At 35.6% G+C, this 60,948-nt stretch overlaps 1 protein-coding gene across 1 annotated transcript; it reads left to right on the top strand.

Annotated features, from left to right (window-relative positions):
• Positions 1-6,402: 6,402 nt before the first annotated feature.
• GNAT3 (G protein subunit alpha transducin 3) lies at positions 6,403-52,630 on the top strand. Its single transcript, XM_064289915.1, has 8 exons — positions 6,403-6,803; positions 19,193-19,235; positions 22,334-22,475; positions 31,961-32,118; positions 36,569-36,697; positions 50,399-50,528; positions 50,704-50,857; positions 52,440-52,630. Exons 1-8 carry the CDS (start codon positions 6,686-6,688, stop codon positions 52,628-52,630), a joined length of 1,065 nt encoding a protein of 354 aa, XP_064145985.1. The 5' UTR covers positions 6,403-6,685.
• The last annotated feature ends 8,318 nt before the right edge of the window (positions 52,631-60,948 follow it).

Below are 60,948 nucleotides of genomic sequence, written 5' to 3'. Positions count from 1 at the left end.
ACAACTTTGAATTATAGTGTTGGCAAAGAATATTGAACATACCATGGACTGCTAAAAGAGCAAGCAAAACTGTCTCGGAAGAAGCACAGCCAGAATGTTCCCTAGATGCAAGGATGGCAAGACTATATCTCACATACTTTGGGCATGTTATCAGGAGGGATCAGTGCTTGGAGAAGGACATCATGCTTGATAAAGTACAGGGTCAGTGAAAAAGAGGAAGATCCTCAATGAGATGGATTGACACAGTGGCTGTAACAATGGGCTCAATCATAACAACTATTGTGAGGATGGTGCAGAACCAGGTGGTGTTTTGTTCTGTTATACATAGGATTGCTGTGAGTCAGAATGGACTAGATGGCACCTAACAACAACAACAGCCCTACAAACCAGATGGATCCTGGCAGATGGCAGTATACTGAGTGCAAACTGAGCTAAGTAATAGCCCCAGGTGCAGTTGCTCTGTCCATTGCGGTATCTTTGATAGAGCAAATTAATACAGTATCACAGTATATGGCATGTGGCCACTGATTCAGTGAAGATAGCTTTTTCATCCCTGTCCAGAAGGAAAGGAGCCCTGGTGGTGTAGTAAAGTGCTCAGCTGCTAACCAAAAGTTCAGTGTTCAAACCCACCAGCCACTCCGAGGAAGAAAGATGTGGCAGTCTGCTTCCAAAAAGATTTACAGCCTTGGAAACCCCATGGGGCAGTTCTGCTCTGTCCTATTGGGTTGCTGTGAGTCAGAATTGACTTGTCAGCTGTGGGTTTGGTTTGGTTTGGGTCTGGAAGGCAGTTACAGCCCGAGAAGGGTGTGATGACCAGAGGTTTATGAAATTCACTGGTAACAGTCTGGGTCACAACAACAGATAAGTCGCCTACACAAGCAGAAGTATTAGTTTGGTGACCAACTCTTCCCAGTTTTCTCAGGACTTTTCGAGCTTTAGCACTGAATCCCACACTCTGAGCAACTCCTTAGTGCAAGGAAAACTGGGACAGTTTGCCCAGAGCTGTCCCTATTTCATAATTGAAAGTCCCATATTCCAGCAATTCCCTCCATCATAGGAAACCCTTGACAGCTGATAACCGCAGGTGCTAGTCCAGGTTGAGGGAAATCTAGAATGGGTAGTCAAGTAGGATGATGATGAGTAACAGCTGCAGTCTTCAGACCAGTACTGTCAGGGGCTGTTGTTTGTTCCATTACGCTTATTCTTCTAAGTTGCTGCAGGAAAAAGAGTAACCGAACCCTGAGATATCTCAGATGTGTACTAAATCGAGCGAGTGTATCTAAGTGGTACAAGGGGTGGACTGCAGTGAAAGCTGTGGCGCACTATCCAGATGACCCATTTAAGGTCAAGAGTCCCTGTCCAGAAATAATCCTCAGCCAAAGTGATCATTCTCATCCAAATATGCCCCTCTCCCCAGGGGCGGTGGGATACAAAGGTCCAGTATACTTGGCTCATTTCAGTGTGAATCTGAAGGGTCGTTCTCAGCTCCAGAGCTACCCATAGAATTGGCTGAGTTCTCTGTTGAAACTGCATGGCAATCCAGCCTCTCCCTCTGCCTGGTATTGCTTCCCTCACTTCCTTGCACAGATTGTTCCAAAAAGCACTTTCCAATAATCTTCCTGTATGCAGTTTTCCATATCAAAGTCAGTTTCCAGGTAAATTGATTTTTTTAAAAATTACCTTTTCAGTGAAGGTCTTCCAAGGACGTGTTATATAAATGCTAATCTTCCATCCACAGCCCGCCCCCAAACTCCTTACCTCCCTTGTTTTTCCCCCCTTAGTACTTGTTACATCTATAATTCTATGTGTTTTAGATTTTTATCTTATTGATTGTTAGACCCTACACACTTACTAGAATTAAAATCTATGAGGGCAGGTGTTTTTGACTATTTTGTTTACTGCTGAGTCTTCTACGTATGGTACCTAATAGACCAACTATTGAATAAATGAATTCCTGCAATTCTACAGTTAATATTTCACACCTGCAATAATTTGGGAAGGAGAAAAATGCAATTCCAAGGTAGAGCAAAAGAACTGTCAAAAGCCATAGATCTATTAATCACCACTATGCACCAATTATTTCAATAAACAATATTTTCCTCTATATAATCTCAGTTTAGAGCCTACAAGCAGAAAAGAACTATAGGACATGGTCACTGCAAAGTTCTTGTCTAGTTGATAAGGCAGGACAAACTGAGTAGCAACAAATTCCTCGCAGGATTTTGGAAGGTAAAGAATCACTCAATGGGTAATAGCAGATGTGAAGCAAAATAGGAAACAAGTTTTAGGCTCCTTCTTAAAGAATGAGAACTGCAGGAAAAGTGAGCTAGGGGGAAACAAGACGTTCCTAATGAGAAAAATAAGCATGAATGAAAGCTAAGCAATGATGCCTGATTAGGAAAATAAGCCCAGTGTGTTAGGAAAAGTAGTGGAATATATATCTGGATAGTTGCGTAGTACCAACTAGATTACTAAATGCATGGTGTCAGGGATATCTGGATAGTTGCATAGTACCAACTAGATTACTAAATGCATGGTATCAGGGATATCTGGATAGGAGGCAGTAACAAACACGGAGCTATTTGTTTTTCCAGGAAGTAGGGCATAGTGATGAAATTTGTGTTTGGGAGAGTTTAGCCTGGCATAATTATACAGGTTGAACTGGAACAAGGTAGAGCCTAGTATAAGGAAACCTAAGTAAGAGGCTGTTGCAACAATCTGGACTGAAGTTATTAAGGAAAAAGTTTAAGGGATTTACCAATGGAAATATAGTTTTAAAGGTATTTTAAAAATGTCAAAAGAAACTGAAAATTTGGGACAGAAAGATGCCATCTGGGGAAACGTTGTGACTCTTAATCTGTCCATTAGGATTTTAACACATTTTTTTATTTCAAATAATCATTATACATTGGTATACCCTAATCCATAAAGAAGAGTATGCAGAGTCACTAAAGGTAGAAATCAACACCAATGAATAAAAATACGTATTTGTACCAGCTCTTAAGGTATAAAAAAAAAAAAAAAAAAGTTGCTAAATGCTGGCAATGTAAACCTATTGCACCATCTGAATGTACTAACTTGAAACAGCAAGTTTTTCCACTCCCTCAAGATCAAAAGACTGCTCTTAAAAAAAAGAGCCCCAAAAGGTATGAACTCTCTGGAGGAAATACCACACTCAGGCCTCCCAGAAGTGCAAATTTGAGCACGATTAGCAAAGAAGGGATGACTTGCCTCAAATTTCTTGGGAATATACAAGGATAAAGGTCATTGCTAAGGTGGCCAGGACTTAAACTACCCAGGGACCCAATGCCCAAAGTCAACACCTCCTATAAGATATGCAAACAAAATAAAGAATAATGCTGATAGCAGTCTGTGTTGATAACTTCCACCATACCGAGGTCATTCACTGAAGCCAGCCACGTGTAACATCCCCGGGGAAATTCAGCTCTATGACTGCAGAAGTCCACATAATGCTGGCAAAAAGGACATTTCCAAAAAAGTAGGTCAAAAACTCTGTAGTTAAAGCAGGTGGCAAATAATAGCATCACCTCAAGCTATATGTTATTGAATTATAAATGTTTAAGATAGTGATTAGTCCAACCTTTTGAAGGGTAATGACCCCTTCTGCAGATTTCACAGAAACCCAGGCCAAAAATAGCAAGAGGAAACCTTATTCACATCCTTCAGGCTTGTTCAGTGACTTTCAGAGGTGAGGGCTTACTCCCTATATTTGACTCCAAATTCATTTTCTTCCTTGCACAGGCCAATCTCCACCCCCCACCCCCCCCCCCAAAATCCCATTCTGTCAAATGCTGTGATGCATTAAAAAAAAAAAAAAAAAAAAAAGTTCTTAAAAAGTCATTCTCAGTTGAGTTGTTCTAAAAGACCACAGTGCTCTAACACAATCTCTCTTACTTCCTGTGTATGCGTGTGGGCATGTGCACACATGTTTCTGCATGTGTGTGCACGGGGCATTCTGTCTCTCTTAGCAGGCCAGTATATAGAACTCTAACATGATGTTGGTGTTGATTGCAAAGCTTTATGATTCTTGTTTTACAGAACTAACAAAAATCATGGCCATATTTTTCTCTCAAAAAAAAGCTTCTAAATTCATTTCCTTGTCATCTTCCATCAGTTTTCCCTCACTGTGGAGCAAAGTTCAACAACAGAAAGGTAATGTGCTGGTATGATTTTTAAGACTGAGAAAAGGAGTGTAAATGTTGAACAGTTGCAATTGTATGTATTGACATTATTTCACAGAAAACTGGGCTTTTCATTGCTTGTTCAATCCACTCTAAAATTTCCATTGTGCTGAAATAGATTGCCATGACAATGAACCTTGGAAAGAAAGCCTAAGCATACTGTCCACCTCAGCAGAGCACAAGAAAGAAAAGTGTTGCAGGTCTCTATGAATTTACCAGAAAGAAAGCATTTACTGACTTATTTCCTACGACTAGCAGTGTGTCAAATACAGTGGAGGACACTCAAAATAGTAAGGTATTGTCCCTACTCTAGCAGAATTTACTATTTTGATTTTCATTATTTTCTTAAGTCCAGAAAGCTATAGTCCTAAGTGAAGCAACATGGACTAATAGCAGTATTAACAACCCCAGCTCATTAGAGATGCTGTGCCCGAGGCACCCAGGGGAGAGAACTAAGGAGCCTTTCTCTTCTCCCTAGCTTTCCCCTATCTCCCTCCCCTACGCACAGATACATTATGAATTTCATGTCAAGAAGACTTTAGTCACTAAAGAAAAACAATCACAAAATCTTATAAAGTTGAGGACTTAACATTCTGGGTTACACAGACCAGTGGAAGTTTATAATTTGTACACAACGCAGACACTGTATACTTCTACCCCCTATAGCATTGGTCTGTTCTGGTCAGTAACCCACTTAGCAACTCTTAGTAAAATGCATACCCTTTCAAAGCCAGGGTATGTTCCTACCCCAAAGCTATAGGGTGTATTTGCTTGAATGCAAATTATATTCAGTGTCCTATTGGTCCATTGTTGCTATGGAACACACAAGAAACTTGACTAATCTGTGTACTATGTATATTTGATTTCTATACGAAAGCAATAGCCAAACCGAGATTTATTTTAACAGTGTTCTCTTTCACGTTGCTTTCAGGGTTGACTGTGTTCATGGGTGAGTATAACTATACTAGGCAGTGGAAGGCTCATTTCTTTGTGACAGGCCCTTTGCATTGTAAAAGCAATACCACACAATTTGCACAAATCCTTGCATACTCACCTTTGGCATCCTTATACCATCATAGCATAGCTTTGGAGGGATGAAACCCAGAAAGTTTTGACTGTGCTTATGTATCTGCAGCCTAATATTTTTATGTGAAAAAGTAAACAAAGCAGGAATATGTAGTTAACCTGGAAGACTATTTTCCTGCTATATGAATATGCAAAAACCCACCTGTTCAAACTTCACACATGATCCCACAAGAACAGCACATACAGACTGATGGGCTGACTCTGTATTCTACAATTTCCTGGTTGAATAGATTCACAAATCCCAAAATGCACATTGAAAGATTCGCCTGCTGCCACAGGTAAACAACTCTGTTTATAAGGAAAATATTGATTGAATTCCTACTATTTTATGCTTCATAAAAATAATTTTAAAAAATTACAACAAAATCTCTGTCCTCAAGCCTGCAGATCTTCAAGAACTACATGATCTTTAATGGGGTATTTAAAAGGTATAGAACATATTTAGAGGTATTTACTAGTACTTTTTAGGAAGAACCAAATTACCCACTGTTTCAAAGAACATTGCTTTTTATTCCCTTGGTGCCAAATCAATAAAAGTCCTTCCAGCACGGCAGCTGTTACTTAATGGCCCCGAAGAGTTAATGCACTGCTTAAATTGAACAGAATTCAGGGTCTACACCAAGTGGGCCCTCAATTAATGTTGATGGATTGACTTTCTCACAGGCGATGAAAGCTCAATTTATAGAGATGGATCCTATGAGACTAAAATCAATAATTTAAAAGCATTATATGGTGAATTCTATGTTTGCAACATAAAACAATAAATATAAGAGCTATACTTACTTGCTTCCACTTTAAAGAAAATAAAAGGTGATTTATGGTTCAATGACATTTACTAAGTGATTCCCAATAACTTTAAGCCATAATCTAAGTATAGGGAAACTGTAAGTGTTGGATAATTTAACATAAATATTCTGATTGTGATGTAGGAGCGGTTATAAGGAATTTGAAAACAAACAACTGAAGATAAGATGCAAACATTTTTTATTAGTAATAATAACTTTAAATCACAGTAATAAAAACTACTGGTAAGAAACACTCCATTTGAATTGCTCTTTGTGTATCAGCTAATAGATTTTGCAATCATCTACATCATTTTATGCTACTTTAAGAGAGAAAAGCGAGTTTTCTAAGATGTGACAGAAGTGGCCATTTAATTTGAAAGCATAATGAATTTCCTCTTCAGCTTCCATCAGGGTTGTATGATTTTACCCCTTGATCAGGTGACAGACCAGAATACATCCCCTTAGTCAAAGCAGAATCTTAGATGGTGAGGGAATGGGCTGTTGGGTACTTGAGCAGAGCATTACTCTTGCATCATATATCCAAACCAGAGCTGTGCTTCACATTTGAAAAAAGTTTGAGCTAATAAACTAAGGAGGGTCTAATATCACAAGATGGGGAGCGGAATTAGTTCAGAGAGTAAGGAGTCGGCCAAAAGATCAAAAGAGCTGGAGAAAAAGCTTCAGGAAGATGCGGAACGAGATGCAAGAACTGTAAAGTTGCTATTATTAGGTAATATTTTCAATTTTCTTAATTCAAAAAAATTGATTTTCTATTCACTTTTCTCAAAATTTAATTTCAAATGATATTACCATAGAGGAAATTTTTTAGGAAAATGTGTTTAGAAACTTCGATAGACTTTACATGCACTCAGTAAATCTTTAATAATAGATTTTCCTACTACATATCTTTCTGTTAAGCAGATGGGCAAATATTTATTTGATGATCCCTTTTCCCTATGTCAAAAAGATTATCATTAAAACAAAACTCATGTATATTTATTATTTTATTGTACCTTAATCATTTCCCCGATGTCAGCTTTTTAATACTAAAAACAAGTTTTAAAGATCAATATTATTTTGTTTGAGCAGAAATATGTTGTTTGACATCATATTTAATATGTTACTTGTGCTGTTGAAATCAACTAGACTCTATTTATTTGAGGAGTAATGATAAGGTATTCTCAACTATATTAATTATATTATTTTGGCTCCCAAATGGTGCCCAGGATCTTGTCTGTACACTTCATTAATACTTCATTTATAGCATTTTAGGACATTTATAAATTCATTCAGGACAAGAATTCTCTCTTCTATCTTTTCATTCCCTCAAATCTCAGCATGATGTTTTACCAAAACAATAATTATGTTCAATGAATTGAAAGAATGAAATAATCTACATGCCACAGATGGTTCTAAACAAAAATTATATCTACTGGTCATTGAAAACAGAAATAGATTTTGAATTAAAAATAAAGACCCATTAAAAAAAAAATACATAAGAGTGTTAATTAAATTAGCCAAGTGTTCTCTCCTGTTCTTAGTGATACACAAAAGGACTTTGATTTATTCCAGAATTGTGAATCTTGCACAGAACAAAACGTCCTGTGATTTTTCAGTGTTCCTTTTCTGTGCCTAATTTGCTCCCATTGCCAACAGCATTTCACAAACCAACCGTGGGATTTCCAGCACTTGCTTTTTAAAAGAAAGGAAATATTCTCTTGCTTTTTGTGTATGAGTTCTGCTGCTACCCATATGAACCACAGCCCTTGGGAGTAACCACCTAGGGGTTAGTGACTTAGCAAAATATTGGTGTAAGCTCTCATGAAATCAGTAAATATATTTTTCTAACACTTCAGAGTATTTACTGAAGTTTTGATCAAAATGGAAGTCATGTGGGCATAGAAAAAGTAAATAAAAGGTGGGTGGGAAAGCTAAGCGTGCATTTTATGTTTTTCTTGTACTAAGGACAATGGCATAAGAGTGTTGATAAAATATACTTTAAGAATCCCTGTGTTGAAATAGCATTTGAAAATAATAAGCATATGTTTTCAAAATACCAAAAATTTTTAGATTAAAATGGTGGGTTAGAAGAGGAGAAAGAATAACTTTTTGGACTGGAGATATAAAAGGATCATTAATGGGGCAATCTCATCCTTTACTGTCCCGAGACAACCATATTTTCATGCATTCAGTCCCATTGTTACTATACAATATGCCTGTATTTATTTAGCTCCAACTATATGGGCAATCTCTCAGTCACCTCTTTATTTATACAAAATTAATCAAATAGTCTTAATTTTTTCCTGTATCAGTTATATTCTAAACACTTACTTGTCTATACTTTACCTTGTGAACTCTATTGTGTTCTACATATCATGGTTCAATTGTGAAGTTCAAAACAACAAAGTCAACAATTCTGTTTTGGTTCTCAGTTGTGAATTTCACTAAATTTTCTACACTTTAATTTTTATATTCATTTTGACTTCTTTAAGATATCATAAAGGTGTACAATAGAACTAAACTAAATCTTCCCACTCTCCTACCCCTAAAGCCCCCTCCTCTAATGAGGTCTATTTAATTTGTCCCATCATTGAAACAATGATTCCCATTCATCAGTGGGCTCTGAACCAGTTTTCGGGTTGATCAATGAGTATATGTCACGTAGGATTAGCCAATTTAAACTTAATAATGATCAGATCCTGAGTCTAACCCTACTTTCCCAAAATTAGAACTCTCAAAACAACTATTAAAAGAATTCATTATTATGGTGATCTTCTTCTTCGTATCTGGTGAAGTCCTAGGTACTTAAACACCAAATACCACATTTCTGAATGTACCATGTGCTGTAAAATACATAAAACCATTTGGTATTATTGGACACAAGATTTCACTGAATCTCAAGACTTTCATAATGCTACCTTACAATTCAAAGATTACCTTGCAGACAGATTTTTTTTTTTTTTTTTAATGCCTTTCAGATCTTAAGTAAAATTACAGAGCAGGTGCTAAATCAGTTTCTTTGGCAAAAAGTGGCCTTCTAGGAAATACCAGAGATGACTCATACATCCCTGGTGCATTTGATAACTGCTATTAAGACATTTTTTTTTTTTATTAAGACAACAATGGCATGTGCTTAAAAAAAAAAAAAAGAGCCTATAAAGATGCCACAGATAACAGTGTACTTTATAAATTAAAAAAAAAAATTAATGAATAAGTTGTTCTGTTTTGTAGACTTCCTAAAGTAGTTTTTCCAGTCTTTATTTATAAATAATGTTTGACTAAACTTTCTGACTGTTCAAAAAAATACCTACCATTTAAGTGTGTGGAGTCAGCATGTGGGTTATACTCCCACTTTTCCTATGTCTCCTCTCTTTTTATTTTTTACTTCAAATTTCACTTAAAATTTATTTAGCTCCAACTATTTCACAAAACCTTTCTTTGTAGTTTTACAAATCTGTATCATATGAGCTGATTAGACTCTGAGACCCAGGAGAAATACAGGGAAAATTTAGCACTATTTTCTAAACACCCCTCTCACGCTGTATTTAACAATCCTTTCACAGCTCTCAATTATAATGTTTCAGTTAGTTGTTAGCTAGTCATTTCCATAAGAACCATGGGCAGCTCACCATCAATGTTCTTTTCTTTTAAAACCTTTTATTCTCTATTTTTCTATGTGCTATGTCTTAAAAATTACACTCATTCTTTAACTGTACTGAGTTTTATTGTTTTGAAATATACTAGTCATTTGGCTCTTAGAAACATAAACCTGAATAGAACCTAGAAATAAAAGGATATTTATGTCACATGTGCTTATATTTATCATAGCTGCTTGACATTTTCAAAGTTCTATATGGTCCCTCTTATTCAACAAATAGATATTTTGGACAGCAATGCCATTTTTTAATATAACAGTAGGAGTATCACAATGATTCTGACACTATCTAAAAGCTTGTTGCAAAATCATTGGTAAGAAAAAAATTTTCCTAAGGTAACTAGCTAAATAGGTTTATTTACATGGCAGAAGTAAGAGTTTTTAAGCCATCTGAGGTAAAATGATTTGTTGATTTCTTCATCAAGTGTTGTCATTTTTTTTTCTTTGTCTTCTCTGAGTGACCTTGGACTTGCCATATAACCTCCAAGAAATGTTAGCTGTCAAAGTATTTTGTAAATTGTAAAAAACCACACAATGTGGTTTATTCTTATTTTGCAGTAGATTCACAAATCTGTGATAAATTGAATGTCAATAAATGTATACAAGTTTTCTTCCTTTTGTCATTTTTTCTTGTATAACTAGGAGCAGCGAGATCATAAGACTTGGGATAAATCAAGGTTCTTATTTGCCACTCCGGGTTTTTCGTCTGTTTTATTTTTTAAATAGGTCTTCATTTTTATTTTTAAAAATATATCTCTGGGTGGGAGTGGGAAAGGCTGAAAACTAGAGGTGTTTCTTAGTTATTGGCTAAAGTTTAAGTTCATCAAGTACAAAAAATTCTATTTTAAAATTTCATGACATAGCCAATGCTTATCCATGGGTGTGATCGGATAAACACATTTCCTGGAATAATTGTGTTAAGATTAACTGATAAATCTCTTTCTTATCACCAATGAAAAGAGAAGAAGCTGTAAACACGTGGGATATACTCCTGAATGATGCTCTCAATTATTTGTTTTGTTCTATTTATCCAAATTTAAAACCATTATTTCCTTTATCCAATAAGAATACAATTTCATTTTATGTTTGTAAAGGTATTGGCTTTTCTCCAATCTGTGGATGCAGAAATAGCTTTAATGCAAACATTTATATTGTTTTTCAATTTTTCAGTTAAGTAGAAATCAGGCAGAAAAAATCTACCCACAGAGTTTCAAATTTTCTTCAAAGTATAATGAACTATCTGCACTATAACAATTTGGAAGCTCCAGAGGAAACTCTGAATATTTGCAACATTGGATTTACTTATAAAGCATGGCAGATGGCAGCATCAAATATCTTCTTCTAACAGCGAAAGAGCACTTAGACAAATGTTTTGCATATATTTGGTTGTTTGTTTTAGATTTATTTATCCCAATTAATTAGTACATCTAAAGCATAGACTCACGAGTCACATAAAAGATGTAAGCCATTCATTAATGCATTCTATACTTAGATTATGATTTTGTTAAAGAGATTAAAAAGAACAGTGCTTATAAACTGCAATTCATTAGAACATTTCTAATGATATCACAGATCATTTTCATATTCATTTTTTTCCTTCAAACCCTGAATTATTGATTTAAGAGCTACACTGAACAAGCATTACATAAGTACTATGAGCTGTTAATGTAAATTGTTTACCCTTCCATATTGTTGAAAAGGAAGAAGGGTAATGAAACATATGATTGTTTGAGAACCCCATAATATGTTTTATATATGTAAAAATATGACTTCAGTTATGTTTTTAGACAAAAATTCAGAATTCCATCTCATTTAATTTTCCTCCACATAAACTGGTTGCCATTCAGTCCAATCCCACTCACAGCCCTATAGGACAGTGTAGAACTACCCCATAGGGTTTCCAAGGAGCAGCTGGTGGATTTGAACTGCCAAACTTTTGGTTAGCAGCTAAGCAATTAATCACTATGCCACCAGAGCTCCCTTTTCCTCCATATACTCATGTGCAATATATTAATATAGAATTTGAACTTAAAGAAGTAGAATTCAAGGTGAAATTGAGGTTGAAACTCCATCAAGATATAAAAATATCCATTCTGTTTATCAGATCCTGATGTTAATGAGGTAGAAATTACGGGTTTAATTCCTGCCTTAATATTTTATATTCCAATAGAAAAGAACTACTATTTAGAATTGTTACTCCTTTAAGATATCTTGAAGTTTCCTTCTCTGATCAGCATTTCATAGTCTATCATCTCCATACTTTTCATCCTTAAAGAATTAGTTCTTCAATTTCATATACCTCCCTCTGATCAAGTCAGCCATTTCAACAGTGTTCCTCCCAAAATTCTGGAATATCCTGTCCCCCTAATCTTCTATCTTAATTGACACTTAACCCTGGGTAATCCCTCAAAGTGCCCTCTTTACCAGTGTTGTAATACACTATTCCCTATTGACTTCCCTCAAAGTGATGCTAACTCTAAGTGCTGTCTAGCCCTGATCCCACCCCATAAAAATATATACACATGTATATGTATATAGGTATATATATGAAAAAGAAAGTAAATATTACATAATAGTAATCATTGTCAAATATAATGCACTATTTTTCCAACCTTCTGTAGGTTTGAAAATTACCAAAATAAAAAATCTGGGATAACTAAGAGCATGTTGGATTAATATTCATTCTGTGACTCCCCCCTCCAAAAAATGTACAAATTTATCTGCCAACTCTTTCATAGTGATAAAAATCAAGGAGGAATGGCATAGATGAAATTTTAGAAATTGAAGAGATTTATATAGCATATAATCAAATACTCATTTTAAATATTTTTCTAAGAAATATTTTGGCCAGGAGCACAGGCAAGCAAGCATCACAGGTAGGTAGTAAAACTAGGCCTTCTAACATGTAACTCCATACTAGACACTCTCAGCTACACTACTGTGTGAATTCATCTGCAAGGAACATTGGTTTTACAAAATACACAGATGTTTTCAAGTGAATGACTCTCATACCACCCTCTGTCCAAATTGTGAGTGAGTCATGTTTGGTGAAAATATTTTCACCATCAATACTGAGATGTTATGTCCAAAACTCTATTTCAAAAATTAATATAATAGACTTTGGAGAATGTAGGTAACAATGTGCCTTAGATAAGATATTTTTCTCAACTTAAACTTTTTTTTTTACTATCAGATAGGTGTTGCATTTTAGCTAATTCATGATTAATTAATGACCTAAATGTAGATGTTTAAAGTGAGAAGTCTGTGCCTCATCTGTCAAATATAAGTGAAGCAACACTGTTTTGTTGAAAACAGTGTTAAAAAGTCTCACTTTTTCCAGCTCAGAAGGCCCACACACCATAGCAAGAATGAAAACAGGATCAATATTCTAGGTGGTACAATTATTTTCTTTTAAAACAAGCTCTGAAACTGCTTATGCTTTTTGCACACACTTGCTCAAGATCACTAAGTCCTATATGTCATAGCAGGGAACTGATAATTTGGCATGGAAAAAAGTGTAGGAAATTATTTGTTACCAATTGGAAAATGTCTATAAAAACTAAACAAAGATTTTAGTATGGTTGTTACATGACTACTTTAAAAATAACCCAGCACTTTCAATTGCTTCTCAAGACACTTCTTAGAGGCAATCAAACAACTTCATCAGCAGAGAAGTGAGTACTTTTCTTCCCATTTGTTATTCAAATAGTAACAATATTGGCTCAAGTCCCCTGAGAGGTTACGGTACTATTGTGTAGGAGTAAACCAATTTTGCTTGCTGAAAGTGAAGAGGACTTGAAGCACTTACTAATAAGATCAAAGACCACAGCCTTCAGTATGGATTACACCTCAACATAAAGAAAACAAAAATCCTCACAACTGGACCAATGAGCAACATCATGATAAACGGAGAAAAGATTGAAGTGGTCAAGGATTTCATTTTACTTGGATCGACAATCAACAGCCATGGAAGCAGCAGTCAAGAAATCAAAAGATGCATTGCATTGGGCAAATCTGCTGCAAAGGACCTCTTCAAAGTGTTGAAGAACAAAGATGTCACCCTGAAGACTAAGGTGCACCTGACCCAAGCCATGGTATTTTCAATCGCATCACATGCATGTGAAAGCTGGACAATGAATAAGGAAGACTGAAGAAGAGTTGACGCCTTTGAATTGAGGTACTGGCAAAGAATATTGAATACATCATGGACTGCCAAAAGAACAAACGAATCTGCCTTGGAAGTATAGTCAGAATGCTCCTTGGAGCCAAGGATGGTGAGACTGCATCTTACATACTTTGGACATGTTGTCAGGAGGATCAGTCCCTGGAGAAGGACATCATGCTTGACAGAGTACAGGGTCAGTGGAAAAGAGGAAGACCCTCAACGAGGTAGATTGACACAGTGGCTGCAACAATGAGCTCAAGCATAACAACGATTGTAAGGACGGCGCAGGACCGGGCAGTGTTTCGTTCTGTTGTAGATAGGGTCGCTATGAGTCGGACCTGACTCGGCGCCACCTAAAACAACAACAACAACAACAACAAACCAATTTAGAGGTACAAGATTACATTATGAGAAAGCTGTATCATGACAGAGGTGACACAATTTCTTGAGATGCTTTTAGATTAAAATCCAAAATTCATTTTTCCATCCTGAAGAGAATTTTATTACTAATCTCTTTTCATTCATTTATTCATTCAACAAATGTCATATAACACCTACAATGTGTCAGTCTCTTCCATCTAAAATCAGTTTAAGATTTCTTTTCCTCCTTTCAAAACCGTGTTCCTTTCTCTCTGGGCTATTCAAGAAAAGAAAAGAACTTCTTTGGGTTCTCTTCTTCCAGAAAGGCCCATTAAGACAAGGACCTGAACCTATTCTTCTCAAAAAGTAACAAAAATATTGAACGTATTATTACAGTTTTCAATTACATATAGAAATTCTATTTGTTTCCTTTTCAAATGTGTTTGGGCATTTTTTACAGTTTCATCTCAGATTATCAATCTTCTCTTTCATTTCTTTAAAAATATCTTATATTCTATGTTTAAAAATTTCAATATCTGAAGACTTCATGGATCTGTTTCTGCTGTCTATCAGAGCCCTGGTGGAGCCGTGGTTAAGCGTTCAGCAGCTAACCACAGTGAGCAGTTTGAATTCACCAGCCACTCCTTGAAAACCCTATGGGGCAGTTCTATTGTCCTATAGGGTCACTGTGAGTCAGAATCAACCCCACAGCAAAGGGTTTGGTTTTTTGTTTTGTTATCTCTGTTGGTTCTCATTCATGCTGCCTTGTTTTCTTGTATTTTCTGGTATGACTTTTTATCACTATTTAGTCATTTTCATTGAAACTTTATCTGTGGGAACTTCTTAAAACCTGAGTTAGAAAATTGAAAAGTGTCTTAGAAATTAAAGGGGAAAAATCATGATTATCTCAGGAGATTTAACATTTTTAAAAAGATAAGCTTCTTTATTTAGTCCTAATAAAAAATCTCATCAAACTGTGGATAAAAGTGAATTCCCTTAACCTGAAAAATAATATCCACAAAAATTAACTGTGGTTGCCATACTTAAAGTGAATATTTAGCTTTGTTGACTATAGATAGTGAATAAGGACTAACAGCAATCCATGTTTTCCAGTTAACAGAGCAGACTCTAGTGTCTGGCACAATTTAATGCCCTTGACCTTTGACTCTTCAACCTTCTTATTGGGGTTTTGAGTGAAGGTGAATAAAGCATGCCTTTCAAATGAGTAAGATTCAGAGTTTGATGGGACACAGTGGTAGATAACAAAGTCAAAATTCCAAGTGATCTCAACTAACAGAAATGCTTGGATCAAATTATAAAAATGGATTTGGACAGAGATGTATTTAATCTAGGTTTTAAGTTAATTACATTCATACAGTATGTAGGAGACTGTAACTGGTAACAGTTGATGTGAAAAAAATAGGAAAAATGTAACAACTACAAGCTCAATATAGATAAAGAGTGATAAAGCTACGAAGAAAAAGAGAGAGAAAATCATGGCTTCTATTAAGAAAAGTTTTCTAAGAAAAAACAAGTACCAGGAGTGAGACAGACTGAGGCTACATCCCTGTCATACAGAATATCAGTACTGTTCAAAAATCCCCTGGTATCTATGGCACAATTTTCAGCACCAGCTATTCAAAAGGACATTAGCTTTCTCATGGAGTGTGGTTCAGAGGGTAGGGCATCTAGAAATCATGTTTCACAAGAAAGGAGTAAAAGAATGGAACATACGAAAATTGAAAAGTCTCTTAGAAAATAACATTCTTCAAATAGGAGAAAAGTATTGAGAGCTCACTGTATGTTAGAGTATGTTCTAGGTCTTTTAATCCTAATTTTAATTCTCTCAAACCCGAAGAAAACCAAAAACCATTGCCGTCATGTCAATTTTGACTCAGAGAGATCCTGTTGGACAGAGTAGAACTGTCCCATGGGATTTCCAAGGAGCAGCTGGTGGATTTGAAGTGCTGAACTTTTGGTTAGCAGCCGAGCTCTTAACCACTGGGCCACTAAACCCTAAGAGGTAGATGTTAATAATCTAATTTTATAGAAGAGTAAACTGACTCTTAGAGAGGTTAATTTTGATTGAGACACACAGGCGGCATGAGTGCAAGCCCATATTTAATTCTAAAACATAAGTATACCTATTCTATTTTCCTAGCCAAGTCAAGACTATTTGAAGGACTATCATATGGAAGACCCTTAGCGACCCTATAGGACAGAGTAGAACTGCCCCACAGAGTTTCCAAGGAGTGCCTGGAGGATTCGAACTGCTGACCCTTTGGTTAGCAGCCGTAGCACTTAACCACTACGCCACCGGGTTTCCTATGAGTCCGAATCGACTTGCCAGCACTAGGTTTTAGTTTTTTTATCATATGGAAGAGGCAGAGATTTTTGTTGATCTCCATGAGGAGAAACAGTGAGTGGAATCAAAGTGACCCAAATTAAAATCGGTTCAAAAAAGCACTACCCAAAAAATCTTTCATGCCAGCAGTCTACTGATAGTGAAAGGCAGACACCATGTAACAATGCATCTATGAAAGTAAACAGCTTTCATATTAAATAAGAAGTTGTGCATTCAAAATAATTTATAAAATAGATTAATGTTTGATGTTTCAGCTGCTGAAACCATTCTGAAGTACATACCTAAAAAGGAAGCAACATGACACAGTGTTAAAGGGAGAGTCAGGAGACATAGTTTCTTTGTTTTAAAGTAGATGTGGAACTTCGGATGAGTATTATAACCTTTCCTGAACTCATTTTTCTCATACATAGAATGAAGACATGTGCCTAGCTGGTTGATTTCTAAGGTTTCTTTGTATTTGATCATTATATGATCTTTTATTTTTAGAACCACCTACAGAAATTTTTATGTATGATTATAACACCAAGTGTGTATTCTCAACTTGCATGTTTTAATAAGTTATACCAAATAAGCAGTCGAGTCTTGTGTGTGTTCATTTGAAGATTGGTTACAGGTATAGATAATGTGTACCTTTAAAATTATTTTTAATATTTACAAATAAAAATTCAGACTAAAGTCCCTAATTTATTCTTACTAAAAATAAAATAATTTGTGAGTATTAAAGTATGAATTAAATATAAATTTACATGTTTAGCTTTTTGAAACATAATCACTTCAAAGAAATAAATGCATACCATGTTAAAATTCCTTTAGTAACCCATGACCCAGAAATTTATTTTAGTGATGACCCCAATTTGGAAGGAAAAGATTATTTCAGGACAGCCTCAGCGTACGTGAACATGCTGTTTTGGTGTCTATATTTGGCTCAGTAACATGATCCATCCTACAAAATGGAATGGTCCATGTGAACTAAAACCTAGAATCATTGTGAGGATGGTAATCAAGGATTTATTTCTGAAATAACTTTAAAATGGCGTTCCAAATAATAAATAAATGAGATGTTGGAGAGATTGGCTTTTCTTCAGGAATTTTCCTTTTAATGCTGTAGTTGAGTATACTGCACCTTCAAATAGAAGACTGTAGTTACTACTTGGAGCAAGGATGATCCACAACTTCTTAAGACTTCCAAGGGAAATATTAGAGTTTTATATATAGTTTCATAAAAAACAACAGTGCATGATGTTTTTTAAGGGTGATTTATTGTTCTGCTTTCCGGAGATACATCAGGAATGGCCAGCTAAGTTAAAAGGAATAGCACAGAAAACCATTCTGAATATATGCTATCCCTCTGACATAGTCTAAAAGTTGCATTTTTGGTCTAAATTTATAATAAATGTATGACTCATCAATGACACAGCATGAGTATAATGAAATTTGGTTATGATTCTTTAAAACTGTTTATCCATCCAATAGGACAGAGTAGAACTGTCCCATGGAGTTTCCAAGGAGCAGATGGTTTATTTGAACTTCTGACCTTTTGGTGAGCAGCCAAGCTCTTAACCACAGTGCCACCAGGGCTCTGTTATTTATCCAACAACAACAACAAGAGCTCATTGCCATTGAGTAGATACCCACTCATAGCGACCCTATAGGACAGAGTAAAACTGCCCCATGGGGTTTCCAAGGAGCACCTGGTGGATTCAAACTGCCGATCTTTTGGTTAGCAGCTGTAGCTCTTAACCACTATGCCACCATGGCTTCTAATTCATCCAATGGTGTTTCTTAATTGATGCTGTATTTGTCCATGATACATAAAAAAAAAAATATGGTGGTACAATTCTGAAAAACTCTTGACATACATTTTTTTCTCATTATTCTCAAGGTAGAAAATTAATTTAAATGCAATTTATCTAAATAAATTTTACCTCACTGTAGAAATCATAGCTATTATAGCACTATTTAAAAAAAAATTAATTGACACTCAGTCTCAGATTTTCTCCAAGATTTCCCCCCCCCAATATTTCCTCACTCTGGTTGAAAAAGATGCAACACCAAATACATTTGCACGGGCAAGTACTGGAGTACTGGAGTTCCCATTGGCTTTGGAGGTCCCACTGGCTTTCCTCCCAAACCCCCATAACCCTGAAATTTTCCTCACAGTTTTGTTCTTTAATTCCTGTTTGATTGAATGGGATATACAGGAAACATTCTGGGAGGATGAGGGTGACCTAGAGATTATAAAGTTGGGGACCATTTTCTTTGGGTTGCAAAGCCAGGAGATAAAAGCCTCCCAAATTAAGCTCAAATGTAATGATGGAATTTTCGCACGGTAGTATACTCTGCTTGCTACCTTGGAGCAAGACCTAAGTCTGGATCTAATGTAAATGTAGAGGTGGTTTTACTCTCTTCTGTTATCCTGGAAAGTAGACAGATAATCCTTTCGAGACTTGACAGGAACATTACATTGGAGAGATGTTTGCTACAGATTTATCCACAGAAAGTGGTAGTCACAGGTTTTAATATCTGTACAAACTTGGTGTGTCTGTTGATAATGCCTTCATCTTTCTGTTGCAGGAGCAGGAGAATCTGGAAAAAGTACTATTGTTAAACAAATGAAGTAGGTACACAACTATTTTAAATGTTTAATATTTAAAGTCTGTCCATGTATTTGACCGTTCTTAAAATACTTTTGGAAAAGGTGATTGATAGTTTCTTTCAAATTGTCGGTAGTAGCAAAATTGTCACATTTTCTTAGCAAACATTCCTCCTATCCTTTAGTAGAAAGAATAACAGAGGAATAATATTTTAATTTCCATTTTTCTTTTAGTTTTTTACTCTAAAAGCAGTTATGTGTTAAATATATCTATCTGGTAATGATCTATGGCTTTAACATTGTGATGCATAAGCCATATTTAAAAATATGTCAACTAGTGATCATTTTGAATTGGTGAGAAAAGCATATTTTTAACTTTATTGGCATTTTGGGTACCCAGGAACGAGATGCATATTTGAAATTATTACTATCATGGATTGTCATTTATTTTTGCATTTATTTACCTTGTTTTCTCTTTATAATAAAATAAGTAAACCTGAATTTGTTAATAAGGAAATAGTGAAAAAACATTTTATAATTCAAGAATGTAATGTCCAAGTAAATGGTGATTGATAAGTGTAGGCAAATGGGTGGAGCCACATGGCTGTGTCATTGCCCGAGCATTTTAAAGGACCGGGATTACTATGAGAGAAGAATGGCAATAATTTTAAAGCCAATTTTTAATTCTGTGTCTAAAGACACTGTTCTTTGGGACATATTATGGGAGGAAATGACCCCAGTCAATAATGAAATTGTCTAATCGCAGTCTAATTTCCTTCTTTCTCAGTAATATGTCATGTAAGTTCCATACCAACCAATATTGAAGCCTCTCTTTTGAAATCTACTATATGTATCAACTCCCTCAAGCTGTTTGTTTACTAACTCACTTATACCTGCATACGAAGTTTTGACCTTTCTTCTTGTCTCTAAAGAACAGGGTTCCTTTATCTTGTTCACTAAGCATTCTACTTTTGAGTTCTTAGGTGTATCCTTTCACCTGTCAACTCTTTTTCACCCATAACATTACCCTAGGTTTTAGCATTCTTTTCCTTTGGGGTATAATCATGTTTGATTCTCTCATTCTTTTAACCTTTCCATTCCAAATGAGCTTAAATGCAATGAAAAAAGAAATGATCAAGTATTTGTCTACATAATTATTAAAATTTTAAATATATTAAACCATAAATGAATTAAAAAAAAAAATGGAGAACTAGAAAAAAATCCATAATAAATACCATAGATAAGTAATTGACTAGCATAATCTATAAAGACCTATAGAATGTTATGAAGAAGAAACTGAAATATTGTACAGCCATTACACATAGTAAGTATGAGAAAGTGCTAATGTGAGAAAATGCTTATGTTAACCAGAAAACCATGATACACAACTGCATAAACATCTTTATCTCAACCAAGGCAAAACAGATAATTTAAGAAAATGGAAAAACACATAAAAATTTTCAGAGAAATTTGCCCTCAACAATGGGATTTAAAGTTACAATGCACCTTAGCTTTGGATATTGCTAGACTTTTCACATAGAACGAGTCTCCTCTAGGTACTACTTCCTTTTCTGTCCTTCCTTTTCTCACTAAAGTTTCTGTGAAGGATCCCACTTCCCATTTATTCTCCAACCACTTCTATCACACTTTTGCCCTGAATTGCTCTTAGGAAGCTCATTTATGATCTCATAATTGCCATTTTCTATGACTTGTTCATAGTCCTTATCATAATTCCATATTTGGCTCTTCCCTTTCAAAACTTTTCCTTGGCTTCTAGGATCTCTTTCTCCCAGTGCTCCTAACTTTGTCTCCTTTACTTCCTGCCTCTTTGCATCTTAAATGTTGGTTCCCTAGTGTTTTTTATAAGTCCTCTTCTCTGCTTATTCTGCATCTTGATCGAATGAAAACTGCCAAAGTCCAATAATTTTTGCTATCATCTCCAAGCTGACTCCTCCAAAATCTTTCTTTCAAACCCAGACCCTTTGTCTAAAGTAAGGGGCTGTATATATCTACCAGTATAGTCTATGGATAGCTCTAAATCAGCATCAACAACATTTTTTCATAGAGCTTTTAACTGTCTTAATTATTTATTTAATTGTTTAAGGTAGCAAGACAAACATGATCATACTCAAAGTAGAAATATAGAAAATAATAAATACAGGTGATGCTTTTGCTCTTTTCACATCAGAATCCTTGTATTTGAAAGTTTTAGTACCTTGCGAGGCAATCATGCTGTTTTCTCCCCCTGTGCTACTGCCTCCATGTCTATAAACACAAGGCAAATTCTTAGGAATATAGCATCCAAAAAGATGCCTTAGTGAACACAAAACACTTCAAAAACAGTAAGAAAAACATACTCTGAACGGCAACACATTATGCAATGAAGATGCAGTGAAGTGTAGTTGGCAAACACAAAGGTTTTAGTTTTTAATAGGCAAATCTATTTTAAGCATTAGTTCAAAACTATTAGTCAAATCCTGAACGAGTGGAAGGAAGAGAGGAGTTCAGCCAAATAGACTGTCTGGACATTTAAACTTTGAGAACTCACCGGCACGTACACAGACAGAGAAGTGACAAGGGGCTTAACAGCAGGCAACTACCTACAGTAAAAAAGATGCTTTTGTTAACACCATAAATAGAAAGCAGGCACTCCTATTTCCAGCAGGTCTTAAGTGATAGGAAAGGACATGAACGTTCTAGTAAATTACTTTACTTCCTCTAGACATCCCATTGTAAACACTATACAAACTATCAGAACACTGTATGTATCTTTATCCTGGGAATCTGGAAAATATTCTTTTGAAAAACGATAAGCTTTCTATGTAAAATGCTCATGAGTTAACCTATGGAGTTATTTAGCGTAAATGTGATTTACCTAGAACAAATCCTTAGTCATCTTCATACTTGTTATGGGGAGTTCGGAAAGAAAATATTGTCTTAGAAGACAATGATAAAGTAAACTCAAAGGTATAAAGTAGCTCAGATTGAACACACACATATGGACAAAATTCTTCCTTTTTTAAACTAATTTATACCTTAACGTTATGCAAGGAAATTATTGTTGACGTACTTTAGCATTACACTTGTTCAATTCACTAAAGCCTTTCATGTTTAAATTATAGGATCATCCATAAGAATGGCTACAGTGAGCAAGAATGCTTGGAGTTTAAAGCAGTAATTTACAGTAATACAGTGCAATCCATCCTATCTATTGTGAAAGCCATGACTACCCTTGAGATTGATTATGTAAATCCCAGAAGTACAGTAAGTATGCAACTAATGGCAATTGTATGTCCAAAATGGAGTTTAAGCCCTAAAACGATATGACTTAATAAGTTTGTAGTCCTAATCTGTACCAAAAATTTAAGAATATGAAACCTGTGTTTTGGAACTATTAATTCTGTTAGTGTAACATTTTTTTCTGTTTTCCTTCAAATCAAACTTTTCTTCTTGAGTGTGTGCTATAATCTTATTCAACACTAAGTGCCTTCCTAGCAGTCAAGCCTAATATCAAAATAACATGCTACATTAAGGAAAAATAGAGTTCATGTTTGCTAAATAAAAGTGTTTACTATATAAATTCTAAGCTGCTATATCTTTCCATATATTTTCTTTATTAGTCATTTCATGGACAATTTTTTCTAGTTTTTAATAACACTGCAATTTCCATCAATGTTCAAATGATAATTGCAAAGATGTAGCAATGGTGAAATATTGATTTTATAATGTTAGTTTTTTTTTTTAAGAATTCAAAATTGTGTGATTAAATAAAATGATTTATACTAAATACACCCAACTAGTCATAGTTTGGGATATAAGGTAACATTTAAATAACTTAATTTTTTTCTCTATTTGATATTTATGTAATACAATTATTTTACTCTATAAAAATCCACTTATTTTAAAACACCTTATGTGTGAACAAATAAAACTATTTTTGTTGGCAAATAAAACATAATATTACCCAAAAAACAATAGTTGACCCACACACACACATATACACACAAAATAAAACTGTGCACAAGAGGAGCCCCAGTGGTGCAGTGATTAAGCACTTGACTGCTAACCCAAAAGGTCTCCAGTTCAAATCCACCAGCGGCTCCGAGGGAAAAAGATGTGGCAGTCTGCTTCCCTAAAGTTTACGCCCTTGGAAACCCCATGGGACAGTTTTACTCTGTCCTATGGAGTTGCTGTCAGTCGGAATCGACTCGATGACAACAGGTATTTGTGCACAATCCACAGGAAAAACTCACCTATTCCATAAGCTCCCTCCAAAGGACAGCTGGTTACCTCCAGAAGATTTCAGCTGAACTATTCCAATGTAATTCTCAGACACCCTGTTAAATGAACAATGAAAATAGAGACAACAGTACAGTAAATATAGAGAAAATAGTCACATTCATACTTACTCTCCCCCAATTTAGGATTAAACCATGTAAATCACCACTGGAAGCTATTGGGGGTAAAAGAAAAAATGCTTCTTCTATATGAATAACTTCAAAGGAAAAGGATAAATCCTCAGTGGTCCTAGCACTTTTCATTTTCATGAAAATCCTCAGTATGTCTTCAGTGCAGACAGTTTGGGGAGCAGAAAGCTGGCGGTTCGCTGGGCTCTCCTATTTCTAGCCACTCCCTGCCCCTACTATGTTAGCTGGTAAGTCACTTATGTCTCTGGGGACGGTTTCCCTCTCACCTATAAAATAGGACACTTGGAGTAGCTGCATTCCAAGTTCCTTTCCTTCTTTACCATTCTATGACTATTTAGTGATCCTGTTCTTATTTTTAAGGGTAATTAAGTCATCCCTCTGACCACAAGCTTTTTTTAGGAATTTAAACTGACCCTTAAGAGAAAATCTGATTCAACCTACTTATTTAAAGATGAGAAAAATAAGGCCCAGAGAGGATTAGCAATTTGGTTTATGCAGCTAGAGTTTAGGGCAAATCCCACTTCTAACGGCTTCCATGATAGTGCTTTTCTTTTGCAAGGGTTTTTAAGAAATGCCTCTAATGATCAGCAATATTTCATTTATTTTCTACCTTCAAGGCCCTGATAGTTGTTGCTGCATTACTTTGAGAATGGTTTAACAACGTTCTAACTCGCTTGTGCGATATTCCATATATTTGTGTCACTGAAGTTGAAAATTACAATCGTGCTTTAGCTACTTATTTAAATATATTGTGCACTCCATACAGCCCAGTATTTTGAAATCAGTGATGCCAGTCAGCACTAAAGAACTGAAACCTGTTGGTTAAGAGTCTTAATGACTTGTCAGACAGGTGGAGTGAAAATAAGGGGCTCTGTAACTTTGCTGCCATTATGCTGAGTGAAAAAATAAAAATAAATAGGATTTATTCACATAGCAGAGCAACTTAAGCAGCACTAAGCAACTGTGACAGGTTTCTCAAGGAGCTGCTATGTCCTCAAGTATCGGAACTTCACTGTCATCAGGCACTACGTAGCAGCTAATTTGATTTCAACCAGTACAAAACTATAGTCGTTTCAGTCACATTCTTTAGTATTTGATTTTAAGATTAATATATTCTCTACCTGGGTTAAATTATTTATTTAACAGATTAATTGCTAAACACTATTTATGTGGGGTTTTGAGAGTTCTAAAGGTCTAATATTTTCTATTTAGTCTTCAATTTATTTATTTATACATGTTTATATATTTTTACATAACCATTTGTACATCAGCACATCGACTGTCAGTGGGAGAAGGTCTCAGTAGGAAATTTGGAATAGTTTTATTACATTGGTTGTGCAAGTTTTGACAAGTTACTTCTCTAAACTTTGATTTCTTCATTGACAAAATGTTGGTGCTTTCTTTATTGAAGCACAGTTTTACAGGGTTATTAAGTTGAAGGAGGAAGCAGAAACTTAAGAGTAAAGCACATAAATACAGAATACTGCAGAATATAAGCTCCCAGATAAATAAGGTATTATTTTTCAATAACTTTGAATGTAGGTTCATTAAAATCTATATATTGAAGTCTACACAGGTCCAAGGCATTTCTAAAAAGTATTTCTTCATTAAACCATTATTTATGTGGCAGACATTTGACTGGACACTGGCTATACTAAGGAGTCCGTGGTAAATGAGATGGAAATAGTATTTTCCCTCAGAAAAGAAAAGGCTGATGTTGAACAGGTAATTACAAAACATCAATGACTTCAAAAGGGCAGCACAGCTGGGTGTGGAATTAAATCCACATTTGTCAAAAGAACTGTACTATCATGAAGTAGGGATGGGGGAAATACTCAAGAAGCCTAGTGTGAAATATTGAGTTTGTAAGGTCTGGAAGATATCCACGTGGAGATATCCAGTAAGCAGTTACAAATGTGCATTAGAAGCTCAGAAGAGATATTCTGGCTAGAGATGTGAATCTAGGTGTTATCGGCATATCATTACACTATGGCATATAATTTATACTAAAGGATAGAATAGGTCCAGTCTTAGACTGAGAAGAGAAAGACATTAAAGAGAACAAAGGCAAGAAAGAAGAAAGCTAAAAATAATCTATTGGATTTAATAATAATGGAGATCATTGGTGATAAAATGAGAGAGGTTTCAGAAAAGTGGCAGCAGCAGAATACAGAAGTGGTGCTACGAAGATAAAAGTCAACATAAATCAAATCCTCACTTTTTCACTTCTCTGACACCATGCAACACTTACTTTAAGTTTAGCCACCCGCTAAACTCAGGTAGGTCAAATCTGTCCTTCAGACTGAATCTAAGCCCAAGACTTTAGATACCCACCACAAATCCACATGACGTCCTCACTTCTGACCTGCTGGCAACAAATTTAGGGGTCCCTTTTACCCCCTCAGGATACCAACCATAAACTCAGGGATTCCAGCTCTCCCTCACTTCTGACCTGCTGGCTTTCGGCACTCCCTCAAGTTCAATAATTTACTAGAGGGGCTCACCAAACTCACAGAAAGCTCTATATTTATAAAGGATAAAAAGCAGGGTCAGCATAAGGAGATCTAGGAGGATTCGTAACATTGAGCTTCCACATCTCAAAAGAGGGTGCATCACCCTCCTGAGAGCAAATGTTTTCACCAACCAGGAAGTTCCTGAAGATTCAGTGTCCAGAGTTTTATTGGAGTCTCATTATGTACTGCAAAATCCAGCTCATCTCCCCTGAGGTTAGCTGATTAGCTCTTCTCCTCTGAGGTCAAGCAACATCACAAGGTACTTTCCAATGGGGCTATTTGGCCTGGCCATCCCCCACCCCCACTTAACCTATTAGTTAGGTGCCATCTGGAGTCCTTATCAAAAAAAAAAAAAAAAGACACTTAAATTCCAAGTTTTTTTTTTTTTTTTTTTTTTAAGACATTATCTCTCAGGAAACAAGAATAAAGATTTAATGCTTTGGGTAAAGTTAATGTAAAAGAACCTAGGAGTACAGAGCAAGGTATTTGTAACTTTTTGTATGAAAGACTGACTTGATTTGTAAACTTTCACCTAAAGCACAGTAAATAAATACATAAATTAAAAAAAAAAAAAAGACCAGACTTAGTGGCCTGAGACAGACTGGAGAAACGCCAAGAGTATGGCCCCTTGACACCCTTTTAGCTCAGTAATGAAGTCACTCCTGAGGTTCACCCTTCAGCCGAAGATTAGAGAGGCACATACAACAAAACTAAACTAAAAGGGCACACTAGCCCAGGGGCAAGGACTAGAAGGCAGGAAGGGACAGGAAAGCTGGTAATATGGAACCCAAGGTCGGGAAGGGAGAGTGTTGACATGTCATGGGATTGATAACTAATGTGACAAAACAATATGTATACTAATTGTTTAATGAGACTCTAGTTTGTTCTGTAAACCTTCATCTAAAAGTACAATGATAATAATAAGCACACATTAAAAAAAAGTTAACGTAAAACCCACAGGCCAAAATGTAAACCCCAAAAAACCACTGTGATCTTTTTCCGCAGCTCCTTTTATATGCCTCTCATTTGTAGAATTGATCTTTCCTCTCTTAATTTATTGATATTTGATTTCATCCAGAGGAGACTTTAACTCAAATTCCCAGTACATTTGACCATTACTATCAGCAATGCCAGTGATACACCAAACCTGAAAATTAAGAGTCAAAAGATACTGACATATTACTAGAGTCTCAGTCATTAGTCACTAGCATCAGTCCATCATCATATCAAATGGCCAAAATTTCTCCCATGTTGAGACCAGCCAGGTTTGCTGCAGGCTTCTATTCAATCTTGTCAGGTTCCAAAAACAGGAGTGGTTTTCATCCTTTTCAGGCCAAAAAAAATAAATAAAAGACCCACTGCTGTCAAGTCATTTCTAAGATTCTAATTCACAGCGACCCTATAGGACAGAGTAGAACTGCCCCATAGGGTTTTCAAGAAGCCACTTGTGGATTCCATCAGCCTTTTTGCATCAGCCAAAGCTCTTAATCACTGTGCCATCAGTATAACTGAGCTAAGAGACAATATCATCTCTTGCTCTGAGCCCCTTTGGGACATTAATATGGTTTTTTAATTTTCCTCATTGTATAATTCATGCATTCATTCCTTTATCCTCAGCTACTTTTTTTCTTCACTCCATTTACAAACAAGCTTCACATTTGGGAAGGACATTCGGTTCAACTACTGTACTCATCTAAATTGCCAGCAGCAATACTAGTCTAGCAAGCACCTCCCCTCAGTCAATTCTTTCTCAGTCACAGTTTCTTGCTTAGTAATTATCCCTGCTTCCATTATGCACAGCTGCAACCCTGGTCCTGGGACCACATCACAGGGAGGGGGAAAAAAAGTTGAGGTGATATGGGGAAAATAGAAAAAAAAATTGAAGTAATATGCGGAGAATCATATAGTCACATCAGCATCCTCTCCCATCCCCTCTTCCCCCGATCCACCTCATCACCTCGCCTAACTTGTTAGTTAGGTGCCATCTGGAGTCCTTATCATAGATACTTAAAATCCAAGTCTCTTTTTTTTTTAGAGATTTTCTTTCAGAAGCTGAAGACAAAGGCCAAATTCTTCAGGTAAAATTAATGTAAGCCCCACAGATGCACTGAGAAATGAAAAGAGGATGTGGGTTTGGAGTACACAGTATAAAGACAATGTCTTCAGGAATTATGGTTTACTTACCCTGAATGTTATTAGATTTTTTACCTACATAAAAGAATGTTGGAAACGGAAATGTACGCTTTTATCACCTCACTTGTGTGTGGTTGTGACCACCTTTGACACAGTGCTCTATGAAGTGAACCCTACAACGTGAATGAAAGAGCCTTTATTCCTCAACATGCCCTATCATTAAAGTTCTGTGATCAAATAAGTTTTGGATATATACATACTTTAACAACTTCTTGGAAATTTGCAACCAACATTAGTATTCCAAGGCTCTGAAAATCCTGCAGCAAGGGAATCTGGCATTATTAAGTTGGCAGTTCCTCAAATTACTAGGCTATGATATTATTTTCTTCCTCTGTTTTTCCCCAATCTTTGGAAATATAACTAGGGTTCAGAATGAGCTCTGTGAGGCTCTAAGGCCATCTGAGGTCCCTAATATTTACGAGGAAGATCTAGGTGACTTGTAGAGAAAATATATATTTTGTTTTCTGTGCAAAGAGCTACAGGGCTATGCAACCTTGAGAGAATGGGCCATTACAGAACCACTATAATTCCCAAAACCAAAAACCAAACCCATTGCTGTCGAGTCGATTCCAACTTGTAGCGACCCTACAGAACAGACTACAACTGCCCCACTGGGTTTCCAAGAAGCAGCTGGTGGATTCAAACTGCTGACATTTTGGTCAACAACTGTAGCTTTTAACCACTGTGCCACCAGGGCTTTACCAAATACAATGTAGGAAGAAAAAGTTCTTCAGGATGCCACTCGAACCTTTATGGAGCTACGTGAAATACTTGAGAGATTACTGAAGATACCTTAAAGTTTCTCTAGAATAAAAGGTCTGAGCTAACTAGGAATCAGATAGCTTATTCATTTTATTGACTGATCCATTCATCAATATTTTGGCAACACGTCTTGTGTGCCAGGTTCTGAACGAGGTCATAAGGTTTTAGAAGTAAACAAAACAATAAAATCTCCTCCTTCGTGTGTTTATAGTCTAATATAAAAGACATAAAATAAGCAAAGAAATATTACTATACCTAGGCAATAATGGGTGCTATGAAGAATAATAAGTGATGGAAGAAAGGATGGTCAGGGAAGAAATCCTTGAGGACATGCTATTTGAGAAGAGATCTGAATGAAATCAGCAAATAAGTCATGGGAAAGACATGGAGGGAACAACAATTCAAATGCTCTGAAATGGGGCTTGGTAAATTCAAAGAACAGCAAGGAGACCAGTAATTCTTGAGGTGGGAGAGGAGAGAGAGAGAAAGAGAAAGAAGGTTGACCAGAAAATAAGATCGGAAAGGAAGACATGGGTTCACACATGCAGTATTGTGGGCCATAGTAAGAAATTTGTTTTTGTTTTTTTTTAGTTTTGTGGGAAATTATTGCCGTTTGGGCATATGGGGGTAGGATAATCAGTAGGACTTCAATTTTAAAAGGATCAATTTGACCGCTTTTGGAAGACAACTTTTCATAATGCCTGTTAATTTTGCTGTTACATAATTTAAGAATTTAAATTTGATTGGTAGACCCAATCCCTTAAAAATGTGGAATTTGATTCTTTCATTTATGATCCTAGCCCTTGGACAACTACAGAAGGACTTTGAAGACTTGATATGCAGCAAACTCAATAAGATTATTACATATCTTCAAGAACAAACCTGCATATTTTCCGGGGTTCTTAACCTTGGCTGCATATTAGAGTCATCCGGGAGCTTTTAAAAAATACCTTTGCAGACTCCAACACCCAGAGATTCTGACTCATTTGCTTTGGGGTGGGATCCTGGTATCAGCATTTTTTAAAAGTGCCTCAGGTCCTTCTAAGGTACAGCCTGAATTGAAAGTTGTTGCCATGGGCTCTGCCTGTGTATACAGTAAATTAAAAAAACAAAGATCTGAAAGGATCAAAACCAAGGTGAAAGAATGGCCTGCCTTTTGGGGAGGTACTACCATCAAAAGTGGGGTGCATGGAGAACTTCATAACATTTTAATGTTTCAAGTGAGGGTATAGTCATGATATCTATATAGATAAAGCGTACTTAAAGTAAAAACTGAAATATTTTTTAAAGAAATGCCACAGTACATATAATTTACTTGCCTTTAGGAACAAAACTGTACCAGCACCTGTTTCATTGCCTCATTTGTCCTAAATGGCACTTTAAAGTGGTAGGAGGCAACTAGGATATTGCTACGAAAAATTACTAGGTCATATTTCAGTGGATTTGCAGTTCTCCCTCACAACCAACTAATTGGGAGGAAGGGTTTTAAAATTTGCCCTGTGCTGATATAAGAAAATGAGGTCAAGCCCTTGGTTTTAGCCATTTAACAACTGACTGAATGATTATCTGATTTGTTTCATCTCAAAGGTAAAATCTGATTGTGAAGAAAGATGAAATGTTTTTTTTAGTCTTAACAGGGTATCTCTTGAACCTTTCTGTTCTATACAAAAAGTCAATTTTTAATAAAATGGGAGATAAATTTGTAGTCAGTTTAATAACAGTCATTAATAAATAAGTTGAATCAGGAAGCAGCAGATTCTTATCGGACAAACTTAACTGGTACTGGCCCAACATTGCACAAAATGTATTTGGGCTTGACTCTTCTTGTAATGTGCATTGTCTTTATCGCTTTGGATAAATTAACCTGAAAAATAATACTGTTCTGAGGATTATGTGAGATAATATATGTGCTAAGTGTCTTGTAAATTTTATAGTAATAATATGCACTAGGAGGAGTGTGAATTTGAGAGTCTGAAGACCAGGATTTGAGCCCGGACTTCTCCATTTGCCTGGACCATTACAATGGTCAATAATTTAATTACTCTGAGCCTCAAGTTTTTAATGTTTAAAGAATTGTTCTTATCATAAAATTGTTTTGACAATGTGTTTAAATAAACCTTGGACTACAGTATTTATTCAATAAACTATTTTCTTTCTCTCTTGTCACCTCCAACAAGCATACCAATGGGGTTAACACAATGCTTGTTTTCTCTCCTTTTCTTATCTACTGATTTGCACCAGAGGAATGAAATCAACAAAACCTACAGGGATGTTATAAAACATTTATGTATGGAGCAGATTGTTTGCTGCTATTGCTTATTTATATGATTACAACAAGGTGCCTGGTGGCAAAGTATATTAATACTATTTTAAATACAATTTCAGAATATAAAGTTTTATTTCCCATTTTATTCTAATTCTTACTTGGTGTCTTATATTTTTTTCTAAAAAAAAAATCTATGGCTATGTTCAAAGGAAGCCAAAGTGCCAGATTATATCAGGTTCATAACTACATTACTCCAGGATTTTGACCCTCTGATAATTCAAAGTTGTACATACCAAAGCACTGTTATTCTTTCTGACATGGAACTCAGAGTTTAGTGATATATGCCCAAAATTCTAATGTTCCTCTGTAACATTTTATAGTTTTTGCAAGAGAGAACTCTTCTTGACATCTGCTGTTTATTATAAGGAACTCTAATTCTATTGACCATAAAGTATTCTGAAATGATGTTCCAAGAAATGATTGCCTAGAAGAATTAGATAATCATCCAATTAAAATCTTCTTTATTTTAAAAAAAGAATATGTTGTTCCAAATACATTTTTATCCTTCTCACTCAAACATTGCTCTAGGAAGACCAACGAAAACTTTATGCTCTGGCAAACACCCTGGAAGATGGTGGCATGACGCCTGAACTGGCTGAGATAATAAAACGACTGTGGAGAGATCCAGGAATCCAGGCCTGTTTTGAAAGGGCATCTGAATACCAGCTCAATGACTCCGCAGCTTAGTAAGTACATTTTGACAAAAACTGAGACATTTAAAAATAAAAATTATTATTCTGCATTTGTAAACACAAGTGCTTGAGTGTGCATCTTATTATACTAAAAAAACTGAAGATAAGTTAAAAAAAAGAACAAGGTAACTTTAAGGGGAAAAAATATAAACAGGGGAGTATTTTAAATAACTAATTTTACAGCTATTTGCCTGAGAAGCTCTATTTGTTTCAAATATTTTCTCCAGATGAAAAAGAATCATCCATTTTGCATAGCGCTCGACAAGAGACACAGGTTGGTGATATGCATACTGAGACTCGGGGCTATTCATTTCATCTCCATTCATGCTACTGAAATCTTATCTTAAAATAATTGTATTAGTGACGTACACTTTGGCTCCATTGGCTTGATAAGCACGATACAGAACTCAAAAATAATATATTTTTTCCAAAAAAAAAAAATTTATATTATGGGATTCTTTCAGAGTCTCAGGGAAGACTGTATAATTTTAACAGTTAAAGTTGGCCAGTTAGCACTTATCAGCCACAGGGAAGTTAGAAGTTAGGAGGTATAATTTTAGACTGTAATTTTGTCTTCAAAGTTATTTTAAAGTTTCATTTTTGTAAGTTCTTAACCTATCATACGGTTACATGCCTGCAAGTGTATATACACATGTACGTAAATATATCTGCCCATGCATATGAGTCTATAAAATGTATAACAGTCACATTGAAAAATCCCCAACATAACATCTTAGCAGCACTTAATTAAAAAAACAAAAGTAATGTAAAAGTTAAACAAATGATAGGTATTCGAGGACAAAGCCATGAAAGCTGCACGATTCTTCAGATTTTTAATTAATGATGGACAGAGGATTATGGAGAGAAAACAAACAATACAAATTCTAGGTGGAGTGAAACTATTTTCTATGATTACTCATTGATTTTTATTTTAGACCCATAATTCCAATAGGCAAATTGTCTTTGGAGCAAAGTGCTACTCCTGTCTCTCTGATGAAGGAGCTAATGAACTTCAACCTAGGATGGCAACTGGAGGGATCCGGGGAAGATACTTTAGTTAAGACTTCATGGTTTACTGATTGGGGCCATCTAGTGTGCTATTTAAAAATACCATATGCTTTAAGAACTAACATCGACTTCCCCCAGGAAAATAACTGCTTTAATAAGTGTCTCACTGCTGAACCACATTTTAATAATAAAACAGTTCTCTGGTAGTATAGTAAAGCATTGTTTTTCTACACTAATCCTGGATGAAAAAAAAAGGCAGGCATAATTTGTAAGAAGCTGAATTATGCAATAGTCCCATAAAATGTTAGCAAAATTCTGGAGAGGGAGGGAAGGAAGGGCAGATAAAAGTGGACTGTAATTAATAAATTTAGTTTTGGATGCACATTATTGTTTGAACACGATTTTCCATTAAATATTGAAAGAAATGTATTTGCAATTATATTATCATTATGTTTACCAAATTCTTTGCTCTTTGTTAACAAAAAACTATTTAAATATCATGCGGTCAAAATGAACAGATGAAATAACCTTTTATTGTACTTTCTAATCTCGTTATGAGTCGGAATCAACTCAACGTCACACAACCACAACAGCAACCTTTAGTTTTAGTTTTGTTTATGTATTTCTACACCTAAAATATATTTTACATTGGGACCATCTCTCCATTGTAGATTCCTATTAAATATCTGTTCTTCAAGCTACACACAACTAAACAATATCGAGCTGCACCCATTTTTTGAGCGCAGCCCATATTGTAATGGTTTTAGACTAACAAGATTGATTTGCAGGGCAACAGGATAACAACATGAAAGCTGTTTTCCCTACTAGGTCTCAGAAGGAATACAAATATAATTCTAAAACTAAAATGTTAACTGTTTTCTGTCCTTACAGGTCCTTAAAAGGAAGGTTAAATAAAAAAAAGCTCACTAAGAAAATAGCTGAGCGATCACTGCTTTCTTCTAAAAATTAAAAGCAGGCTTTTTTTCAAATACTGTTTTACTCTCACATTTTAAAACTAAATATAAACCCAGAATGGTAATATATCTCATGTCTATTTCATATGAGGAGCCCTGGTAGTGCAGTGATTAAGAGCTCAGCTGCTAACCAAAAGGCTGATAGCTGAAACCCACCAGCCGCTCTGAGGGAGAAAGATGTGGCAGCCTGCTTCTGTAAAGATTACAGCCTTGGAAACCCTACGGGGCAGTTCTACTCTGTTCAATGCAGCCACTAAGAGTTGGAATCAACCCAATGGCAATAGGTTTTTATTTCATATGCATTATATAGGGTAAAGTTCTCTAACAGTTCTTTTTCCTTTTTCTGTTTTTCTTTCTCTCTCCCTCTCTCTCTCTCTTTTTTTTTTTGGTAAAAATAAGATATATCTTATTTTCTTAAACCTAGAGATGGTCTTCAAGCTGAGGCTGACAAAAGTGAGTCCTGATCAGAATTAGGGAAGGGAGTGCTCTTGCTGGCACCATAATGTCACCAGTCAGTGGTAGCAAACTGAAGGACAAGTGGCACGGTTGTGGCAAGTAGATTTTAGTTCAGATTTCATTGTTCACGGGTTGGGCCATCTAGTGTGCCTTTTAAATTCTATATCCTTGAAAACTAGTATAGGCTTCCCCAGGAATGATTCTATTTTTACGTAATCAGAAAAAGAATTGAGATATTGTTAAATGATTTGTGCCATATTTTTTAAAAGCCTCTGGTTTGGCCTGAGTTTTAGACTGCAGTCTTGAACACCCAAATCCAATATTTGTTTATTAAAATAAGCATTTTAAATGCAAATTTGTCACTGTGAAAATGTATGTGTTTTGCTTGAACGCATACATACATGCAAATAAAAGTACATTACCATGTGTCATTCCAAAAGCATTATTCAGTTACCTATCATGAAAATGAATTTAATCTCTATCTTGACAGGTATATTTTTTTAACTCCTTCAACAGTTTCCCTACCACATATGCAGATTGAGTAAACAGGGAATTCTTAAAGGGGTTTACGTCACAACAGAGAAAAAAATAAACTAGGAAAATTTGCCAACATTTTCTTCTGATACATTTATATATTGCTTTGGTATGCTTTTTTTTTTTTTTTTAAGAAAAACTCATCTTTAGTAGAATAAAGCAATGGTGATGAATTTTCACACACTACATGTGTGTGTCCTTGACCAAAATCCCTTTGAGGCACTTGCTGGTTCTTTTAGTTTGTTTCAGCTTAAAAGTGAAAACATACAAAAACAAATCAATTACTTACATTGTTGAATTTTTTTTTATCATAATAGCTTTGTTTTTTAAGACACTGTACTAGATACAAAGGCATACAACTGCTCAACTTAGTCTGTGGACAAATCCAGTTTATGAATAACAACCAAATATTTGGTTAGATTGTAGCTCTCAAATTCTGTCCAGATGGAAGTATGCCCATCTTGCTCTTTCTATTTAAGCTACATATGTAAACTGGGTTCAGTGCAATGGTCAAATTTGTCATAAAAATCTTACCTTGCCATTAGTGTTTATATTTAAAACGTTCACAAAAAGTCATATTACTAAACTACTAAAGCCTTAGTATCAAAAATCTAGAACAGTGGGTTTCAACTTTCTTTTAAAGCAATATAACTTTGTTTTAGTCTAAACACATTATCTGGCTTCAAGGACAATGTTAAGAGCAGATTCTTTAATCTAACAGATTTTTATAGCATATATCACCACCCCCAGATCCTATAGTGACAAAGAGGGGTTTTTTAACAGGGTCTCCTGGAAGGGTTTAGGGCACACTGATGCACTGATAAACGAGATGAAGAAGTAGAAATTGGTTTGTTGGGTAAATTCAGCACTGTGTTCCCCAAAGAGTGTCGGGTCAGAGGTGGGTCTGAAATTCAAAGAGTTAGTTGCAGCATGGACCAGCAAGAGTCAAAGTTCTTTCTCTTATTGAGCTAACTGGATATTGTCAGGGCACTTAATTAAAATAGCTGAGACTCCTAAACTAGGCAATCCATGCAAAAATAACATAACAACCTTCAAATTATGATATTATAACCAATCACTCTCTTAAAGCTGAAAGTGTCCAAATTCAAACTACAGTAGTTTGAATATAGTATACTGACTATCATTATAAGGTTTTTTTTTTTTTTTTTTGGATGATCCAGGCCCTATAAAGATAATTTTTTCTCAAACCCTAATCTACAGCTATCACATGAGCCTCAGGCAGGGTTGATTTAGCTGACCTTTAGAAGAGCCCCCAGGGGAGTCAGCTGTGTACTACACACAGCTTTGCAACATCTGTCCCAAAGAACAGAGTTCGAAAACTACTGGTCTTGAGTTTAATGTTACTAATGGACTCTCAACTAAAAATTCATTAGTGCTGAATCATGGCGTATGCAAACGCAAAGTTAAAAAACTTATATGCTATTTTGCTTTTTATTGTTTCTTTGCAATAGCTACCTTAATGACTTAGACAGAATAACGGCTCCTGGGTATGTTCCAAATGAGCAAGATGTTCTACATTCTCGAGTGAAAACAACTGGAATCATTGAAACTCAATTCTCCTTTAAAGACTTGCACTTCAGGTACGATCAAATGTCTTTTCTAACTCTTACCAGAAGTATGCATCAAGCTTAACCTTTACAGGGAAAAGCTTTAACTCATGATCAGGAGCAGTGGACGCCTGGGCATGCTCACTAGGCCCAGTTTCCTTTCAGTACCATACGGTCGCTATGAGTCGGAATAGGCTCCATGGCAGTGGGTTAGTGTCCCCTCACCACCGCCTGACCCACCCCACCATGCCCTCCTCCCACCTTCCCTGTCCTGAGCCTCAGGACTGCACTCCTGTCTCCAAGAAAAGTGACTGTCTTGAGCAGATGGAATCTAGCTTTTTTTACTTTCCTTACACTTGAAACTGACGTGCTACTGGGGGAGATATATATATACATATATATATATAAAGTTTAAGTAACAGGTGCCAGGGGTCCTATTTCCTTTGCCTTCCTATTCCCCCATTTGCATGAAATATTCTCATTAAATTTGTTTCCTTAATTTTAAAAAAATAAAACATGCAAATAATTCAGAAGAGAATTATTTGAATATGATACCATTTACTGGAAGTACAAGGAATATTTTATAAGTTGTTTTGGGTATGAAAATGAGTCAATTATTTTCATCATTGTTGCATTATCAAGCCCTCCTAGAAATCTTATTTCAAAATCATTTTCTAGACCAAGAAAAGAAAACCCATGCTATAATGATAGAAAAATGTTCTTTAGCACTTAAATGCCTCTCCCTATAAAGTGTAAGAAGGAATATTAAAACTAGTTCTAGATGTGCCCTTCATTTATGTTAAAAATCAATTATAAATATTAATAAAATCATCTATGCATGCAATAATAGAGACATTGTTGAAGAGCAGAAAAACTGGAGATATAGTGGCACAAATTACTTGAATCCATTTGTGAGGAAAAAGTAAGAGAATTGTCATTAGTTGCTATTTCAACATTTGTTTCAGTGGGATAAAACCTTTGAAAACTTTAAAATATGAAAACTGGTTATACATAATATATAATTAAAACAGCTATTATATAGATAGCCAGAATATTTTCAAGTAACTATAGAAGAAATATCTTCAAAATATATACCTAAATTCCAGGCCCACAAATAGTTAATTTTCTGAAAGATGAGCCAGAGATCTAACCAGGATAAAGAGACTGCAAAGATTGAGATCAGCATCCTCACTTGTTGATACTGAATGTAAGAAAAGTTTGTCTTCAGTTCTGGCTTCACGGTTGTACAGTTCCTCTTTAGCAACTACTTTGTCTAGTCTCGTGATCTTTGATTCAGTTTTTAGACTTGTCCTTTGGGAGCCCACGTTCAATTGCTTTTCCTCTCTGCCCTTCCTATGCCTGGCAAAGACATTCTTGACACACTTCCTTTTCTCTCTTACACTCCTTTCTCCACTCCCAACTTTTCAGCGAAATGAAGGCATCTTAGACTAGAAGCTAAGTGTGGGCCTTGAGGCTGGTTAGACCAAGGTTACAATCCCAGTAATCAGGAACAATGAGAGTTGAGGACCTGAGTTACTTTTCCTTACTTCTCCAGTAAGTTTGTGGAAAAGATTAGATGAGGTAAAGTACCAGTGGAGAGTTAGAACTTGATGTGAGCTAAGATAATTGGAATTTTCTGATTCCTATATTGCCAGGATCATAAGCTCGTTTTGATAATTAGTGTCACATATTGAACATCTATGAGCTCACAACCCTGGACACATCATATAAGACCAAGTAGTTTAGTATCTTCTCAGGAGTGCTCTCTCTCGCAGCCTGGCCATCCTATCTATGAACCATCCTGCATGTTCCTGTCAGTATCATATCCAATAATATGCCGGGTTAACAACTATCTCTGGGTGAAAAACACCTAATTTTAGCATTTGCCTATTTCTCTGGTATAAAAACTCCTTTCGTGGATGATTTCAAGTTATTAATATAATGTCACTGGGTGGAGAGTTTGGAAAAAATGCAGGCAGGGTCCTATGGTATTTCACATGTCCAGCTTCTAAAACCAGAGAATATGAGGATTGTCAATGAGCACACAAAACCTCAGAAACTCATGTTCATTCCCTAGGACATCTATTTCTCTCAGTACTAAGTATTATAAATATTCATATTTTTTTAAAACATACTTATATTCTAAGTAAAACAAAACATTTGCACTGATTTTTAAAAATACAAATATTACTTCAGAACAGGCCTCTTTACAATAGGCCTCCAGGTCCTCACTGGTGTATAAGCATCTTCCTCAGTCCTTTTGGAGTTCTGTGGTTAATTCTGTGAAGAACTGTCTTAGGTCATAGTAGTCCCTGGATGGCACAAACACTTAAGAACTTTGCTACTAACCCAAAGGTTGGTTGTTCAAATCCACCCAAAGGCACTTCAAAAAGGCTTGGCAGTCTGCTTCCAAAAGTTAATAACCATTGAAAACCCTGTGGCGTGAGGTTCTACTTTAAAACACAAGGGATCTCCATGACTTGGAATCAACTTGCGGGCAACTGGTATTAGTTCATATAGATACATGATCTCCTATTCTACTTTCGTCTATTGCTGGCCCTAATGAAGGGATAAGAAGGATCTTATTAAGCCTTTATTACAGTATCCAACCTAAAAAGTCAGATGTTTGTGAATTGGATTGTGGGGCTCAGTGAGGACTTATTTGTATGTAACATTTTCTATACTATAAACTTCTACCTCAAAACCACTAAAAACAGGTTTTGAGCTATTTGTTTTCTTAAGAGGCTTTACTTTCCTCTGATTCAAGAAGGTGTGTTATTTAAAGGTGTTGACTATGAAAAAGACAATGAAGGACACAATAGCTACTTGCTTAAAGGCAGGGAATTTCTCTAAGAACAAATCTTCATTTAAACAATGACATTTAGCAATTACTTAATTTGGGGTACAAAATCTAAAAAAATACAATTACGCTGTTTTCTTCAACTCTTAAATCACTTAAATATATTTTCTTAAGCTCAGACAAGCAATCCAGATACATTAACCTAACCTAACCAGATATATTAATCCCTTAATAATTGCTCACAGACAAATCACTGAATTTTTTATTTATATTTAAGCGCTAAACAGTATTACCCAAAAGTGTACAGTTTTCTGTAATGTAAAATTCTGTAGCACTTCAAAATAAGAAGTATAAAAGTGATGTATCTTTCAATTTCATTTCAATAAGTGCCCAGGTATTAGAACATATTAAATCAGCATTGATTCATTGTATAAATCATTCTATAACTATCTAAAAGTAAAGGCTTAATTTACATATTAAATTAGAGAACTCTAGAATTTTAAATAAGAATACCAAAATGAAAAAACTCTATTTAATGTACTGTATCACCCTTGTGTATCATCCAACTTAGTGAAAATTACCTTAGAACTCTTATCAAACCAAAACTCCAACTGTTAAACTCATAAAATAAATTATCCTAATAGATGTTAAAATACTATGTAAATGAAAAATGCAGTGCAAACGTTAGCCCTTTTATTGTTATAAAATCATTCCACAGAACAACTTGGAAATAGATTTACAAGGGCTTATCAGTTAATTATAGAGAAGTAATCTTTTCTCTAATTGCTTCATGATTGAAAAACAGAATTGAAAGGACTTAAAACTAGACAGGTTAAAAAAAAAAAGGAATAAAGGTTAGCGACTATTATAATAGAGTTTTAGATTTTGTAAATTAAACATAACTGCTTTCAAAAATGTTTGAACTGTCCATGATATGAAATAAATTAGGGTGTTCCTAAAATGTAAATCTGAATCATGTACACAATGTTCATTGTGCAGGATATGAGTCAATTTAGCTTAGGAATGAGACTAGTTGTCTACCTAGAAGCTATATCTCAATTTAGCTTTGTTATTCTGTACTAGATTTCATGGGGCAATAACTCATGCAGACTATATATCTGTTTCAGGTTGTGTTCACGGTTAATATTACCAAAATAATGTCATATGATATAGTGTCTAATGTACTGTAGTGACAGAATTTATTGTGATGAATTACTTTATTCAATAATTAATTATCTCACTCATTTAGTAGAAAGCATATTAAACTATTAGCAACTACAGGCATTTCGAGTCTCTGGCTGCTTTCAGGTTATAAATTCTTTCAATTCTGTTTTGTTTTGTTTTATCCTGGAGCAATTAAGAGACGGATAAACAAAGCCTCTGTGCATATCCTTTGTGTATGCAAGTATCTACCCTCCTCTATTTTCAGAACTAGGCACAAAGAAACAATTTGTTTTTTTGCCATGGCTGAATCATGATGACACAGATCCAACCTGTTGGTGCTCTCACATCTAGCCTACTTAAAAAGTTATGTCTAGTCTGGGGTCTTAAGAGCTAACAAGCAGCCATCGAAGATGCTTCAATTGGTCTCAACCCACCCGGAGCAAAAGAGAATGAAGAACACCGGACACAAAGAAAATATGAGCCCAAGAGACAGAAAGAGCCACATAAACCAGAAACTCCATCAGCCTGAGACCAGAAGAACTAGATGGTGCCTGGCTACCACCAATGACCGCCCTGACAGGGAACACAACAGAGAATCTCTGATCGAGTAGCAGAAAAGTGGGATGTAGATCTCCAATTATCGTAAAAAGACCAGACTTAATGGTCTTACTGAGACTTGAGGGACCCCAGAGGACATGGCCCGCAGAGTCTCTGTTAGCCCAAAACTAAAACCATTCCTGAAGCCAACTCTTCGGACAAAGATTAGACTGGACTACAAGACAAAAAATGATACTGGTGAGGAGTGTGCTTCTTAGCTCAAGTAGACACATGAGACTATGTGGGCAGCTCTTGTCTGGAGGCAAGGTGAGAAGGCAGAGGGGGACAAGAGCTGGTTGAATGGACAGAGGAAATACAGAGTGGAAAGGAGGAGGGTGCTGTCACATTATAGGGAGCACAACTAAGGTCACAGAACAGTGCATGTATAAGTTTTTATATGAGAAACTGACTTGAATTGTAAATTTTCACTCAAAGCACAATATAAAAAGAAATAAGAAAAGTTATGCCTATTCTGATACAGCCAAAAATCTTTAATTAACCCCATTCAACATAATAGCTTAAAAATAAATGCCTCACGCCAATAGGATCTTATTCTTAGGTGGTTAAATATATAGTAGAAAATGTCAGAAACTGTGATTTTTCCAAGTTGGCCATATGCTTAGAGGATGAATGAAGACATTTAACAAATACATTAGCTCCAGAAGCATTGTTGACCTCTAGCGACCCTAGATTACATAATGATTCTGAAGCATTATTAAGAGCAGTTGATTTCATAATAATCTATTCTGATATGAAGTGTGAATAACCTTATGTGGTCAAATGTCTAGCCAACTGTTCAACATAAACTCATAAAACTCAACACTTTTGCCAACTGTTTGAAATAGAACTATAAAACTCAACTGTTTAATCAGCTGTTTAATATAAAGCCATAAAATTCTGATAAACCAAAATCAACCCCTTTCCCGCCGAGTTGATTTTCACTTTTAGCCATCCCGTAAGATGGAGTAGAACTGCCTCACAAGGCTTCCAAGGCTGTAAATCTTTACAGAAGCAGATTGCCACAGTTTTCTCCTGCTGAACCACTGGTAGCTTTCTGTTAGCAGCCGAACGCTTCGCCTTATACTAATTCTATGGGCAGTTTCGGAAATAATCAATGTTCAACTGCCACCTAAGAGCCTGTTCTGTCAGTTTCTAGTTACATTGTAAATTTCAGATATTTAACTTTTTTTCCCAGTAAGAATTCTAGCTTAAATGCTAGACTAAATAAAGAAACATTCGTTACAAAACAAACAAAACACCCTTTACCCAAAATGAGAATAGTTAGTTCCATACTTCCATCCCAATATCATTAAGGCTCTGGTTACTTCTACTATTCAGGAAATTGAGAGTATTCGGGCAGCATCACATGTTGATTCACCTCATTGTCCACATAGATTTCAAATGACCAGGCAGCAAGTACCCATGCTTTTCCTCTAATTTCTAGTTTTGTCTTTCACAGAATGAATAATAAGGAGTTTTGTTTTGCTTTTGTTTTCTTTTTTTTTTTAATACAAGAGAGAATATTTCTTTAGTCAAATTTATAATAAGTAAATACTCCACCGTGGGGATCTACAAATTGTTTTAATATACTGTAATAACTGACACCTTCGTAAAAAAACCCAAGTTATAATTTACAGGAATAACTAAAAATAGAGATGTATGAAAAATAACTTGCTATAGCAATAGTAAACCAAAATCTAACTTTTCTTATAGCTCACATAGAATCCAGGAGAATGTATATAAAAACAAAACTCTGGCCCTTCGTTCTATCAGCTGATGAGTATTTCAGTTCAACAGTAGCAGATGGCATTAGACAAATGTTCGGTGATCCCTGGACCCATGTCTCTTAAGCAATCTGTACTGGTAAAATAAAAACAAAAAAAACAGCATTGTTTATCAAATGAGTCATAAAATGAGAAGGTTATTAGCATTTAAGATAGACTTTCAGAAGCCATTTTATCAATATGAATAATATCCCAGGACTCAATATCTTTGCCCTCCTTTCCTCAGGAGAAAGCTAAGCTTATTCATATTTATAGGCGGCTCATGGTATGTTGAAACAACATTGGGCTAAGGGTTATACTGCATAAGTCCTACCCCTTATTAATTGTGAGTTTGGTGACAAGCCATTTAACCTCACAGAGGCTCACTTTCTTTACTTGTAAAATGAGTGTAACGCTATTTTCCCTTCTAACACAAAGAATTGTTATGAGGAACAAATAAAGCCATAGATACGAAATTTATTGTATTTATTTACTTGTGTCAGCTGGAACACAAATTCCAACATGATTTCTATGGAAGTGTTAAGTGTTAATTAACACAGTTGTATGTGTTTATCGAAAGTGAATAGGTACTCCTTACACATGGGCGTTACGGTGCAAGTAGGCCACAGAGAAGGTGCATCATCACGGAAAGTCAGGAAGGCATAGCCAATGAGACTACTAGGCTTACTTTCCTCTTAGAAATTCTTCAGATGTTTCAGTTCTTGGGAAAGCCACTTGAAATCATACGTTATAGAAAATATGTAGGAAGTACAGGGCATTCCTAGGGAGTTTATACCTCCCACAGAGTCCATAAATTGAGAATATTCATATCTTTAAAATTCTAATTACTGCTTTTTGTTACTAGGAACTCTCCCTCCTTCCCCCACCAAAAAAAAAAAAATTGCTAATGAGAGAAATAAGATCATTCTTTCTGAGGTAAGATTTTTGGCCACCACACAGGGAATCTGAGCAGTTATACAAAGTCATCTTAAAGAGAGAGGAAATTCCTCAGACTTGCAAGATTTGAATATAATCTGATTGAAAATATCGACATGATTAGATGAAGAAAGTATCAATCAGAATAGAGGGAGATGGGTTGGGCAGGCATAAAACAGAGAAAAGAAGGCTCAGAAGCAAATGCTAGCAGTACTAATCTAAGTCCTGTCTGGTGGAGAAAACTTAATCAATATGCCCAGTACTTTGATTCTTACAGAACTGCCATTTTTACTGTGAAAACTGAACGTTGAGCTTAGTAAAATGTTCCATTTATCTAATTACCTTTCTCATGGTACCATGATTAGTTAGCTTTCCACTATAGAATGCACACTATGGAAGCAAGAAGAGGATTATAAAAGAGGAGGCAAGAAATATGGACATTCTTCGATGTAAAAAATCTCTTGGGTGGGAGTACGAAGAATAGTTTTAGACTGAAAAGACCACCAAGAGTTTAAACCTATTGATGTATACTCCATCTTCAGCTCACCAAAACCTACAAGTTAAGGCATTTTTGTTCAATTACAGTATCACATTTCTTTGCCAACAAATGATCCATAATACATTAATATATGCTCAGATGGAGAGTACGTACAAAACCTAGAATCCAGGAGATCTATACTCTCTTCTCAAAAGACGGAACAAAACCTGACAAGGGAAGAATTTTATTTTTTTTTGCCCAGGGACAGGCAATCAACTGCTCATATGCAAGTTCAATTTGAAGCTGAAGAAAATTATAACAAGTCCATGAAAACCTAAGTACAACCTTGAGTATATCCCACCTGAATTTAGAGACCATCTCAAGAATAGATTTGACGCATTGAACATTAATGACTAAAGACCAGACCAGTTGTGGAATGATATCAAGGACATGATACACGAAGAAAGCAAGAAGTCACTGAAAAGACAAGAAAGAAAGACCAAAATGGATGTCATAAGACACTTGAAGCTTGCTCTTGAATGTAGAATACCTAAAGAGTGAGGAAGAAGTGATGAAGAGAGCTGAACAAAAGGTTTCAAAGGGTGGCTCAAGAAGACAAAGTATTATAATGAAATGTGCAAACACCAGGAGTTGGAAAACCAAAAGGGAAGAATACGCTTGGCATTTCTCAAGCTGAAAGAACTGAAGAAAAAATTCAAGCCTTGAGTTGCAATTTTGAAGGATTCTACAGGGAAGACATCAAACGATGCAGGAAGCATCAAAAAAGATGGAAGGAATACAGAGTCACTGTACCAAAAAGAATTGGTCAAGCAGTAGTCAAGAAATCAAACAATAAATTGCATTAGGCAAATCTGCTGCAAAAGACCTCTTTAAACTGTTAAAAAGCAAGTATGTCACTTTAAGAATTATGGTGCAACTGACCCAAGCCACGGTGTTTTCAATTGCCTCATATGTATGAGAATACTGGACAAGGAAAACCAAAGAATTGACACCTTTGAATTACAGTGTTGATGAAGAATATTGGATATACCATGGACGGCCAGAAGAAAGAACAAATCTGTCTTGGAAGAAGTACAGCCAGAATGCTCCTTAGATGCAAAGATGACGAGACTTTGTCTCACATACTTGGAACACGTTATCAGGAGGGACCAGTCCCTGAAGAAGGACATCATGCTTGGTAAAGTAGAGGGTCAGTGAAAAAGAGGAAGACCCTCAATGAAATGGATTGACACTGTGGCTGCAACAATGGGCTTAAGCATAACAACGATTGTGAGGATGGCACAGCACTGGGCAGTGTTTTCGTTCTGTGGTATGCAGGGTCACTATGAGTCAGAACTGACTTGACGGCACCTAACAACAACATCATAACTATCATATCAACAGAACCTATATGGTTCTTGGTACATATCAGCCTCAAACAAACAGTAGTTGAATTAATAAGCCCTCTGCAAGTTGCTTAAGGTCTCATCTGAAAAATGTCATAGTTTATGGCGAGGTTTACCTGAGTTAATTGTTGGATGGTGCTTACAGGACTGGAAAATGGTAAACTCTTATTATTTAAAAAAAAAACAAAAAACGTTGCTGTCAGTTGACTCTGACTCACAGCAACCCTGTGTCTGTCAGAGTAGAACTGCGCTCCGTCAGGCTGTGAATGGCTGTGACCTTTCAGAAGTAGACCACAGGCCTTTCTTCTGAGGTGCCAATGAGTAGACTCTACCTGCTAACCTTCCAGCTATGTATTAAACTAAGACTAAAAAAAAACAAACTAAGACTAAGCCATTAAAATTGGTGATACGGGGATTTATGGAAGGGATAAAAGTCAGATCTAAAATCAGTTTCTCCCACATTTTACAGTTTAAGTGATTTCAATACAGGAATAGATAAAGCTCTATTTTTCAAAGTCTGAAGTTGCTTTTATGGATTAAAACAAAACATTTGACTAAAACCTGAAAAGTGTAAACACATGTTTATTATCATTGTTTCCAAAAGAATTCTGATTGATTTTTTTTTTAATTACACTTATTGGACAGTTTTCAGATAGTATAACCTTAAGGTCAAAACTCTGTCCCCTCTATCTATTTTGCAAATCTGAAACTGCAGATTTTAGTCATTAGCAGCATTCAATAGCAGTATATATAATATCCTTTATTGACACTAAATTTAGGTTTCCAAACCACATGACTATTGAACTCTTACCCACCACCATCAATATTGTGAGTATCCTTTCCTTCAGTCCACTAATGAATGTAGTGGTTTTGCATTGGCGCATGCATGTATTTGCGGAATTTTAGTTCTATATATCTGTTCTCTGTTTGGGCTGTATGTGAAATGTGAAGTCCTAGAGAAATACAATGCATTGTACTTTCAATTATCCTTAATAACTCAGCTGGTCGACAGTTATTACCCCAAGCACAGTTATTACCCTTGAAATCTCTGGACAGCTTAGAAGCTTTTTAATACTTAATATCTTGGACTTAAACTACTACTTAAAAAAAACAAAACAAAGAACCAAATTCACTGTTGTCAAGTCAATTCTGACTTATAGCAATTCTATAGGACAGAGTAGAACTGCTCCATAGGGTTTCCAAGAAGCCACTGGTGGATTCAAACTGCCAACCTTTTAGTTAGCAGCCAGACACTTAACCACTGCACAACCAGGGCTTCTAAATTACTACAATAGTCCATTATTTCTTTTCCTCTTGTCTCTTCCTTATCAAAACTACCTCTGAACTCAGATCAAAGTGATCTAATATAACAAAACACTAAAATGTAAATTGCCGACCTAAAAATCTCCCAAAGTGCCTCATTGTTTGTGATATAAAATGTAAATTTCTCATGTAACGTGAAAGACCCAATGAATTTATCAATGTCCTGATATACCAGGCATGCTTCTGCCTCAAGTCCTTTGCTCTTTGCTATTTCCTGTTTCCTCTGCCTGGAACACTCTTCCCAAGTCATCCTCAATTCTTCATCTTCTTAGGTCTTTACACAGCTGTCACCTTCTGCTGCTTCTGATCACTGCATTTCAAATTCAAACCCAACTCCTACACCCCCTGTTCTGTAAGGAGAGCCTAAGTCTTTTAGCAAACACACATACACACACATATACATCACCACCACCGCCACCAGATTATAAACTTCTTGCTGCAGACTCTCTAGTACCTGGCGTATAATACGTGCTTAATAAATATTTGCTGAATGAATGATGAAAAAATGAGTATCATGCTTTATAGCTTAATGTTTTTAACTTAGACATTATGTTCCCCAAATTATAAAGTCTTTGCTTACACAAATATGCTATGTTCTCTCATGTCTTGAATGACTTGCCCGTGTCCTTCACATTGCCTAACTCCCTTTCATTTCATTAACATAGAATTTATTCATTATTTAACAAAATATATGTCAGATGTCTATTATGTGTCAGGCATAGTGCCAGGCACTAGGAATACAGGGTCACGCAAATGATTAAGCACCAAAAGGTTGGCGGTTCCCGTTCATTCAGAGGCACGTCAAGTGAAAGGCTGGCAATCTACTTCAACAAATCACCCACTGATAACCCTGTGGAGCACAGCTCTCTGATGTGCATGGGGTTGCCATGAGTCAGAATCAACTTAGCAGTAACTGGTGATTTAATGTTAAGAAGGAGCCAGTCAGTCCTTGCAGAGAACCAGGTGAAGGGCCCTTAAGTTGATTCTGCTCCATAGGGTTTTCAATGGCTGTTTTGTTGTTGTTGTTATTGTTGTTTCTCATATGGAAATATCCCTGCCCTTGTGAGTCTGCTATACTATTAAAGAGATAATAGATCTTAAATATGTGAAAAGATAAACAAGTTAATCGTGGATTGCAATGACTACTATAAAGAAAATAGAGCTAACACGATAGAAAGTAAATGGGGGATGGGAAGAAAGAAATTTACATGGAGGTTCAAGGAGTCTTCTTTTGGAGGAAGAGACATTGAAGCTAAGACCTGAAAGTTGAGAAAGAAGCAGTCTTGTAAGGAAGAAGGGAATTCATGTCCTAGGGAAAGGAAAGAGCATGTTCAAAAAGTCCAGAGGCACCTAATCACAAGCTTGTGATTGGACTGTAGTGAAAACAGCGTTATCAAATAAGCTTGGAAAGGTAAGTAGGAACCAGAACAACTATAGCCTTATAGGTTATTACAAGTTTGAGTTTCATTCAAAAGAGAAGCAATTGGAAAGTTGTAAATAGGAAAGTGGTATAAGAAGATTTACATTAAAACACAATTCTGAGTGCTGTGAGAGTCAGTTTTAGGGCTGTAAGAGTAGAAGGAAGACCAGTTAGGACACTTTTGCACTAGCCCTGGTGAGAAATGTTGGTGGCCGAACAAAAGGATAAGAGTTGGAAGAAGCGGATGAATTAGAAACTGCATTTTGAATGTGTAGTATGGGGTAGGCAGTGAGGGAATAAGGAAAAGGGAGGCGTTAAGAATATATCTTAGTTTCTTTATTGAGTTGCTATGTACAAGATGGTGCTTTTTACCAAAATACAAAAACAGAGGGTGGCTCAGGTTTTCAAACACCTCCTGTGAGTAACTTTCATGATCCCTCAGGCAGACTTAATCAAATCTTCCTCTCCACTCACATATTACATTTGCAGTGAGCCAAGAATGAAAAATGAGCTCGTGCAGGACTACAAGTTCGCAGCAAATAACTGACATTACCCAGTGGTGAGACCATAAGCATTGTTATTTACACAGTAATTAGGACAAAGGGTTAGAGCTCCCCCACCACAGGCCCTCCTCCCAGGGTGAGATGAAAAGGAAAAACAGCTCTCCTTGCATACATCATATCTCGCTGCAACAAGGACAAAAGAACCAAAGGACAAAGGGACCCAGGGCTTATATACCTCTGACCAGAAGGGTTTACATGCTCGGTTGTATAGAAGGAGGAATAAGGGAAAGGGGGAGGCACCCCTTGGTGCTGTCTGGGCTCAGAGTGCTCGACGGTCTCGTGGTCATCATTATCTCCAGCCTTGATGGTGTCAGAAAAAGAATATTCTTTCCTCTTCTTCCATCTAAGATAAGATCTTGCCAGCATGCCATTATATAGTTACTTAGGTACATACCATACCACTAAGGCACCAGGGGAGGGGGCCTACATTCTCTAGGGTACGTTCTTTCATTATAGTTTCTGTGTAAGGTCATGCAGGCAGTGGTGGGAGAAATTGCTTTGCTGCCTCTGCAACCTTGTATATTAGAATATTTAGTACAATAATAATTCATGTTTTTCTTTCTACCAGACAGCAAGCTCTTTGATATACTGACCCTATCTTTTCATCTTTGTGTCAGTAGGCCTAGCACAGTGTCTAGTACATAGTATGCAAACAATAGTTGTTTCAGTGAGTGACTTAATGCAGAAAGAGCTAAGGGTGAGCAAGAATCATAGTATCAGAACTATAGTAGCTTCTAATCTTCTTGCAAGTTCTGTAACTCAAGCAGAGTATGTACAGACCAGCATCTAACTCTTCAAAGGCTAATCAATTTTTACTGAAATTTTAAGCTAATTTGCATTCCAAAGTCAGTGTTGAATTACTTCACTCTGGTCTGCATGAAGGAGCCCCAGTGGCACAGTCATTAAGCACTAGGCTGCTAACCAAAAGGTTGACACTTTGAACCCACCAGCCACTCCACCGGAAAAATATGTGGCAGTCTGCTTCCCTAAAGATATAAAACCCTGGAAACCCTATGGGGAATTTCTACTCTCTCTTACAGGGTCACTATGGGTCAGAATTGACCCAACGACAATGGGTTTTGTTTTTAGTTTTCGTTTTGCATGAGAAAAAATATTTTTTTTAAATGGCAAAGATTTTCTCTTTTTCTATAGTCTTTGAGCTGCAAGTTGGCCAAATAAAATTTATTTTATAATCAATAAAAATCAAATAAATCCCTTTTAAGATATAAACATTTTGGAAGGTATTTATAAGATTCAATATTCTTTTGTTGTTTTCTTTTAAAGGATGTTTGATGTAGGTGGACAGCGATCAGAGAGAAAGAAATGGATTCACTGCTTTGAAGGAGTGACATGCATTATATTTTGTGCCGCACTCAGTGCCTATGACATGGTCCTAGTGGAAGATGAAGAAGTGGTAAGTCTAAAAGTAAAAATCCAACATTTGTGCTTTCCAGTAGCACTACCACATCTCCCAACTCAATGCAGACCTTCCATAGATGGATGTTATCTCTAGATCCTTGCTTATGAAGCCTAACGCTAATATTTTACAAATAATAATCCTACATATTCTCACTTTGTATACCTAACAGAACAGAATGCATGAAAGCCTTCATCTGTTCAACAGTATCTGTAATCACAAGTATTTTGCAACCACCTCCATTGTCCTGTTTCTCAATAAAAAAGATCTCTTTCAAGAAAAAGTTACCAAGGTGCATCTTAGTATCTGTTTTCCAGAATACACTGGTAAGATTCTTTCTCTTAAACTCTATAGTAATAGCTTATTTTATAAACATATATTTTCCTATCTGGACCTGACATTCACTACTTATGAAGATGAAGCTTATGTTAATATTTTTTTTGAGTCATTTGTACAATCCAGAGTGGAAAGAAATAACCAGGAACCTCTCTACACTGTTTCCATTAAAACAAAGCCCTAATGAATAAACAGACGTTATTAGGAACATAGCATTCTGTCAAAATGGATATTTATGCTAGTTATCTATAATTAAAAAAAAAAATTTTTATTTCTCCTATAATTATCAGTATTATTTATTATATGCCCACACATTTATTTAACATGTGATTAAATATAAGCATGTTTTAAAATTGAATACTACAAATTAAATATAGATTCATAATTTAGGGCAATATAGTTCTAAAGATGTTCTCTCATAGAATTTTCCTACTAGTTATAGCAAAATGAGGTGGGGGGAAGCATATAGCCTTGCAAAGCCTTTATACTACTGTTCTACCTGTGTCAAGTTTCCACTAAGCATATTCCCGTAGGAAGCCAATCAATAGGTCATTTTTGAGCTGTGTTATATTTTTTGGCCTACTTACTTTATTTGTGCCTTTTTCCCAATTGATCCATTGTGTATTCTACTACAAGGTTAAACATTCTCAAGCATAGCCTTCACCATTTTACTGCTCTGATAAAACTTTAATCAGGAAAAACTTTAGACAACTTTCCATATTTCACCTCGGATCCTTTGGCAACATGGTCCATAACTGGCTGATTCCATCTATTATACCTGATTTTCTCCAATTTCCCTACAAATATCTTTCATTTCCATCCTGGCCGTTCCTCCAAAACTCACATCGACTTCCCAACTCTTTTCTCAAGTCTACTGGTACAGACACTCCCACTTTGTTCTCACTCATCCTATTTCTCCTCTTTTTTTTTTTTCAGCTATCTTTCAAGATTCCACTCAACTATCACCTTCTAAATCCTACTCAGGAGCCCTGGTAGCTAAGTGTTTAAGCAGGTGGCTGCTAACCAAAAGGTCGGCAGTTCGAACCCATCAGCTTCTCCACAGGAAAAAAATACGGCAGTCCACTTCGGTAAAGATTTATAGTCTTGGAAACCCTATGAGGCAGTTCTACTCTGTTCTACAGGGTCACTGTGTGTTAGAATAAGCTCCAAGAAAATGTTTTTTTTTTTTTAATTCATCTATAATATCCATTATCTTCCTCTTTCAGTTCATATTAAAACACGTGTACACTTATAAACACCGTGAGCATTTGACATATATACAGACTTATATTACTTATTAATGTTGTTTTGTAAATGTGTTAGTATCTGAACCATACTGGTCACATCTTAGCCATCAGAAATTTTCAGTAGGGTAGGTATAGTTTTCAGCACAATGTAGAAAACACATAAGTTCCTAAAAATTGACCCTTGCCACTTCAATTTTGCAATATTAGTATATTAACAGCAGCACACAAAGAGTCTAAATTCTTAAAATTTACTGGTACTATTTATGGTTTTATTCTTTGTAAAATACAATTAATGTCTACTTCTTTAAATCTTTTATTTAACCAGGGCCAAATACATTTGAAGATGCAGGCAACTACATCAAGAACCAGTTTCTAGACCTGAATTTAAAAAAAGAAGATAAGGAAATTTATTCCCACATGACCTGTGCTACTGATACCCAAAATGTCAAGTTTGTGTTTGATGCAGTTACAGATATAATAATCAAAGAAAATCTGAAAGATTGCGGGCTTTTCTAATGAATGCATTTCTTTTCCAGTCTTGCTTATGTATATGCTTTCCAAGATATAGAAGAAAAAATGCTATGTGATGTGTTTAGTTTGAATAGCTATTAACAGATATAGACATATATATAACTAGGATTTTAAAGAGTTTTCACAGGAAGTCTTTAATGTATTGTCATCTATACTTAAATACTTGGAAATCCTGATGGCATAGTGGTTAAGAGCTATGGCTACTAACCAAAAAGTCAGCAGTTCAAATTCACCAGGTGCTCCTTGGAAACCCTAAGGAGCAGTTCTACTCTGTCCTATAGGGTCGCAATTAGTTGGAATTGACTTGACGGCAATGGGTTTGGCTTTTTGGTTTATACTTGAATAGGTTTCAATTTTCTTTTTTTTTTTTAACATTAAGTAAGGGAGTGTCTTTGATGCCTTCAGGTATAAAAATTGATTTATTTTGGTAACTCTGGAATAGCACCTACCAATGACACTGAATTTGCTAGGAAGTAAACTTCTGCATTGTGAACTATCTTTAAGCATTCATTTTTACTGAAAACATAATCATGCCTGTACTATGGAGACTATTCAAAAACGGAACATGAGGCATTTTATTGATCAATCACCTCTCTATATAGCCAATTGTAAATGAAATATTTACTATATTTTTGTTCATGAGCAATTACACATGCAAAAGAAATGCATCCAATTTTATCCGCTGTATGTTTTTCCTTTAAAAAATTAATGCTGAATTTACCAGTAGAGTTAAGGATTTCAATAATATATCTGTTTTTGTACCATCTTGGTTGAAGAGAGAGGTACATTCAAAACTTGCTCTGACTGGAGATTTGCTAAGACATTTGTAAACTAGGGAATTTCATAACTTTTCCATTGGTTGAGTTTCTCAGAAGTCAAGGGTGCTTGTAACTCAGCCATAGCAGCTGAGGAAAGTGGACCACCCAACGCTGGAGAGAAAAATCCCCATCTCTGACCTCAACCCCTGCTGGTTTACCTTGCAAGGTCAAGTACAGCTGTGCACCATTTCCCACATTTTATTTTGGAGTAGCATGAAACATAATTACAGTTGATGGTAATATGGGCTACTGACTTTAGTCTGCAAAACAGAGAAGTGATTTGATGTCTTAGCACTAGTATGTCTGTTAGTGCTCTACGGTCTATTCTAAATTTTACACTGCAGGCTAATGGTCAAAGCCTACTTTTTAAAAGTAAATTTGGTGCCTTACAGACCTAATCATATTATTTATGCACAGAAAAGAGATTTTCTTTTTTTAAAGTGTATACCATTGGAAAAATACACTCTTCAAACATGTCTGAATATTGTTTATTCTGCACACTTACAAAAGGTGACATATAGGTCAGAATATTAGATCGGTGGTTGAGTTTTATAACTACCCTGGAAAGAAAGTAAACTATGTTTTAACAAGCTAAATGAGATGAAGGGAACATAAATTAAGCAATTTCTAATCTGAACTTCAGGTAGATTTAGGTAGCTCTGTCTCTCAGTGTTGCTACTTCATCTTTCTATAACACCTTTCCACTCTAAACATGTAAAAGTGATCGTCATAACTCAATAAGCAACCTTGACTAGAGTGCCTGTGGCTTTATTTTCAAAAACACAGAAGCAGTTATCAGCAAATACGGTCAAATAAAAAATATATTTAGAAAAATTAATTTGGCACTTCTTTGCAGAATATAAATTATTAAGGTGCCTAAAATGCCAAGGACAAGCAAGCATAAGAAATCATTTAGTTCAGGCATCCAATAAAGTTTTCTAGCTAAGACCCAGTATCTAGTGATGACAACCCAACATTTTGCTAAAAAAAAAAAAAACTAGGAGATATTTAATGCTCAGATTTTAATTTAAGAACAAAAATGCTGTAGCTTCAGCCATTATTTTACCTTTAACTTTCTCTACTTCTGCTTTAACCCATTTTGCTCCATCAATGTAAAGAGAGTTTTCCAGAAAGAAAAAAAACATATTTTTCAAATATTACTACTATTACTATTTAAATTTTGACTCTGACTTGAATCGTAGATAACACAGGTGGAAAGGGTGGGGTCAGAAAAAAGTGCAAGTTGCCTTTTAAAAATATATAACTCAATTAAAAAAAACAAAAAATTTTTTTTGTTTTTTTTAATTGAGTTATATATTTTTAAAAGGCAACTTGGGCCTGTGCAAAAATTGACAGGCATCAATATTAATTATGAAACATTACTATCTGGGAACTTTTAAAAATATGTTAAACTACCAAACTAAAAATAGGGATCAGTTTAGAATATTTTAAGTTAAATTTCTTCCAATCTTCTGATTAAACTGAAAAACCTTTTCTTTACAATTAAGAAAATAGGTTATATGTTAAACAATGAATGCTAATTAAGAAATTTTACATAGAGAAAAAATAAAAAATGTTCACATTGTTTCTTTAATGATTGAAATCTTTAAAACTGAGTAAATTTCCAATTTTTTTTAAATATAAAAAGTAGGAGTAGATGGACAGAATTTTGGGCTGGCCAAAGAAAGTATCTAACTGAAAAAATATGGGAAACTTTACCTTAGCCTGAAGCAACTCCCACTAAGAGCAATGTTGAAGCCTGCTAGAACTGAAACACCTGTTTCAGAAGTTTGGCCTTCTAACTGCACAGGGTACTCTTGCATCTTCAGCATCACAAAGAACCAGTCTTAGTCTTTGCCATTCAGTGTTCAAACATGACTACGCTGACATTTTACTCTTCTGTTATTTGAGGCTTCTCTTCTTGATTCAGAATGTTCCCCAACCCCACTTGCCTTCAATTCTAACTCTCCTAACTTCTGAATTTCTAAGGTCTGTTCAGTTGCAGACACACTGCACTACATCAGATATCTGGTATGGGCTTATGTCTGAGAGGTTATTAACAACCAGTACTCACAGAGTTTTCCAGAAGCATAAGCTGGTCAATACAGATAAGTCCTTGCATCTTTCTGATGAATGACTATAGGGTGACATGAAGACTATGAACTGGGTAATAATATTATAAAAGTTGTCAGTTCTACAAACAAGCTCTATGGAGGAGGGGTTTCAAATTCTGTGAAATCTCACATATGCGTTGTGGATATCTAATACCCTATTAATTAAAAAAAAAATTAAACAGATAATGGTCCTCATGTTTGTAATATAAGTGGACAATATTGTTTTCAGGGCCTGGGCCTATCCTAGTACAAATCTTCTTAACTGATTCATCATCCTATTTAATTACAAAATGTAGTTGAGAGTACTTATAGAAAATTACTCAGGCTTGACTTAACCAAACACAAGGTATATGAGAAAAAAAATACACCCTTCACGTTGATTTATGTGTTTCTCATATGTTATACCACCTCAGAAGCAGAAATGAAAACATTTAAATGCCTGGCCACTAAACTAAAATAATTGTAAGAACTTTAGGAGAAATTATAAATCCTCTAACTGAAATCCAAAAAATCCCAAACCAGTTGCCATCGAGTCAACAACTCATGGTGACCCCATGTGTGTCAGAGTAGAACTGTGCTCCATAGAGTACTAAGTGGCTGATTTTTGGGAAGTAGATCACAAGGTCTCCCTTCCCAGGTACCTCTGGGTGAACTCTAACTTCTATCCTTTCAGTTTGCAGCCAAGCTTCTTAACCCTTTTCACCAACCAGGGTAAAATAAACAACTTTTTCTTAGGATGGAGTAAGCATTCACTTGCTAATAAAACCAAGTAAGGACCTCTTTCCATTTATGCCTTTTCTAACAAGCTTTTCTATAGCCACATGGGGCACACTTACATCATGTGTTTTCTACCAAATGTTGCAAACATAATAAATTTGGATTACCAACAACTTTGGTAAAGCAAATAAGAGAATCCTGTTAAGAATTATAGTTCATTTTGCATTTCTAGCTCATTACTATATTATAATCTTCTGATTATCATATTATACAATATTTTAGTAAAAATAGTGAATAACAAAGCTAATGAAACAGCTTCAAACTAGTATAGAGAATATTATTCAAATATACAGATATAGTTTATTTTCAAGCTGTTGTTTTTTTTTGGCATTGTCAGTCCTTTGTTTAAATCTAGGTAGCCATTAATTTTGTAAAATGTGCTTTCCATTAATCTATATTTATGCCTAAAATCTTGATTTGTTTACAATGAAAAGTAGAAAAAAATGTAATTTGATGTCTGACAACTATTATGTTTTGTCAATATTAATGAGTTGCCTGTTTATTGATCTGTATTCCCTTCGATAAATCAAAGTTCCAGTCCGCTCTAACGTTAACCATGTCATTATTCTGTTTATTCCAACTTTTTCCTCAACCACCACTCCACCAAATCAAGAAGAAAATGAGTGTTCCGACATTTCTTTTACCACCACTGCTGCTGCCAACACCTTTTTCATTAGTAATAGTACAATTTTTATTTTAAACCACATTTGTCAAACTAGTTAAGAAATAGAGTTAAGAAAGAGAAAGGAAATAAAAACAGTCTAATTTAATTCATGGGGTCAGTCATGACTCTCTAATTATTACACTTTTCAGATAAGGCATGATAAACGTGGTACACTCAAGCAAAACAAGCATTCTATTTGAAAGACTCACATTTTCTCAAGTGTTCAGACTCAAGCAAAACCAAGCATACACATGTGATAGAAGACTTTCTTTCAAAGTATATTGCTGTGATGTTTCTCTTCTTAAAAAGAAAAATGGTCAAATATTAAATGCCATTACAATATCAAAACCAATGGAAAATGTTCATTTTTTAATACATTAAAAGCCTTACAATGAAGAAACGAACTAGATGACTGTACTTACAGTTAGCATGTAAAAGGTTAGTATAGAAAGCACCCCATCCAAAATGCCAATTATTTAACTGATCACCTGAATATTGTATTACAGTTTCTAAAAGTGCACATTTATATAAAGCACAAGGTATGTGAGTTAATTTACCAACAAAAGAAACAATTTTATTTCCCTTGGAGCCAGGTTATGCATCACAGGGAGTCTACAAATGCTTAGTCTTTATTCAAGAAACAATCACTTAACATTTTTATTAATATATATAGTGTGCTCCCCAACGATACTGTAGCAGGGTACTGTAATCACCTTCAGCTTTTGAAAAAATAAGTACAGACTTTTATGATAAAATGTATGTAACTCACATGTAGTACATTAAGGTCAGACACAATTGTTTATTCTTTTTTCATACCTGTGTTCTTTTCTAAATATACAAAGGGTACTGCTTCCTAATCTTAAAAAAACTATTTTGCTATACTTTTCCTAAGATATTTTTACTTTAAAACGGTAGTAGAATTATCTGGGCAGTTGGATTTCAACAGCAAATTACTAATCAGGTCTTTCATTATAAGTTTGTGACAAAATTTCTCATGAGCAGTATTCCCCCCCCGCCCCGCCACCCCACTGGGACAGGTTACATGGAAACTGTAGGGAACCCTGTACTGTGCTTGAGGAGACTTGAATTTAAATCCTGATTCTAGCCCTTAGGCCCTGTGGGACACTGAACAGTTGTTTATTCTGGGCGACCATCTTTCTTAGCCATGGAAAGAACAGCATACTTTAAACAATCACCACAGACCAACATAGACTGAGCTTCTCAATCAGCAATTTCTTTTGAAAACTGATACAAGAGCAAGCTTGTTATCTTAACTGAATTTTTTTTTAAAAAGGAAAAACAGAAGAGGAATGATATATAAAGGATTTTTAACTGATGTTTAAAATGTGACTTGTTTATTGTGACTTCCTTTTCAGGTTTAAATTGAGGGCTTAGAAGTGCTATTTTTTCCTAGGAAGAAGGGCCAGGCACCTACAATTGCCCCTAATACAATGTCCCTAACATTGTAAAGTCTTCACAAACGCATTATTTTAATGCTGAGCCTGGCAGATCACCCTTTGTCAATCAAGGGGGGGAATGTAATAAAAACTAAGAATTATGTGCAATTTGGTAAAGTTACCACACATCACTGATACAGGTAAATTTTGTGATATGTAAATTATCCCTCAATAAAAAACAATGACAATAGAGATGAATTTTACAAAACAATAATGTGACAGTCACTCTTCTCTACAGCATCTCTTATATATAATAGAATTTAAAAGTATTTAATAAATTAATGAACAATGAGTCCATAGTCCCTACAGTAACTTCTCAGTCTGAAACAGAAATGTTCTAAACTCTAATATGCCTATTTATCTAAATTTCTCTTTCCCTGAATTATTGGTTGCATAAAAGTAATGATTTAGTTTTCTTTTTTAAATTCTTGGCAGCCGAGATAATTCCATGCTAAATTAAATTTTTAGTGCTCAGAAAGGAAACCCTGTTGGCACAGTGGTTATGAGCTACAGCTGCTAACCAAGAGGTCACAACTGGAATCCACCAGGCACTCCTTGGAAACTCTACAGGGCAGTTCTGCTCTGTCCTATAGGGTCACTATAGTGTGGCTATGAGTCAGAATCAACTCGGCGGCAATGGGTTCAGTTACAGTTAGTGCCCCAGGACACATGGCCCCTGCCAAAAGACATATTAGGTCTTTTATGCTAGCTAGTTCATCTACCCTCGTGCCTTGTTGGCTCCTACATATTTGTCAAATTGAGGTCAAAGGTCACTTCTTTACAGAGGGCTTCACTGATCGACAGAATACAAGTTAACATGCTACATACTTTTATGACTCTTTATAATTTACTCTATGCCTTCTTGATGTTACCATGAAATATTTATGCACGAGATTGTCTGATTTATGTTTGTTTCTCCACTTTCCTATAAGCTCCCTAAGTGCAGAGCCCATTTATGGTTTTCAACAACTGTGCTTGACATACAATAAAAACTCAACAAATATTTGCCAGTTAATGAACCAAGGAATTAATAACTGTTTAACAAGTTCTCATTGAAAGCTTCTTTTCTCTTGACTTCCAAAATGTCAAACCTCCCTCATTTTTCTCCTAGCTTTCTGGCTCCTTCTCCTCAAACTCCTCTGTCAGCATTTCTTTCTCTGATTATCCAGTAAATGTTGGTATGACCAAAGATACCTCAACCATCTTCTCTTCTTACTCTACACATTCCCTCTTGGAAATATTAAGTACTTTCACGGTTTCATTTTTTTCTAGATAAGACCATGATGTTTTACCTCCACCAAGCCTATCCTTGCTTGTATGATTTCTATCAGTTGTTGAACCCGGATCTTAGGTTTTGTCTTTCTTTTTTCCCTCACCTCTTACACATAAAAAATTACTCAACAAGTTCTACTGATTCTACATCCTAAATACTTTTCTATTTATCTGCTTTTCTCCATCACCACTGCCCATTGTCTAGCTCAAGTCTTTCTCTTGCAGAGATTCCTGGAACAGCAGTTAATTGCCTCCCTGATTCATTTTTATTCCTTCTAATTTCTTTTCTATCCAATCACCAGGATGTTCTTCCTAAAATGCAAAACAATTACACTACCCTACTTCAAATGCTTCCATGGTTCTCAATGGTGTATAGAGTAATAATATTTAAATGATCTCCATGACCGGGCTTCTTTCTACCTTCTAGCCCACTCTCTTGCCACTTCTTCAATCTAACTCTACTCAGTCACAGAAAGCTTGAGCTGAGATTGCTGAACCCAGAGCAGACATGCAAGCCAGACGAATCTTGAAGCTTTAGAGAATGAGCTGCAGAGCTTCACAAATGGCCTGTAACAATGTACCAAACCATTATATAAGAGACATGAACTTTGAAATGTGTTAAGGAGCATTACCTGTGTCTAACTGCTGGTAAAAACAGAATTGTGCCATAAGAAGTTTTGTCCTTAGAATAGAAAAACACAATAATAAAGAAATCAATCTTTAGAATCTTTACACATTTTGTTTCATAATGTTATTGTAATTTCTTACAAAAGTCAGAGGGTAAGCTATTAAAATTTTCCACTATATTTTTGATACTTGTTTTTCTACTTTCAGCCTTTCAAAAAGCAGTTTCTGTTCCTATAACAGAACATACCCAACACTTTACATATTTTCACCAAAATACCCATAATTTTTAAAGCTAGTAATGCCTCTGCTACAAATGCTCCGTATCTGTAATATTCCAAGAGATTACAAACAACACGCCTGGTCAAATTTCAAGCATAGAGCTTTGAAAAACATTTACGCTTGAAAACTTGCAAAATCTTGAAGAATTGAAGCAAGTTACCAAAAGCAACCAAATCTGTTGCTGTTGAGTCGTTTTCGACTCATAGTGACCCTACAGGACAGATGAGAACTGCCCCATGGGATTTCCAAGTAGTGGCTGGTGGATTCGAACTGCTGACTTTTGCTTAGCAGCCAA

The sequence above is a fragment of the Loxodonta africana genome, chromosome 8 (genome assembly GCF_030014295.1).
Source record: "Loxodonta africana isolate mLoxAfr1 chromosome 8, mLoxAfr1.hap2, whole genome shotgun sequence".
In the NCBI taxonomy this organism is placed as follows: Eukaryota; Metazoa; Chordata; class Mammalia; order Proboscidea; family Elephantidae; genus Loxodonta; species Loxodonta africana.
Note: the sequence above shows the minus strand (reverse complement) of the source record. Positions and strands in the feature narration are given on the sequence as shown.

What these genes read in the sequence shown, in the direction of transcription:
- GNAT3 (XM_064289915.1), top strand. Translation starts at nt 6,686, where the DNA reads ATGGGGAGCGGAATTAGTTCAGAGAGTAAGGAGTCGGCCAAAAGATCA. An exon ending in TAGTGGAAGATGAAGAAGTG is followed by an intron (nt 50,529 to 50,703) that starts GTAAGTCTAAAA and finishes TATACCTAACAG; the next exon opens with AACAGAATGCATGAAAGCCT. An exon ending in CTGTTTTCCAGAATACACTG is followed by an intron (nt 50,858 to 52,439) that starts GTAAGATTCTTT and finishes TTATTTAACCAG; the next exon opens with GGCCAAATACATTTGAAGAT.